Source organism: Triticum dicoccoides, chromosome 3B (genome assembly GCF_002162155.2).
Source record: "Triticum dicoccoides isolate Atlit2015 ecotype Zavitan chromosome 3B, WEW_v2.0, whole genome shotgun sequence".
Lineage (NCBI taxonomy): Eukaryota > Viridiplantae > Streptophyta > Magnoliopsida > Poales > Poaceae > Triticum > Triticum dicoccoides.
In genome coordinates, this window is record NC_041385.1 from 402,621,652 (window position 1) to 402,693,740 (window position 72,089).

Below are 72,089 nucleotides of genomic sequence, written 5' to 3' on the forward strand. Positions count from 1 at the left end.
TAACATTTGTTAGTCCACGGACATGGTACCCCTTGAGAAGACTTTGCAAAGATCTCATATTGACGTGGGCTAAACGGCGATGCCAAAGCCATCCCACGTCAACTTTAGCCATTAGGCATGTCGCGGTCTTAGTGGGTCGCTCCGAAAAGTTAATCACATAGAGACCGTTCTCGACATGCCCAACAAAGGCTACTTTAAGAGTCTTGCTCCACAAGAGGGCCACGGTATCAATTTCAAAGAAAATAGCAAAATCCATGAGTGCAAGTTGACGAACGAAAAGCAAATTATATGCAAGGGACTCAACAAGCATGACTTTCTCGATCGTTAGATCATGAGAAATGACAACCTTGCTGAGACCCAATACCTTAGAATGTGAGGCATCACCCCACTCGACATTGGTGGGCATAGATGGAATCTTTTGCACGTCCACCACCAAGTCCTTGCTCCCGGTCATATGATTTGTTGCTCCACTATCGAGCAACCATGATCCCCCACCGTAAGCAAACACCTTGTTTGAAGATTTAGCCATGAGGCACTTGGCGGTGATGTTCTCGTTGGGTGAATCAAAGAGAGACACCCGGGGAGTAGTAGCAATGGAAACGGACGCCATGGACATTGCTTCTCCATTTTCATCATCATCATCATCCTCTTGATATTCTTCTTGAACCACCAACCCACGAGTGGGAGTCTTCTTGGCGAAGTTGTTCTTGTTGGGGAAGGACTTGACTTTGTCTTTTCGGATGAACTTGCCACCATTGTCTTCCTGCTTCTCGTAAGGACAATCCGCAACGAAATGACTCACATTGCCACAGTTGAAGCAAGTTCTAACTCGTTGCTTGCCCTTGACGCCACTTGAGTTGTTCTTGTTGAAGTTGGGTCTTGTATTCTTCTTGCTCCAAAATTGTCTTGAAGCAAGGGCCATGTGCTCATGATAATCATATTTGGTGTCTTCGGGGTTGCTCTCCTCATCTTCCACTTCTTCCTCTTCTTCCATAATAACCTTGGCCTTCAAACCAAGGTTGGGTTTCTTTGCCCTTTGAGAGTGGAGCACCGCATTATCGGCGGTCTTGTCCAAGATGCTCATTGCAACGAACTCATCCAACACTTCACTTGAGGTCATGGAGTGGAATTCCGTTCTTTGACGGATGACGGAGGACATGACCTTGTTGTAGGGTATCATGGCCTTGAGGAACTTGCGCTTGATCCAATTGTCATCCGTGTCCTTGCTTCCATGATCTCGGAGTGAGACCGCGAGTTTGGTCACTCTTCGAAAGAGCTCACGAGGTTCTTCACCTTCTTTCATTGCAAACTCATCGGCTTCATCTTACACCACTTCATAGTTGGAGCGTTGAATGCTAGCACTTCCTCGATAGAGAGACACAACACATTTTCATGCGTCTTTAGCCACGGCATGAGGTCGAAGATGAGGGAGATCTTCGGGAAGGATTGCATCTTGAATGATGAAGAGAGCACTCTCATTGAATTGATTATCCACGGCTTCTCGAGGGGTGAAGTTGCTTGGGTCATGAGGATAGAAACCTTCTTCAATGATTCTCCAAAGGTTAGTATTCACATGTTTTAAATGACGCTTGAAGCGATAAACCCAAGAATCAAAATGTTCATTTTTCTCATACTTAGGAGGAGGACCGGCATGATTCAAATGAGTAGAGGGAATCGGTCCTCCATAAATTGGGGGTTCCACATGGGCAAAGATGCCGGTGCCATTTCTACCACTAGTAGAAGGACTCTTTTCACTGTTAGCTTCCCCCTTGTCGGAGGTAGCATCCGTCACCTTGTTAGTGGGGTCACCCACTTTCATCGGCGAGGTGGACAGTTTAAGCCCTTCAAGAAATTTAGTAAGCATGCTTTCAACCTTGGTCGTCATGGAGTCTTTCAATGTGTCTACAGCCACATTGAATTCCTCACGAGAGACCGAGGTTCCCCCATCGGCCGTAGACGAGATGGGATTCACACCGGAGTGCTCCTCCGCACCGTCTGTGGTGTCAACCATACTCTTCGGACGGCAAAGTCCTTAATAAAGAGACGGGGCTCTGATACCAATTGAACGGATCGATATGGTTAACTAGAGGGGGGGGGGTGAATAGGCAACTAACAATTTTTAAGCTTTTCTTTACCAATTTAAACTTTGCACCAAAATAGGTTGTCTAGATATGCAACTATGTGAGCAATCTGTATGATGCAATAACAACTAGCACATACGCAAGCAAGGGATACAACACAAGTAGGCTTGCAAAATTAAAGGCACGAAATAACCAAGAGTGGAGCCGGTGGAGACGAGGATGTGTTACCGAAGTTCCTTCCTTTTAAAGGGAAGTACGTCTCCGTAGAGCGGTGTGGAGGCACAATGCTCCCCAAGAAGCCACTAGGGCCACCGCATTTTCCTCACGCCCTCACACAATGCAAGATGCCGTGATTCCACTATTGGTGCCCTTGAAGGCGGCAACCGGACCCTTACAAACAAGGTTGGGGCTCTCTCCACAACTTAATTGGAGGCTCCCGATGAAACCACGAAGCTTCACCACAATGGAATATGGCTTCGAGGTGACCTCAACCATCTAGGGTGCTCAAACACCCAAGAGTAACAAAATCCACACTAGAAAGTATGGGGGAAGCAAATATCCTTTGGTGGAAGTGTAGATCTAGGTCTCCTCCTTCAATCCCCAGCAAATCAACAAGTTTGAGTGGCTAAAGAGAGAGATCGGGCAAGAGAGCTTGAGAGCATTAATGGTGGAGTGAGAGAGGTAAGAGATAAGAGTGGTAGGTGGAAGAATCACCTTATATAGCAGCCCTAATAAATCCAACCGTTACTGCGTTTTCAGCACTGCAGCGGTACAACCGCTCCTTGTCCCGATACAACCGGGGCTCACGATGTAGCGGCAGAACCCCACCAGGCGGTACAACCGGGCCACCAGGCGGTAGTACCGGTCATTAGAAAATAACCGGACCAACAGCCCAACCACCGCACAACTACCGCACTGAAACAGAATGGAGTCACCCATGAGGGCGGTAGTTGGGCGGTGCGGGGCCGGTGCAACCGCTTGGCCTTGAGCGCTTGAGCGGCTAAGTTACGAGCGGAAGAACCGCTCGAACTTCCGGTAGTACCGGTTGATGAGGAGCAATCGGGCCACCACCGCCCGGAAACCACACCAGAACAGAAGCCTGACCGGTACATGGGCGGTGCATGGCCGGAACAACCGCCGCAGGACTTTGCAGAGCCTGGTGGTGGTACCACCGCCCGAAGGCAGCGGGACCACCGCTCGACAAAGCCAGGAAAGCGCCAAGAGCCAGCAGTACAACCGCTCGGACGAGCGGTACAACCGCTGGGAAAACATAGCAGAAGTCAAACCAAAAGGGATGCACTCTCTCTCACACCAGAGGAAGACAAAAGAGGGGTGATGGAGGTGTACGTGAACGGATTCCCCTATTCTTTTCAAAGTGGATTCCCTCTTGATAGTACGGGTTCCCTACGACCAAAGAGATAAAAAGCGTAGAGGACTCCGTCTTCAATCGATTCCTTCGAGAGAGAACAACTATCCAATGTAAGCCTAATCATCGAGAACCTGAAACATTTAGCACAGGATTAGACCAACAAAGGGTTGTCATCATCATCCAAAACATAAGATAGGGAAATGCCCTTTCAACAGGGACATCAACAGCGGTCTCAGGGTGTACCGGAGAAGAAGAGGGGAATGAAACAGTAAATACAAAGCACATAGATGCATTACTAAGCATGACATGACGGTATCCGGTGCTAGAGGTGTTCTAACACAGTGCTACACAATACCAGCAAAGGAGGATAACATCCAGGAATGTTTTCAAAATGTTAGGCATTTTCGGATAGACGAACCGGAGGGGGACGGTTCCATGTTCACTATGCTAGAGGCATGTGACAGGTGAACGGACCACGTATTCAGATTTGTCACATTTTTCTAAGCAACTTTCATGTATAAAACTTTTTCATCCGAGTTATGGATTATTTTATATCATTTTCAAAGTTTTAATAATATTCTGAAAAGATTTTTAATTCTAAAATAAAGGTTAAATCCTAGGTGCACACAACTCTGTGTACACAACAGCGTACACAGAGGATGACATGTGGGCCTGGGGACCCAGTTTACTAGTCAATGTTTGACTGGTCAACAGGGGATGGGACCCCTATCATTCTCACATTTAGCTAATTACATATTATGTAGTAAATTAGCAGGTTAACTACTCTTAAGTTAATTAAGAAACTTTAATTAAGTTAATTAATTGATTAACTAAATAATTAATTTCATTTATTATATATATATATATATCTCTTTTTTATTCTTCTTTTCTCTTTTTTATACTACAGGGGAGGGCCCGGCTTAACGGGCGCGGGCGGGGGTTACCCGTCGGGCGGGAGCAGTGGTTGCGGTAAGCGAGAGCAGTGGTGGGCTGCACGCGCGTGTGCGCGGGCACGCATCAGCGGGTGGCGCAGGCGCAGGAGGCCGGGGCATCGGGGAGGCACGGCGACGGCGCCGCGGCGACGACGGTTGGAGGCGGGCACGTGGCAGCGCGGCCAATGGGAGGCAGGGGAGTGCAGGGCCGTAGTAGCAGGGGGCGGCACCGGTGCGGCCGGGTGAAGACAGGCGCGGACGCGGCCAGGCGCCGGCGGGCGCAGACGGCTGCGGCGGAAAGGGCCAGAGGCGGGCGCAGCAGGAGTCACGAGCAGCCTGCAGCAGAATAGCAGCGAAGCAGCAGCGCCAAGGCAGAGCAGCAGCTCTGAGCACGCACGCACATACGCACGCGTACGCACGAGATCGGCCACGACGGTGAAGGCGACCTACGGCGTCCAAATCAAAGGGAAAAGGCGGGATCTGAGGGAGGAGCTCACCGAGAGGCACAAGAAGGTCCGGTGATGGCTTTGTAGCGCAGCGAGACGGCAGATCGAGGCAGAAATCAACGACGGCAGAAGGAAGAAGACGATCTCAATCCCGTTGTTCGGCGGTGCCCTGGTTCGATCTGGACCTTGTGGATGACGTGGAAGACGACGGGAAAGCCGGGGGACACGCTATCTTGGAGCGGGGACGATGGTGCCCGCGACAATGACGACGGCGAGTGCGGTCACCGCACAATCTTCGAGCTTGTTTCCGAGCAGAGGAGGAGGGGGTGCGATGGGGAATGCGAGTGGATCAGATGAGCACGAGCTAGGGTGTTCGACGGGCTTATTTGTAGGTCTAGAGGGGGCTGCGTGGAGGCCATCCATGGCAAGGCGCCGTGGATGCGTGACACGCACATCCTCTGTCTCGTGTAGCGGGAGGTGGAGGAAAAGCCAGGTGGGCTGGGCCAAAAGTACTGTGGTCATCAAAGGCCCAGTGGCACAACAGTTAGTTAGGCCATTTTCTATTTTCCTTTTATGTATTTAACTTGGCTACTGTTTCGTATTAATTTGAGTGACAAAAATGAATTTAGTTAATCTTGAAATCTGGCACACAATTCAAGAACAACATTGTGGTGTTGCATAACAAGTTTTAGAGCCAATGGAATTGTTCAAGCATTTTTGGAAATTGAATAAGCCAATTAATATGCCGTTGTACCACTTTATATTTTGCTAGAGATTAAATGGTGAGTTAATTGATGTAGGTTTTTACATGATAATTAGCTAGTGAATATTTGAAACCCAATGAACATTTTTGTCTTTTAATTTTTGAATAAAATAATTCGACATGCAATTTGAATTTGAATTTGAGTTTGATTTGGAACAAAATGATGATTAGCAAAATAATTGTGATGACTTGGCAGTCATTGGCAGGAGTTTACTGTAGCTTAATTATCCGGGCATTACAGATTCCTTATCCTAGTAATGGAGGAGCATCTAATAATTTTAATGGAGCTAATGCTAGCAACATAAATACTCTAGAAGAAACTCTTAAAAGTTTTATTGCTAGTCAAACTGAGCAGAATGAAAACTTCTATAATATCTTGAAGAACCATGGTAACTTACTTGGTGAATTAAGCGGTAAGGTTGTTGGACTAATGAATGATGTTCAGATACTTGAAGGAAGATCCAAGAATATGGAAGCACAAGTCGCTAAAATAGCAGAGAGCCAAACACTAATTTTGGCTAAGTTTGCAGGTAAACCGGAGCCTAATCTAATTGAAGAAGTTAAAATGGTGAGAAGCAACGAGGAGAAAGTTGAAGTAGTTGATACAAGCCATGTGCCACAGTACAATTATACCATTCCATATTTTGTTAAGATGATATCCATGAAGTATCCACTATTGGAAGTAACTAACAATGAAGCATATAATGTTTTTGTTGAACAAGTTGTAGCCAAGGTACATGAACTTGATGATGAAAGGAAGAAGCTCTACAGTAAGTTAGTAGCCAAGCAAGAGGATGCTTTTGAACCTGCGATACAAATTGAGGTAGGATTGAATAAATTCAGTGCTTTATGTGATCTTGGGGCAAGCGTTTCTACAATCCCCAAGTTAGTTTATGATAGCCTTAATCTCGGACCTTATGCTAATACCGAGATCCTTTCGAATAAGGCTAATTCTACTTTTACTCAAGCAGTTGGCATTAAGCATGGTGTTATAGTTCAACTTAATGATTGGCATGTCATGATTGATCTTGTTATAGTAGATATGCTTGAATACCAATTGCTCCTATATTTCTCGGTAGACCTTTTCTAAGGAATATTAAAGTCGTCATAAATGTGTTTGAAGGAAATGTTAGATTTGACTTACCCGCTAAAGATCCTTCTATGAGACTATTCCCCAAGAAAAAGAAAATGAAGACCTACTCAGGAGAAGGCATCATTGTGAATGCCAGAAGCTACGGTCTTGGTGTATTTTCACCACCTTGATCATAACTACGATCAAGTTAACCAACCAAAAACAGGTGCTTCGTCAGAGGCAACCCATGCGAATAAAGTAGACAAGTAAGTTTTTATTTTTGTTTCAATAGAAAGAGTGATTGAAATTCTAAATGAAGAAGTAAGTTTGGAAGAGTGGTTCTAACGAAGGCTATGCGATGTGCAAGTTGATTTATGTGTTGAATCAACGTTTGGATGCTTGGAAAAATGTCTATGTATTGTTTTGGAACTAACCTCACAAGAGAACTAAGGAAAAGAAAAGTTCCACAACAAACAGATGAAAAGATGACATTCTAAATGATCACGAGCGGTTGCATGACCTGCTGGAGGTTCCAACGCAAAACAGCCAGAGACATCAGAAGAGAAGACGACGTTTTAAACGGGCACGAGCGCCCATTCGAGCCATCGTTTAACTCTTTTGCAAAAAAGGAAGAAAATTCTAGAGCAAACGATGGTGTTCTAATCGGGCGCCTGCACCCGTCCGAGCTATTGTTTCACACCATCGACCAGAAGAACAAAATTACATATCAAAAGACGGTGTTTTAAACGGACACCGCCGCCCATATAAGCAGTTGTATGAGATGAGCACAAACACAGGTATGTTTTCAGGAAGAACAACGACATTCTATGTGGACGCTTGCGCTCGCATGAGCGGTCATTTGGTATCTTGACGGCCCCAATAAGCCTAAGGAAGCAGTTATTTTTTCCTGCTCTCTCTCTTTTCTTCTTCTTTTTCTTCCTCCAAATCTCTCCAAACCCTAGCAAAACTTCCCCTGATATCTCTACTCGCTCGATTTAAGTTTGAATCCTTCCGTGTGATTGATCTACGGTATGTTTCTCCTCCGATCCCCAAGTTATCTTTCGCGAATCCATGTTCTACATGCCTAGCATTTCCATGACTAGGAGATGCTTATTTTTGATTCAAATTTGAGTTTGTCTTGGATTCTTTGATGTTTTTAGAGGAGTATGACATTATGATTGCCATAGGATCAATATTACTTATATGTGTTGGAGTAAAAAATGTTTTATAGATGTTTACATGGAGGTCTTCTTGCATACGCGGTGCTTCGAGTTCATCCACCGCACCACCACAACAAGTTTTTACCCATGTAATCGTCTTCACCGACCGTTGCTACTTCTTGAGCTTCTGTTAGTTTTTCCCTTGAAGGGGAAAGGATGATGCAGCAAAGTAGACATAAGTATTTCCCTCACTTTGAGAACTAAGCTATCAGTCCAGTAGGAGGTACACACAAGTCTCCAATGATAGCACCTACACAAACAAACAAATACTTGCACCCAATGCGATAAAGGGGTTGTCAATCCCATCATGGTTACTTGCCAGGATGAGATCTGATAGAGATAGGTATAAAATATAAATAAAAGTGCAAAACTAAATAAAAGTAAATAAATCACAGCAAGGCATTTTTGGTTTTTTGGTTTTATAGATCTGAAAATAATATGATAAAAATAGACTCAGGGGCCATAGTTTTCACTAGAGGCTTCTTGTAGCGACCAGACCTCAAACAGTCTGATCTCTGTGCTCAGGTGTCATCCCTGGATTAGTAATGCTGACACCACACAGTACTTGAAGGATTTATAACAGAGTAGCATTCACACACTTATTACATCGAGTGTCTCAAAAGAGAACTTATTACAATAAATATGGCTTAAGGCCATCTAATAACGATAACAACAGAAGGCTTGGAAGATAAGTGAGTCCATCAACTCCAACGGCATCACTGAGTATAGAACCACGACCTAAAGGCACCTTACTCGTCGTCTGAAAAGTCTGCAACATGAAACGTTGCAGCCCAAAAACGGGTCAGCACATGGAATATGCTGGCAATGTAACACATAGAGAGTAATGAAAGAGTAAGCTATACTACATGCATATTTGGCTGGTGGAAAGCTCTATGGTTACAGTTTTGCGTAAAGCCAATTTTTCCCTACTGCAAAGGAATACATTTTATTTAACTATCATGGTGGTTGTTAAACATTGAGAATGGTTGACAGCATCCTCAATCCCAATTAAAGTAATCATCCTTAAAAACCCAACAAAATTAATTTAGAGTAACATGATAAGATTCACATGATATCCAAGTACTAGATACTCAAAACGTCCATAACCGGGGACACGACTAATCATGATTAGTTTGTACACTCTGCAGAGGTTTGCGCACTTTTCCCCACAAGACTCGATCGCCTCCGTTGGATTTCTCGCACTACTTGATGTTTGAGAAACGGATGACCGAGACATAGTCTTTCAGAAGCGCTAGCACCTTACGATGGGTAGACCGGTACACCTACTTTCCCCTACATCTGCTAGTCTATCCTGTAAGAGTTCGCACGACTTAATGAACTATGCCAGAGCCCATAATGGCTTGTGGCTGCACACAGAAGTTTCTAGCATGAATAATCTCATGATCCCTTTGAGCCTGGGTGGCGGTCCAAAAAGAAACAGGCAAATCCTGGAAACCCAGGTACCTCAATCCACCCAGATGTGTATTTAAGTTGCCACCTTAGATAAACCATTAAATTAACAAAACTCACATCTGTCATGGATATCACTCACCCAATCCACGTCTACTAGCATAGCATGGCATAATAAGCAAATGTAGAAGTAACTCCCAAAGGTTTGATAGTAAAACAGGTAATGGGTACTACCTCAACTACTTCCCATCCCACAATTTAATTAGATCCTAATCATGCAATGTTTGAGGATTGATCTAATGCAATAAAACTGGGTAGTAAAAGAGGTATGATCAAAGTGTTACTTGCCTTGCTGATGATCCGCGAAACCTGGAGATTCGAAGTAACAGGCGGCGCACTCCGGGTATTCTATCACAGACAAACAAACAAGCATACAATAAGTACTCATCTAATGCACAGGTAAAACTCAAATAAGAGATCTAACCAGAAAGTCCAACTTAAGAACTCCGGTTTGCAAAAAGAATCAAATCGAACGAAGATACGAAAGTCAAACGGCGAAAGAAAACAACTTCGTTCTACTAATCTGGATCTAAATCAATTTTTATAGTAGCAAAAACTTGTTTAAGTTGGTTAAACGGATAGAGGGTTTCGAAACGTCACTTCAGGCGCTTGAATCGCCTGATTCCGATAAACGAGCGAAAAGTTATACTAAAATGAAAATCGGATCAGAAATCCCGATCAGAAAATAACCGCGGAAAATCCGAGAAAAAGAAAAACGACGAACGGGTTAACGAACGAACGTTCGTTATCCAGATCTAAACGATGAACGCGTTCGTTAAAACGAATGAACGAGCGAACGCTCGCTAATTAAACTAAATCAAAAATAAAACCGATCTAATAAAAAAAACTAAAAAAACGAAAATAAAACCAATGGAAAACCGATCGGTTTTCTAAAAAAAATGGCACGGAAAACAAGGCGGTGGCGAACCTCGGGCGGCGAGTCGCGGCGGCGGCGGCGGCGGGTGGCGGCGGCGACGGCGGCGGCGACGTCTAGGGTTAGGGTTTCGGCGCGGGTGGGCTGGCGGCGGCGCTATTGGGCTGGGGCGGCTCGGGGCGCGACTATTTAAAGGCTGCCCCCAGGCGATGCCCCGCTCGGGTACGACGCGAAGTTGGTTCATTTTTTTAAATAATTACGCTCAGAAAAAAATAAAAAATAAATACTAAACGGACTCCAAAAAATCCCGAAATAAATTTTCCCGGACTTCTAAAATCAAGCCCGACAAAGTGAACATTTATTTGGGGCCTAAATGCAATTTTGAAAAATGTATATTTTTCCTAAATTCCAATAAAAATATCGAAAAACTCTGAAATAAAATCTTATTTGATTTTATTATTAAATCCTCAATATTTCTTTATTTTGGGAAAGTCAATTTATTCCCTCTCTCATATTTTTGTAATAGAAATAATTGATGATAAAATAAATAAAATCAAATGATCCTATTCCCAAAATTTGAGAAAACTCAAATGTGAAAATAACGAAATCCCCAACTCTCTCCATGGGTCCTTGAGTTGCGTAGAATTTCTAGGATCAAAACCAAAAGTAAATAAAATATGATATGCATTGATGATCTAATGTATAACGTTCCAAATTGAAAATTTGGGATGTTACAAACCTACCCCCCTTAAGATGAATCTCGCCCTCGAGATTCGGGTTGGCTAGAAAATAGGTGAGGGTGGTCCTTGAGCAAATCTTCCTCTCGTTCCCAAGTGGCTTCGTCCTTCGTGTGGTGGCTCCACTAAACCTTACAAAACTTGATAACCTTGCTGCGAGTGACTCTGCTGGCAAACTCGAGAATCTTAACTGGTTTCTCCTCATAGGTCAAATTGTTATCCAACTGAATCGCTTCCAACGGCACTGTGGCTCTTAACGGTATGTCAGCCATCTGCGCATGGCACTTCTTCAACTGAGAAACGTGGAATACATCATGAACTCCTGACAATTCTTCGGGTAATTCCAACTTGTAGGTCACTTCTCCCATACGCTCCAAAACTCGGTATGGTCCTACAAATCGGGGCGCTAACTTTCCCTTGACTGCCAAACGCTTAACTCCCCGTAGTGGTCATACTCGAAGGTAAACTCAGTCTCCGACTCCATAAACTGTCTCCTTGCGTTTAGAATCTGCGTAACTCTTCTGCCTGGACTGGGCTACCTTGAGCCTATCGCGAATCAACTTCACCTTCTGTTTAGACTCCTTAATCAAATCAGGTCCAAACAACTGGCAGTCTCCAACCTCGTCCCACGACAACGGTGTCCTGCACCTCCTTCCGTACAAGGCTTCAAAAGGGGCCATTTTCAAACTGGTTTGATAGCTGTTGTTGTAAGAAAACTCTGCATATGGCAAATTGTCGTCCCAACTTGATCCATAATCTAGCGCACAAGCTCTCAGCATATCCTCCAAAATCTGATTGACTCTCTCGGTCTGTCCATCTGTCTGTGGATGAAAAGCTGTACTGAACTCTAGCCTGGCACCCAAAGTCTCGTGCAATTGCTTCCAGAACTTTGAGGTAAACTGGGTTCCTCTATCTGATACGATACTCCTCGGAACTCCATGCAAATAGACGATCCTGGTCATGTATATCTTTGCCAACTTAGCACTGGTGTAAGTGGTCTTTACTGGGATGAAATGTGCTACCTTCGTCAACCAATCAACTACAACCCAAATCGAGTCATAGCCGGAACGAGTGCTTGGTAATCCCGTGATAAAATCCATGCCTAACTTATCCCACTTCCATTCGGGTATCGGCAATGGCTGTAGAAATCCTGCTGGCTTTTGATGCTCTGCTTTTACTCTCTGACATACATCGCAAACTGCTACGTACTCCACAATGTCTTTCTTCATTCCGGTCCACCAGAATGTATCCTTCAAATCCAAATACATCTTGGTATTTCCTGGGTGAATCGAATATGGTGAATCATGTGCCTCTTGCAGAATCAACTTCCTGATCTCCGGGTCATTGGGCACATAAACACGGTCTTCAAACCATAGGGTATCGTGTTCATCCTCACGAAAACCTTTAGCCTTTCCTTCACTCATTTTCTCTTTTATAGAGGCAATCTCCTTGTCATTCTTCTGAGCTTCTCTGATTCTATCCATCAAAGTTGACTGAATCTCCAATGCTGTTACATAGCCTCTCGGAACAATTTCTAAACATAGTTCACGAAGATCCTCGGCTAACTCCTTTGGCAACTCTCCCGTAATTAGTGTATTGACATGGCTCTTACGGCTTAATGCGTCAGCTACCACATTAGCCTTTCTGGGATGGTAATGCAGTCTCATATCATAATCCTTGATGAGCTCCAACCATCTCCTTTGTCTGAGGTTTAACTCCTTCTGCGTGAAAATGTACTTCAAACTCTTGTGATCCGTGTACACCTCACAATGGTTTCCAATGAGGAAATGTCTCCATGTTTTCAATGCATGCACTACGGCTGCTAACTCCAAATCATGCGTGGCATAATTCAATTCGTGGGGTTTCAGTTGTCGTGAAGCATACGAAACAACTCTTCCCTCCTGCATAAGCACTGCTCCAAGTCCTCGACGTGAAGCATCACAATATACCTCATAATCCTTGGTCTGGTCTGGCAAAATCAACACTTGTGAGGTGACCAAACGCTTCTTCAATTCCTGGAAACTAGCCTCACACTCTTCAGTCCATATAAACTTAGTATCCTTCTTCAACAATTCTGTCATAGGCTTCGCAATCTTTGAGAAGTTCTCGATAAATCTCCGGTAGTATCCTGCGAGTCCAAGAAAACTCCAGATCTCTCCAACTGTTGTTGGTGCTTCCCAATTGGTCACAGTGATAACCTTTGTGGGGTCAACCGCTATTCCTCCTCTGGATATAATGTGTCCAAGAAATCCCACTTCCTTCAACCAAAACTCACATTTGCTGAACTTGGCATATAACTGATGCTCTCTGAGTTTCTCCAGTACTAATCGCAAATGTTCTCTATGCTCCTCTTCATTCTTCGAATAAACCAGAATATCATCAATGAACACTACGACGAACTTATAAAAAAAACTCCATAAACACCTTGTTCATCATGTTCATAAAATAGGAAGGTGCGTTAGTCAGTCCAAATGACATAATGGTATACTCATACAGTCCATATCTTGTGGTGAAAGCTATCTTAGGTATGTCCTGTTCTCGAATCTTCAATTGATGGTACCCTGATCGCAAATCAATCTTGGAAAACACTTTAGCTCCTTGCAACCGATCAAACAGATCATTGATCATTGGTAGCGGGTACTTGTTCTTAATCATTACTTCGTTCAATTCATGATAATCAACAACCATCCTTAACGATCCATCCTTTTTCTCCACAAGAAGTACTGGTGATCCCCAAGGCGAATAACTTGGGCAAATGTATCCTTTATCCAGTAACTCTTTAATCTGCTTCTTAATCTCCACCAAATCCTTTGCGGGCGTTCTGTATGGTCTCTTCGATATTGGCCCGGTGCCTGGCAAAAGCTCAATCAAAAACTCAATATCTCTATCCGGTGGCATGCCTGGCAACTCTTCTGGAAATACATCCGGGAAATCCTTTACCACTGGTACTTCCTCCTGCACAAATCCTGATAAGGAATTTAATGGTGTCCTGTTTGGCGCATGACGGGATACATACTTGATCCTGAAGGAAATATGCCCTAGAGGCAATAATAAAGTTATTATTTATTTCCTTATAATCATGATAAATGTTTATTATTCATGCTAGAATTGTATTTACCGGAAACATAATACATGTGTGAATACATAGACAAACAAAAGTGTCACTAGTATGCCTCTACTTGACTAGCTCGTTAATCAAAGATGGTTATGTTTTCTAACCATGAACAATGAGCTGTTATTTGATTAACGAGGTCACATCATTAGTAGAATGATCTGATTGACATGACCCATTCCATTAGCTTAGCACCCGATCGTTTAGTATGTTGCTATTGCTTTCTTCATGACTTATACATGTTCCTATGACTATGAGATTATGCAACTCCCGTTTGCCGGAGGAACACTTTGGGTGCTACCAAACGTCACAACGTAACTGGGTGATTATAAAGGAGCATTACAGGTGTCTCCAATGGTCGATGTTGGGTTGGCGTATTTCGAGATTAGGATTTGTCACTCCGATTGTTGGAGAGGTATCTCTGGGCCCTCTCGGTAATACACATCACATAAGCCTTGCAAGCATTACAACTAATATGTTAGTTGTGAGATGATGTATTACGGAACGAGTAAAGAGACTTGCTGGTAACGAGATTGAACTAGGTATTGGATACCGACGATCGAATCTCGGGCAAGTAACATACCGATGACAAAGGGAACAACGTATGTTGTTATGCGGTCTGACCGATAAAGATCTTCGTAGAATATGTAGGAGCCAATATGGGCATCCAGGTCCCGCTATTGGTTATTGACCAGAGACGTGTCTCGGTCATGTCTACATTGTTCTCGAACCCGTAGGGTCCGCACGCTTAAGGTTACGATGACAGTTATATTATGAGTTTATGCATTTTGATGTACCGAAGGTTGTTCGGAGTCCCGGATGTGATCACGGACATGACGAGGAGTCTCGAAATGGTCGAGACGTAAAGATTGATATATTGGAAGCCTATATTTGGATATCGGAAGTGTTCCGGGTGAAATCGGGATTTTACCGGAATACCGGGAGGGTTACCGGAACCCCCCGGGAGCTATTTGGGCCATAGTGGGCCTTAGTGGAAAAGAGAAGGGGCTGCCCTAGATGGGCTGCGCGCCCCCCCTTCCCCTAGTCCTATTAGGACTAGGAGAGGTGGCCGGTGAAGGAAATATGCCCTAGAGACAATAATAAAGTTATTATTTATTTCCTTATTTCATGATAAATGTTTATTATTCATGCTAGAATTGTATTAACCGGAAACATAATACATGTGTGAATACATAGACAAACAAAGTGTCACTAGTATGCCTCTACTTGACTAGCTCGTTAATCAAAGATGGTTATGTTTCCTAACCATGAACAATGAGTTGTTATTTGATTAACGAGGTCACATCATTAGTAGAATGATCTGATTGACATGACCCATTCCATTAGCTTAGCACCCGATCGTTTAGTATGTTGCTATTGCTTTCTTCATGACTTATACATGTTCCTATGACTATGAGATTATGCAACTCCCGTTTACCGGAGGAACACTTTGGGTACTACCAAACGTCACAACGTAACTGGGTGATTATAAAGGAGTACTACAGGTGTCTCCAATGGTCGATGTTGGGTTGGCGTATTTCGAGATTAGGATTTGTCACTCCGATTGTCGGAGAGGTATCTCTGGGCCCTCTCGGTAATACACATCACATAAGCCTTGCAAGCATTACAACTAATATGTTAGTTGTGAAATGATGTATTACGGAACGAGTAAAGAGACTTGCCAGTAATGAGATTGAACTAGGTATTGGATACCGACGATCGAATCTCGGGCAAGTAACATACCGATGACAAAGGGAACAACGTATGTTGTTATGCGGTCTGACCGATAAAGATCTTCGTAGAATATGTAGGAGCCAATATGGGCATCCAGGTCCCGCTATTGGTTATTGACCGGAGACGTGTCTCGGTCATGTCTACATTGTTCTCGAACCCGTAGGGTTCGCACGCTTAAGGTTACGATGACAGTTATATTATGAGTTTATGCATTTTGATGTACCGAAGGTTGTTCGGAGTCCCGGATGTGATCACGGACATGACGAGGAGTCTCGAAATGGTCGAGACGTAAAGATTGATATATTGGAAGCCTATATTTGGATATCGGAAGTGTTCCGGGTGAAATCGGGATTTTACCGGAATACCGGGAGGGTTACCGGAACCCCCCGGGAGCTATTTGGGCCATAGTGGGCCTTAGTGGAAAAGAGAAGGGGCTGCCCTAGATGGGCTGCGCGCCCCCCTTTCCCCTAGTCCTATTAGGACTAGGAGAGGTGGCCGGCCCCCTCCTCCTCTTTTCCCCTCCGAGGAATCCTAGTTGGACTAGGATTGGAGGGGGAATCCTACTCCCAGTGGGAGTAGGACTCTCCTGCGCCTCCCCCCCTTGGCCGGCCAGCCTCCCCTCCTCTCCTTCTTTATATACGGAGGCAGGGGCACCTCTAAACACACAAGTTGACACAAGTTGATCCACGTGATCTATTCCTTAGCCGTGTGCGGTGCCCCCTGCCACCATATTCCTCGATAATACTGTAGCGGAGTTTAGGCGAAGCCCTGCTGCTGTAGTTCATCAAGATCGTCACCACGCCGTCGTGCTGACGGAACTCTTCCCCGACACTTTGCTGGATCGGAGTCCGGGGATCATCATCGAGCTGAATGTGTGCTCGAACTCGGAGGTGCCGTAGTTTCGGTGCTTGATCGGTTGGATCGAGAAGACGTACGACTACTTCCTCTACGTCGTGTCATCGCTTCCGCAGTCGGTCTGCGTTGGGTACGTAGACAATACTCTCCCCTCGTTGCTATGCATCACATGATCTTGCGTGTGCGTAGGAATTTTTTTGAAATTACTACGAAACCCAACAGTGGCATCCGAGCCTGGTTATTTGTGTTGATGTTATATGCACGAGTAGAACACAAGTGAGTTGTGGACGATACAAGTCATACTGCCTACCAGCATTTCATACTTTGGTTCGGCGGTATTGTTGGACGAGACGACCCGGACCAACCTTACGCGTACGCTTACGCGAGACCGGTTCCCTCGACGTGCTTTGCACAGAGATGGCTTGCGGGCGACTGCCTCTCCAACTTTAGTTGAACCAAGTATGGCTATGCCCGATCCTTGCGAAGGTTAAAACGGAGTCTATTTGACAAACTATTGTTGTGGTTTTGATGCGTAGGTGAGATTGGTTCTTACTTAAGCCCGTAGCAGCCACGTAAAACATGCAACAACAAAGTAGAGGACGTCTAACTTGTTTTTGCAGGGCATGTTGTGATGTGATATGGTCAAGGCATGATGCTGAATTTTATTGTATGAGATGATCATGTTTTGTAACCGAGTTATCGGCAACTGGCAGGAGCCATATGGTTGTCGCTTTATTGTATGCAATGCAATCGCGATGTAATGCTTTACTTTATTACTAAACGGTAGTGATAGTCGTGGAAGCATAAAGATGGCGAGACGACAACGATGCTACGATGGAGATCAAGGTGTCGCGCCGGTGACGATGGTGATCATGACGGTGCTTCGGAGATGGAGATCACAAGCACAAGATGATGATGGCCATATCATATCACTTATATTGATTGCATGTGATGTTTATCTTTTTATGCATCTTATCTTGCTTTGATTGACGGTAGCATTATAAGATGATCTCTCACTAAATTATCAAGAAGTGTTCTCCCTGAGTATGCACCGTTGCCAAAGTTCGTCGTGCCCAGACACCACGTGATGATCGGGTGTGATAAGCTCTACGTCCATCTACAACGGGTGCAAGCCAGTTTTGCACACGCAGAATACTCAGGTTAAACTTGACGAGCCTAGCATATGCAGATATGGCCTCGGAACACGGAGACCGAAAGGTCGAGCGTGAATCATATAGTAGATATGATCAACATAACGATGTTCACCATTGAAAACTACTCCATCTCACGTGATGATCGGTCATGGTTTAGTTGATTTGGATCACGTGATCACTTAGAGGATTAGAGGGATGTCTGTCTAAGTGGGAGTTCTTAAGTAATATGATTAATTGAACTTAAATTTATCATGAACTTAGTCCTGGTAGTATTTTGCAAATTATGTTGTTAAATCAATAGCTTGCGTTGTTGCTTTCATATGTTTATTTTGATATGTTCCTAGAGAAAATTGTGTTGAAAAATGTTAGTAGCAATGATGCGGATTTGATCCGCGATCTGAGGTTTATCCTCATTGCTGCACAGAAGAATTATGTCCTTAATGCACCGCTAGGTGACAGACCTATTGCAGGAGCAGATGCAAACGTTATGAACGTTTGGCTAGCTCAATATGATGACTACTTGATAGTTATGTGCACCATGCTTTATGGCTTAGAATCGGGACTTCAAAGATGTTTTGAACATCATGGACCATATGAGATGTTCCAGTATTTGAAGTTAGTATTTCAAGCAAATACCCGAGTTGAGAGATATGAAGTCTCCAACAAGTTCTATAGCTAAAAGATGGAGGAGAATCGCTCAACTAGTGAGCATGTGCTCAGATTGTCTGGGTACTACAATCGCTTGAATCAAGTGGGAGTTAATCTTCCAGATAAGATAGTGATTGACAGAATTCTCTAGTCACCATCACCAAGTTAGTAGAACTTCGTGATGAACTATAATATGCAAGGGATAACGGAAACAACTCCCAAGTTCTTCGTGATGATGAAATCAATGAAGGTAGAAATCAAGAAAAACATCAAGTGTTGATGGTTGATAAGACCACTAGTTTCAAGAAAAGGGCAAAGGGAAGAAGGGGAACTTCAAGAAGAACGGCAAGCAAGTTGCTGCTCAAGTGAAGAAGCCCAAGTCTGGTCCTAAGCCTGAGACTAAGTGCTTCTACTGCAAAGGGACTGGTCACCGGAAACGGAATCACCCCAAGTGATTGGCGGATAAGAAGGATGGCAAAGTGAACATAAGTATATTTGATATACATGTTATTGATGTGTACTTTACTAGTGTTTATAGCAACCCCTTAGTATTTGGTACTAGTTCAGTTGCTAAGATTAGTAACTCGAAACGGGAGTTGCAGAATAAACAAAGACTAGTTGAAGGGGAAGTGACGATGAGTGTTGGAAGTAGTTCCAAGACTGATATGATCATCGCACACTCCCTATACTTTCAGGATTAGTGTTGAAACTAAATAAGTGTTATTTGGTGTTGGCGTTGAGCATGAATATGATTTGATCATGTTTATTGCAATACGGTTATTCATTTAAGTAAGAGAATAAAATGTTGTTCTGTTTACATGAATAAAACCTTATATGGTTACACACCCAATGAAAATGGTTCATTGGATCTCGATCGTAGTGATACACATATTCATAATATTGAAACCAAAAGATGCAAAGTTAATAATGATAGTGCAACTTATTTGTGGCACTGCCGTTTGGGTCATATCGGTGTAAAGCGCATGAAGATACTCCATAAAGATGGATTTTCGGAATCACTTGGTTATGAATCATTTGATGCTTGCGAACCGTGCCTTTTGGGCAAGATGACTAAAACTCCGTTCTCCAGAACAATGGAACGTGCTACTGACTTATTGGAAATAATACATACCGATGTATGCAATCCAATGAGTGTTGATGCTCGTGGCAAGTATCATTATTTTCTGATCTTCACAGATGATTTGAGCAGATATGAGTATATCTACTTAATGAAACACAAGTCTGAAACATTTGAAAAGTTCAAAGAATTTCAGAGTGAAGTGAAAAATCATCGTAACAAGAAAATAAAGTTTCTACGATCTGATCGTAGAGAAGAGTATTTGAGTTACGAGTTTGGCCTTCAGTTAAAAACAATAGTTTCACTACTCATGCCACCTGGAACACCACAATGGTGTGTCCGAACGTCATAATTGTACTTTATTGGATATGGTGCAACCTATGATGTTTCTTACCGATTTACCACTATCATTTTGGGGTTATGCATTAAAGACAGCTGCATTCACGTTTAAAAGGGCACCATCTAAATCCGTTGAGACGACACTATATGAACTGTGGTTTAGCAAGAAACCCAAGTTGTCGTTTCTTAAAGTTTGGGGCTGCCATGCTTATGTGAAAAAGCTTCAACCTGATAAGCTCGAACCCAAATCGGAGAAATGTGTCTTCATAGGATACCCAAAGGAAACTGTTGGGTACACCTTCTATCACAGATCCGAAGGCAAGACATTCGTTGCTAAGAATGGATCATTTCTAGAGAAGGAGTTTCTCTCGAAAGAAGTGAGTGGGAGGAAAGTAGAACTTGACGAGGTAACTGTACCTGCTCCCTTACTGGAAAGTAGTTCATCACAGAAAACTGTTTCAGTGACACCTACACCAGTTAGTGAGGAAGCCAATGATAATGATCATGAAACTTCAGATCAAGATACTACTGAACCTCGTAGATCAACCAGAGTAAGATCCGCGCCAGAGTGGTACGGTAATCCTGTTCTGGAAGTCATGCTACTAGATCATGATGAACCTACGAACTATGAAGAAGCAATGGTGAGCCCAGATTCCGCAAAGTGGCTAGAAGCCATGAAATCTGAGATGGGATCCATGTATGAGAACAAAGTATGGACTTTGGTTGACTTGCCCGATAATCGGCAAGCAATTGAGAATAAATGGATCTTTAAGAAGAAGACTGACGCTGATGGTAATGTTACTATCTACAAAGCTCGACTTGTCGCAAAAGGTTTTCGACAAGTTCAAGGTGTTGAATACGATGAGGTTTTCTCACTCGTATCGATGCTTAAGTCTATCTGAATCATGTTAGCAATTGCCACATTTTATGAAATCTGGCAAATGGATGTCAAAACTGCATTTCTTAATGGATTTATTAAAGAAGAGTTGTATATGATGCAACTAGAAGGTTTTGTCAATCCTAAAGGTGTTAACTAAATATGCAAGCTCCAGCGATCCATCTATGGACTGGTGCAAGAATCTCGGAGTTGGAATATACGCTTTGATAAGTTGATCAAAGCATAGAGTTTTATACAGACTTGCGGTGAAGCCTGTATTTACAAGAAAGTGAGTGGGAGCACTACAACATTTCTGATAAGTATATGTGAATGACATATTGTTGATCGGAAATAATGTAGAATTATTCTGCAAAGCATAAAGGAGTGTTTTGAAAGGAGTTTTTTCAAAGAAAGACCTCGGTGAAGCTGCTTACATATTGAGTATCAAGATCTATAGAGATAGATCAAGACACTTGATAAGATTTTCAATGAGTACATACCTTGGCAAGATTTTGAAATAGTTCAAAATGGAACAGTTAAAGAAAGAGTTCTTGCCGGTGTTGCAAAGGTATGAAATTGAGTAAGACTCAAATCCCGACCACAGCAGAAAATAGAAAGAGAATGAAAAGTCATTCCCTATGCCTCAGTCATAGGTTCTATAAAGTATGCTATGCTTTGTACCAGACCTATTGTATACCTTGCTCTGTATTTGGCAAGGGAGTACAATAGTGATCTTGGAGTAGATCACTGGACATTGGTCAAGAATATCCTTAGTAAGGACTAAGGAGATGTTTCTCGATTATGGAGGTGATAAAAGAGTTTGTTGTAAAAGTTACATCAGTGCAAACTTTTACACTGATCCAGATGACTCTAAGTCTCAATCTGGATACATATTGAAAGTGGGAGCAATTAGCTAGAGTAGCTCCATGCAGAGCATTGTTGACATAAATATTTGCAAAATACTTACGGATCTGAATGTGACAGACCCGTTGACTAAATTATCTCACAAGCAAAACATGATCAGCACCAAGGCTCCATGGGTGTTAGAATCATTACAGTGTAATCTAGATTATTGACTCTAGTGCAAGTGGGAGACTGAAGGAAATATGCCCTAGAGGCAATAATAAAGTTATTATTTATTTCCTTATAATCATGATAAATGTTTATTATTCATGCTAGAATTGTATTTACCGGAAACATAATACATGTGTGAATACATAGACAAACAAAAGTGTCACTAGTATGCCTCTACTTGACTAGCTCGTTAATCAAAGATGGTTATGTTTCCTAACCATGAACAATGAGTTGTTATTTGATTAACGAGGTCACATCATTAGTAGAATGATCTGATTGACATGACCCATTCCATTCGCTTAGCACCCGATCGTTTAGTAAGTTGCTATTGCTTTCTTCATGACTTATACATGTTCCTATGACTATGAGATTATGCAACTCCCGTTTGCCGGAGGAACACTTTGGGTGCTACCAAACGTCACAACATAACTGGGTGATTATAAAGGAGCATTACAGGTGTCTCCAATGGTCGATGTTGGGTTGGCGTATTTCGAGATTAGGATTTGTCACTCCGATTGTCGGAGAGGTATCTCTGGGCCCTCTCGGTAATACACATCACATAAGCCTTGCAAGCATTACAACTAATATGTTAGTTGTGAGATGATGTATTACGGAACGAGTAAAGAGACTTGCTGGTAACGAGATTGAACTAGGTATTGGATACCGACGATCGAATCTCGGGCAAGTAACATACCGATGACAAAGGGAACAACGTATGTTGTTATGCGGTCTGACCGATAAAGATCTTCGTAGAATATGTAGGAGCCAATATGGGCATCCAGGTCCCGCTATTGGTTATTGACCAGAGACGTGTCTCGGTCATGTCTACATTGTTCTCGAACCCGTAGGGTCCGCACGCTTAAGGTTACGATGATAGTTATATTATGAGTTTATGCATTTTGATGTACCGAAGGTTGTTCGGAGTCCCGGATGTGATCACGGACATGACGAGGAGTCTCGAAATGGTCGAGACGTAAAGATTGATATATTGGAAGCCTATATTTGGATATCGGAAGTGTTCCGGGTGAAATCGGGATTTTACCGGAATACCGGGAGGGTTACCGGAACCCCCCGGGAGCTATTTGGGCCATAGTGGGCCTTAGTGGAAAAGAGAAGGGGCTTCCCTAGATGGGCTGCGCGCCCCCCCTTCCCCTAGTCCTATTAGGACTAGGAGAGGTGGCCGGCCCCCTCCTCCTCTTTTCCCCTCCGAGGAATCCTAGTTGGACTAGGATTGGAGGGGGAATCCTACTCCCAGTGGGAGTAGGACTCTCCTACGCCTCCCCCCTTGGCCGGCCAGCCTCCCCTCCTCTCCTTCTTTATATACGGAGGCAGGGGCACCTCTAAACACACAAGTTGACACAAGTTGATCCACGTGATCTATTCCTTAGCCGTGTGCGGTGCCCCCTGCCACCATATTCCTCGATAATACTGTAGCGGAGTTTAGGTGAAGCCCTGCTGCTGTAGTTCATCAAGATCGTCACCACGCCGTCGTGCTGACGGAACTCTTCCCCGACACTTTGCTAGATCGGAGTCCGGGGATCGTCATCGAGCTGAACGTGTGCTCGAACTCGGAGGTGCCGTAGTTTCGGTGCTTGATCGGTTGGATCGAGAAGACGTACGACTACTTCCTCTATGTCGTGTCATCGCTTCCGCAGTCGGTCTGCGTTGGGTACGTAGACAATACTCTCCCCTCATTGCTATGGATCACATGATCTTGCGTGTGCGTAGGAAATTTTTTGAAATTACTATGAAACCCAACAGATCCTTCTTCCTTCGGGTGTTGTAAGCAAAATTGTCTTACTGGCGCAATCGATGTTTGCTCCATACATCGACAACCAATCCATACCGAGAATCACATCCAACCTTGTGATTCCAAAATAATCAAATCTGTCGGAAAAACATGCCTTCCTATACTTAATGGCACTTGAAAACATCCTTGCCTGGCCATATACTCCGCTCCTGGTGAGCTTACTAGCATAGGTGTTTTTAGAATCCTAGTGGGCAGGCTATACTTTTTTGATATGTATGAATGCGATGCACCAGTATCAAAAAGAACGAGTGCAGTAAATGACTTAACCAAAAACTTATCTATTACTGCATCAGGCTGAGTTTCAACCTCCTCCACGTTAACGTGGTTCACCTGTCCCCTGTTGAAAGGGTTCGGCTTCTTTCCAGAGCTTCCATTGCCATTCTGGCCTTCAGGATGTTCATTGGCATAATGTCCAGTCTTTGAACACTTAAAACAGGTGATTTGGCTCAGGTCTCTCTTGGCTGGGGTTGCTGGGGTGGTACGGTTCTGGCCGTTGCTTCCTCCATTCCCATTACCATTTTTGGGGCCATTATGGTTGTGCGAGCTACCTCCTCCATGGGTATGCTGAAAATGAACTCCCGGTTTAGGGGTAAGACGGGGCTTCTGTTGAGCTCCAGAATTGTACTTCCCCTGTCCATACTTCCGCTTGCGGTTTTCAATCTGTTGTTGCTTCCCTTCAATCATAAGAGCACGATCTACCAACTCCTGGTAGTTGTGGAAACTTGCTACCATCAACTGCATGCTTAGCTCATCATTCAGCCCTTCCAAAAACTTCTCCTGCTTAGCTGCATTCGTAGCAATGTCATATGGGGCATAACGTGCTAGTTTACTAAGTCGTCCACATACTGGCCAACTGTCCGTCCTCCTTGGTGCAAGTTGCGAAACTCACGCTTCTTCATGGCCATAGCTCCTACTAAAACATGGGCGGTATGGAACGCTTGCTGAAACTGATCCCATGTGACAGTGTCTACAAGGTAAGTGGCTGTAAAATTCTCCCACCATGCTGCCGCGGGTCCTTCAAGCTGATGTGTGGCAAACTTCACCTTCTCCCCATCTGTACAACCTGCAGTGGTCAACTCCCTCCCTGTCTTGCGGAGCCAATCATCTGCTACTATCGGCTCGGTGCTACTAGAGAACACCGGCGGATTCAGCCTAAGAAAACGGGTTAAGTGATCAACATGTGGTGGTGGCGGTGGGTTGTTGTTGTTGTTGTTGTTGTTGTTGTTCTGGTTCTGGACTAATAGCTGCATCAAGGCATTCTGCTGCTGGATCAACCGAGTGAGCTCCGGTGGGAAGGCAAATCCATTGTCACGTCTCGGAGGCATCTGAGGGTTTAGAAAAGATGAGAATTAAGAATAGAATGAGGTCTAAAGAGAAAACACTACCCAAATGCACATGAGGCAAATGCACACAAAATCATTTCATTCAATCAATCAAGGGCATACAATCGGTCTAGAACTATCGCAAAAGGTGTGTGTACTATACTAGATACATGGTGGAACACTACTACTGTTATGGTAGTCTACTAGAAAAACTGCTCCGACGAAGACTCTATGATATTTGCTCCAGCTTCGTCTTCAAAATCATCATCACTAGGATCGGAATCGGTGTCGTCGATGATGATGTAGTTATCCGGGCAAGTGCAATCTTCATCTTCTCCTCTGGGTGGTGAGTTCCCCATGAGTTCTTCAATCTTCTCCTTCAGATCGCCGTTTTGTCTCACTAGAGCGACAATCTCATCCATGTAGTCCTTGCGAGTGGCCTTCAGTTCTCCTTCTAGTTCGTTAATCTTGGCTTTTGCTTTCTTCAACTCCATCATGTCTGCGCAATCTGATTCTCCTGGCGTCGTATGTGCTGATTTAACTCCTGGATGAAAGCTGCAATGGATCTATCCTTCTTGGTGCTAACTATCTCCCATTGTTCATCTCGGCGTCCGCAAATCTGGTAAATAGTATCCTTGAGGTCCTCTTGGTAGACTTCTCCAATGCGTCCCATGGTTACGTGAGCTGCCATGCTCTTTCCCAGACTCCAGGTTGGTGCATTAAAAACACACTCTATGGGCTTCGTGACTAGCATGAACGTCCTTCCTGGAACTTGAGCATGAATCTTCCAACGCTCCTCTTCGGGTAAAGTGGCGTTGTAGGTCCCGGAGAAACTTGGTATTCCAATGTTCAGGTACTTGGTGACTTCCTTTAGGTGTCGTCCAAAAGGTGTATCTTCATCCGGCTGGGTGAACTTGATCCTCGCTTCCGTCATCCTAAAAGAATGGAAAAGACAAGGAGTCAGAAAATGAGAAGAGAGTAGCATTCTAGGGCTTTTTCTTAGTGGTCGTGTCCTACAGTCAGCGTGTGCTCTGATACCATCTTTGTAGCGACCAGACCTCAAACAGTCTGATCTCTGTGCTCAGGTGTCATCCCTGGATCAGTAATGCTGACACCACACAATACTTGAAGGATTTATAATAGAGTAGCATTCACACACTTATTACATCGAGTGTCTCAAAAGAGAACTTATTACAATAAATATGGCTTAAGGACATCTAATAACGATAACAGCGGAAGGCTTGGAAGATAAGTGAGTCCATCAACTCCAACAGCATCACTGAGTATAGAACCATGACCTAAAGGCACCTTACTCGTCGTCTGAAAAGTCTGCAACATGAAACGTTGCAGCCCGAAAACGGGCCAGCACATGGAATATGCTCGAAATGTAACACATAGAGAGTAATGAAAGAGTAAGCTATACTACATGCATATTTGGCTGGTGGAAAGCTCTATGGTTACAGTTTTGCGTAAAGCCAATTTTTCCCTACTGCAAAGGAATAAATTTTATTTAACTATCATGGTGGTTGTTAAACATTGAGAATGGTTGACAGCATCCTCAATCCCAATTAAAGTAATCATCCTTAAAAACCCAACAAAATTAATTTAGAGTAACATGATGAGATTCACATGATATCCAAGTACTGGATACTCAAAACATCCATAACCGGGGACACGGCTAATCATGATTAGTTTGTACACTCTGCAGAGGTTTGCGCACTTTTCCCCACAAGACTCGATCGCCTCCGTTGGATTTCTTGCACCACTTGGTGTTTGAGAAACGGATGACCGAGACATAGTCTTTCAAAAGCGCTAGCACCTTATGATGGGTAGACCGGTACACCTACTTTCCCCTACATCTGCTAGTCTACCCTGTAAGAGTTCGCACGACTTAATCAACTATGCCAGAGCCCATAATGGCTTGTGGCTGCACAAGAAAGTTTCTAGCATGAATAATCTCATGATCCCTTTGAGCCTGGGTGGCGGTCCAAAAAGAAACAGGCAAATCCTGGAAACCTAGGTACCTCAATCCACCCAGATGTGTATTTAAGTTTCCACCTTAGATAAACCATTAAATTAACAAAACTCACATCTTTCATGGATATCACTCATCCAATCCACGTCTACTAGCATAGCATGGCATAATAAGCAAACGTAGAAGTAACTCCCAAAGGTTTGATAGTAAAACAGGTAATAGGTACTACCTCAACTACTTCCCATACCACAGTTTAATTAGATCCTAATCATGCAATGTTTAAGGATTGATCTAATGCAATAAAACTGGGTAGTAACAAAGGTATGATCAAAGTGTTACTTGCCTTGCTGATGATCCGCGAAACCTAGAGATTCGAAGTAACAGGCGGCGCACTCCGGGTATTTTATCGCAGACAAACAAACAAGCATACAATAAGTACTCATCTAATGCACAGGTAAAACTCAAATAAGAGATCTAACCAGAAAGTCCAACTTAAGAACTCCGGTTTGCAAAAAGAATCAAATCGAACGAAGATACGAAAGTCAAACGACGAAAGAAAACAACTTCGTTCTACTAATCTGGATCTAAGTCAATTTTTACAGTAGCAAAAACTTGTTTAAGTTGGTTAAACGGATAGAGGGTTTCGAAATGAAACTTCAGGCGCTTGAATCGTCTGATTCCAATAAACGAGCGAAAAGTTATACTAAAACGAAAATCGGATCAGAAATCGCGATCAGAAAATAACCGCGGAAAATCCAAAAAAAAGAAAAACGATGAACGGGTTAACGAACAAACGTTCGTTATCCAGATCTAAATGATGAATGCGTTCGTTAAAACGAACGAATGAGCGAACGCTCGCTAATTAAACTAAACCGAAAATAAAACCGACCTAATAAAAAAACGAAAATAAAACCGACGGAAAACCGATCGGTTTTGTAAAAAAACGGCGCGGAAAACGAGGCGGTGGTGAACCTCGGGCGGCAGGTTGCGGCAGCGGCGGCGTCCGGCGGCGGCGGCGGCTGCTGCTAGGGTTAGGGTTTTAGCGTGGGTGGGCTGGCGGCGGCGCTATTGGGCTGGGGCGGCTCGGGGCGCGGCTATTTAAAGGCTGCCCCCGGGCGGTGTCCCGCTTGGGTACGGCCCGAAGTCGGTTCGTTTTTTTTAAATAATTATGCTCAGAAAAAAATAAAAAGAAATACTAAACGGACTCCAAAAAATCCCGAAATAAATTTTCGCGGACTTCTAGAATCAAGCCCGACAAAGTGAACATTTATTTGGGGCCTAAATGCAATTTTGGACGTATATTTTTCCTAAATTCAAATAAAAATATCGAAAAACTCCGAAATAAAATCTTATTTGATTTTATTATTAAATCCTCAATATTTCTTTATTTTGGGAAAGTCATTTTATTCCCTCTCTCATATTTTTGTAATAGGAATAATTGATGATAAAATAAATAAAATCAAATGATCCTATTCCCAATATTTGAGAAAACTCAAATGTGAAAATAACGAAATCCCCATCTCTCTCCGTGGGTCCTTGAGGTGCGTAGAATTTCTAGGATCAAAACCAAAAGCAAATAAAATATGATATGCATTGATGATCTAATGTATAACATTTCAAATTGAAAATTTGGAATGTTACACTTCTCTCTTGAAAGAAAGCATACGGTGGGTAAACAAATTATTGTTGAGCAATTGATAGAAAAGCGCAAAGTTATGAAAATATCTAAGGCAATGATCATGAATATAGGCATCATGTCCGTGACAAGTAGACCGAAACAATTCTGCATCTACTACTATTACTCCACACATCGACCGCTATCCAGCATGCATCTAGTGTATTAAGTTAACAAGAACGGAGTAATGCCTTAAGCAAGATGACATGATGTAGTGCCTCGCTACCCCTTGTGTCACTGGGTGAGGACACCGCAAGATTGAACTCAAAACAAAGCACCTCTCACATTGCAAGATAGATCAATCTAGTTGGCGAAACCAAATCAATAGATGTGAGAAATACAAAGCTATCTTAATCATGCATAAAAGAGTTCAGAGAAGACTCAAATAATATTTATATATAATCCAACCATAAATCCACAATTCATCGAATCTCAACAAACGCACCTGAAAGGATCGAGATGGACCTAGAAGGGGGGGGGGTGAATAGGTACAATTATAAATTTTATTTCTTACTTAGCAATTTTGGGCTATAAAGCGGAATATGAAGGTAAGCCTAACAATTCCAAAGATGATATAGTGAGCTAAGCAAGGTGACTGAGAAATACAAGAATATGACTAAGCAAGCACGATATGGAACAAGTAAAGATAAGGAGACAAGTAACCACAAGTAGTGAGCTAGGGTTAGGAATAACCGCCACTCCGAGAGACGAGCATGTATGCCGATGTTCACTTCCTTGGAGGGAAGCTACATCACCGTTTAGAGAGGTGGATATTACCACGAAGGCACACCAACTCCACGAAGGCTCTCCCTATTCTCTCTTTGAGATATCACCACGAATGTGATGTCTACTACACAACCTTCTTATTGTAGACTCTTGGTTGGCCTCCAAGCGTAGAGTTTTGTAGGACAATAGCAATTTTCCCTCAAGTGGATGACCTAATGTTTATCAATCTGTGGGAGGCATAGGATGAAGATGGTCTCTCACAAACAACACTGCAACCAAATAACAAAGAGTCTCTTGTGTCCCCCAACACACCCAATACAATGGTAAATTGTATAGGTGCACTAGTTCGGCGAAGAGATGGTGATACAACTGTAATATTGATGGTAGATATAGGTTTTTGTAATCTAAAAATATAAAACAGCAAAGTAGCAACTAGTAAAAGTGAGCAAAAACGGTATTGCAATGCTTAAAAACAAGGCCTAGGGTTCATACTCTCACTAGCGCAAAGTCTCTCGACAATGATAACGTAATTTAATCATGTGGCAGTCCCTCAATGTGCGACAAAGAGTCAGTCCAAAGTTCATATCGCGGAGAACATAAGATGAAATTGCTTGTAGGGTACGAAACCACATCAAAGTTATTCTTCCTGAACAATCTTTTGAGCTATTCCTATAAGTGTCACAAATAGCCGTAGAGTTCGTACTAAAAACACCATATGATGCACATTAATCAACCCTTATGTCACCTAGATACTCCAATGTCACCACAAGTATCCGTGGGTCAATTATACAATATGCATCAAACAACTTCAGATTCATAATATTCAATCCAACACAAAGAACCTCAAAGAGTGCCCCAAGATTTCTACCGAAGAAACAAGGATGAAAACGTACATCAACCCCTATACATAGATTACCCCAATGTCACCTGGGAATCCGCGAGTTGAGTGCCAAAACATACATCAAGTGGGTTAATAGAACACCCCATTGTCACCACGGGTATCCCACGCAAGACATAAATCAAGTGTTCTCAAATCCATAAAAGTATTCAATCCGATATTAGTGAAACCACAAAGGTAAAACTCAATTCATCACAAGAAGATGGAGAGGGAGAAACACCATATGATCCAACTATAGTAACAAAGCTCGCAGTACATCAAGATTGTGCAAAATCAAGAACACGAAAGAGAGATCAAACACATAGCTACTGGTACATACCCTCAGCCCCGAGGGTGAACTACTCCCTCCTCATCATGGTGGCCGCCGGGATGACGAAAAGATAGCCTCCGGTGATGGTTTCCCCCTCCGGCAGGGTGTTGGAACGGGCTCTCGATTGGTTTTTCGTGGCTACGGAGGCTTGTGACGACGGAAATTTTGATCTAGGGTTCTTTTTGGAGGTTTCTATATTTTTAAGAATTTTTGGAATTGGAAACAAGTCAGGAGGGTGCCCGAGGGGCCCACAAGCTCGGGATGCCCTAGGGGGGTGGGCGCGCTCCCCAGGCTTGTGGCCACCTTGGGCACTTCCTGGCCCAACTGCGGCGCTTCTAGGGTCTCTTTTGGTACATAAAAAATCACCGTAAATTTTCAGCCCATTCCGAGATCTTTTATTTCTACACAAAAAGGACACCATGGTAGTTCTGCTGAAAACAACGTTAGTCCGGGTTAGTTCTAATAAAATCATACCAAAACCATATAAAACTGTTGTAAACATGGCATGAATACTACATAAATTATAGATACGTTGGAGACGTATCAGCACCCCCAAGCTTAATCCATGCTCTTCCTCGAGTAGGTAAATGATAAAAGAAGGAATTTATGAAGTGTGAATGCTACCTAACATATTTATCAATGTAATCTTCTTTATTGTGGCATGAATGTTCAGATCCAGAAGATTCAAAACAAAAGTTTAATATTGACATTAAAAACAATAATACTTCAAGCATACTACTAAAGTAATCATGTATTCTCAAAATACATTGCCAAAGAAAGTAATCCCTACAAAATCATATAGTCTGCCATGCTCTATCTTCATCACACAAAATATTTCATCATGCGCAACCCCGATGACAAGCCAAGCAATTGTATTCTCAACATGAGCGTGAGCCGTGGATATAGCACTATAGGTCAAATAGAATATGGTGGTTGTGGAGAACACAAAAGAAGGAGAAAGTCTCACATCAACTAGGCAAACTAATGGGCTATGGAGATTCCCATCAATTGATATCGATGCAAGTGAGTAGGGATTTCCATGCAACAGATGCACTAGAGATATAAGTGTATGAAAGATAAAAAAGAAACTAAGAGGGTGTCCATCCAACTTGCTTGCTCACAAAGACCTGGGGAAATTCGAGGAAGCCCATCACTGGAGTATACAAGCCAACTTCTATAATGAAAAATTCCCACTAGTATATGAAAGTGAAAAAAATATGAGACTCTCTGTCGGTGTCAAAACCGGCGGATCTCAGGTAGGGGGTCCCGAACTATGCGTCTAGGCGGATGGTAACAGGAGACAAGGGACACGATGTTTTACCCAGGTTCGGGCCCTCTTGATGGAGGTAAAACCCTACGTCCTGCTTGATTAGTATTGATGACGTGTGTTACAAGAGTAGATCTACCACGAGATCAAGGAGGCTAAACCCCAGAATCTAGCCTATGGTATGATTGTTGTTCGTCCTACGGACTAAAGCCATCCGGTTTATATAGACACCGGAGAGGGCTAGGGTTACACAGAGTCGGTTACAATGGTAGGAGATCTACATATCCGTATCGCCAAGCTTGCCTTCCACGCCAAGGAAAGTCCCATCCGGACATGGGACGAAGTCTTCAATCTTGTATCTTCATAGTCTTGGAGTCCGGCCGATGATGATAGTTCGGCTATCCGGACACCCCCTAGTCCAGGACTCCCTCAGTAGCCCCTGAACCAGGCTTCAATGACGACGAGTCCGGCGCGCATATTGTCTTCGACATTGCAAGGCGGGTTCCCCCTCCGAATAATTTATAGAAGATTGTGAACACCAGGATAGTGTCCGGCTCTACAAAATAAATTCCACGCACCACCATAGAGAGAATAATATTTACACAAGCTCAATCTGCTGACATATTTCGTGGCGTGACATCACACCACTACCAAGCCTTTACTCGAATTGTTTTTATTGTACCACCTCAGCGCGTTTAGTGAAGGGGTTTCCTTGGCACGTCTTGTCGAAGCAGAGATCGTGTTCCCCTTATTCCGGGATTCCCATCAATACGGACGTGGGTAACCCAACCGCGCCATTGATTGCGGTGCTTGGGGGATAAGCGAGTTTTATCAGGCCGGTGCGGACGCATGTTTCTGTCCGCCCATATAAGGGGATAAAGATCCAACCCTTTTACCTGCGCCTTCTTCCTCCTTGGCTTATCCATCTCCGCGAACTCGAGCTCCAGCGCCCAAGTCCGCACATCTCACCTCAACCTTCTCCAACTATGTCCGGAGCGGGAGGCAAGTGGATGGCCTCCTCCGTCACGGAGGGGCACATCCAGAAGCTGTGCAGCGCCGGATATTTATCCAGCAACATCGCGCATCAGCTCCTCGACAAGGGAGAGCTCATCCCCACCCCCAGGCCCCATGAGAGGGTAGTATTTCTTACCCATTTCCTCCGTGGACTGGGCTTCCCACTCCATCCCTTTATCCGGGGGCTCATGTTCTACTACGGCCTGGATTTCCATGATCTGGCCCCGAATTTCATTCTCAACATCTCGGCGTTTATCGTCGTGTGTGAGGCCTTCCTCTGCATCCAGCCCCACTTCGGCTTATGGCTCAAGACCTTCAGTGTCAAGCCGAAGGTTGTGAAGGGCAGCCAAGCGGAGTGCGGAGGCGCCATGGTGGGCAGGATGTCCAACGTTACTTGGCTTGAGGGAACTTTCGTGGAAACCATTAAGGGGTGGCAATCGGGGTGGTTCTACATCACTGAGCCGCGTGACCCCGAATGGGCAGCGGCCCCCGAATTTAGATCTGGCATCCCCACACGGCTCACCTCCTGGAAAGAGAGCGGCCGGACATGGGGTGATTTGGAGGAGCTGAGCGGACTCCAAGCCTGCGTCCAAAAGCTAGTGGACAAGAAGCTCAAGCTTCTCAACGTAGTCCAGGTCATGCTCATCTGTCGGATCCTCCCGTGCCAGCGACGGGGTTTCAACATGTGGGAGTTTGATCCGGCGCAGCACCAGAATTTGAGCGGGCTCTTCGACACTACGTACGAAGATGTCTGGAAGGTGCTGTTCAAGGGCGCCGAGGCTCCCGCATCCGCTACCGAAGATCGCGGATTCAGCTCGCAGCGTCCGGCTGACGAGGTAAGCGATTTTGTCCTTTACGGGACGCTTGTTTTCCATAGTTTGACTCTATGCAGGATCTAAACTCCCTTTCCTTTGACAGGGCTGGCTGACGAAGGTCGAACAGACTATCTGTCCGGCCCCATTGCCAGAGGACCCAGCAGACGCCCGCCTAACGGGGCTGCTGGCTCCGGCACCCCACGTGGTGCCGGAGAAGAAGGCGAAGAAGAAGGCCACGGGGACTCGGAAGAGTTCCCGTTTTCAGGTGTTATCGGATGACGACTCCGAGGCCGACTCCTCTCACAAAGGTGAGGAGGAGAAGAAGAAAGCCTCTCCCCCAGTGGGGGGAGGGAAGAAAAGGAAGGCCTCCCCAACGAGGGAGGCCGAAGGGTCCAAGAAGGGAAAAACTCTTTCCCCGGACTGCTCCGCCAACGCCAGTGACGACGACGAGGACTGGCCTCCAAGGGCCAAGCCCCTGGCGAGATCGTAAGTATCCGGACTTCCGAATAACTTCATGGTTTTTCTTTTCGCCACGTAATGTCTTTCTAATGCCGCATACAACACCGCAGTCCGCCCAAGGATGATCTTCCGTGCGTCGGATATGGATTCTCTTCCGACCGCCTCCACCCCCCGTGATGCGGACGAAGCCGAGATGGGATCTCGGGAAGGGACCCACCAGGAGGAGGAGGCCCCGGAGGTGTCGCAGGACAACCTCCCGGACTTTGCATCGGACTCGGCCCCGGAACCCATAGTGGCTCCAGAGTCCGGCGGGCGGCCCCTTCATAAGAAGGGCAAGACCGTGACGCCGGCAGCCTCTGTCCAACCAAAGGCGCCGGATAGCTTGCTGGAGGCACTCAATGGCACCTCCATCAAAGAGGAACACCGCACTGTTATGAGTGCGGTGATTCAGAAGGTTCAGCTCGCCAAGAGCGGGCTGACCGAAGCCTGCAGCAGCCTTCTAACAGGCTTTGAGGTAAGAATTTTAATATATGTAAAATAGTACCGCATAGACAGTAGCCCCTGATGCTCGGTTCGGTGTTCGGAAAGAAAAGCCGGACTGAGGATCTAAAAAGATATACGCAGGAGTCATAAAAAATATGTCAATATGGGATTGCAGGCTGCGCTGCTGACCTCTGCCGCACTGACTGCGGAGGTCAATACTTTGAAGAAAATCCTCGAGCGGTCTGAGAACGAGCTCGGCCGTGCCAAGAAGCAGCTCGAGGACAAGGAAGGTGAGTAACACCTTATTAAAATTGTACCTTACAGAAAAGGATTTTGGTTGCAAGAAGAATGACAAGGATAACGTGGGTATTGCAGGGGCCACTAACGAGGTGGCGACCCTGAAGGAGGCGGTGTCCACGGCCGAACGTAATGCGGCCGCGGAGCGCACCGAGCGAGAGAAGCAGGAGGCACGGGTGGCGGAGGTACAGCAAGAGCTCCAGGATCTCGTGAAAAAACATGAGAGCCTGGAGTGTGACTCGAAGACTCGAGAGTCTGAACTTGCAATGGCTCTTGAGAGTGCCAAAGCCACTAAGGTCGAAGCCTACAAGGCCCTCCAAGAAATCGAGGCGGTGAAGGAAATAGCAGCGGGTAAGGCATTTTTCATGCAAAGTAAGAATGTGAGTGTTAATTACCTGTTGCTTACCCGAATTCGAAGCTCTCCAGGAGCGTTCGTAGATCTTCCTCACAGCGTGTCCGATGCTACCGTGTTCTACCGGGCCGAGGAGGGGAGCTCGACGGAGAAGGTCTTCTGGTCTCAGTATGCTGAGGCCGGACATCCGGTGCCCCTTAGCGACCAGCTGAAGCAGCTGGTCGAGCTCCACAAGGCGGCCGAACAGGCCATGAAGGGCCTCATTGTTCGGCTGTGGCCGAAGGAGGCCATGCCTGGGAGCTACTTCGGCCTGGTGCGGCGACTAGTGGATGCGTGTCCATGGGTTGAAGTCATCAAGCATTCCGCCTGTATTGAAGGTGCCCGTCGGGCCCTTGCCCGCGCAAAGGTGCACTGGGGCAAGATGGATGCTCAGAAGCTTGTGATGGACGCGCCACCGCAGGGCAAGGAGTATCGTACTCCCAAAATGTATTATAATACTGTGCTGAAGGGTGCCCGTACTATTGCGGGTGAGTGCTCCAAAGATGTAATATTTGAGTAGACTCGCATTTTGTTATCCCGTGCGCTGAAAACTTAGTTCATATGCGCTAAGCAACGCTTATTAATTTAAAATATTACCTTCTGTGCGGCTGTTTATCAAATCTGAGAGATGGCAAGTCGTCGGCTTCATCCCCCATGCCACGAGTGCTGGGGTGTTCGGGATAAACTTGAGCACTCTTGTTCCCATTTTTGGGTCCATCTAAGGAGGCGCTCAACACAGCGAACAAGGCAACCGGACTTATAATGCTTGAACACTCTCACTTAGCCATAGAATTCTATAATTTTAAATTTCGGCGAAGCCCCTAGTCTTCGGAAGGCTGAATTTGGGGTGCTATCCACGCCTGGGCCGGACAAAGCTGGCTCCTCGCTCTAAGCGGCATAAGTCTTTAAGGACTCGCAAAAGACCTCTTGAACAACGACCAACTCTCGCCTCATCATGACAGTCAGTTTTAGCTTTCTCCACTGAGGCGCTCGCCCAGCTCAACTGGGGCGCAATCGCAGTGGTTCTCCCAGTGCTACCTTAGCCGATACAATGGAACGTAAGGTACCAAAACATGGGAGCCGGGCAAACCCAACTATTGACCCAAGACATGATTCGGAGCCGATGCATATAATGCTATAAGTTCGGGGTGCCACACTTGTGAAAGTGTTCGGACTTATCACACCATGATGCGGGAAACATAAGCCCCTGGTGTATTTAGTCGTACCAAAATGTACGGATGCAACATGTCATAAATGAACATATGTATAAGAAAGAAATGCAATTGGAAGCAAAAAGGTGCCGCATTACTTATTCAAGAAAAACTATTGTAAATGCAGAACGACACAAATGGTGCGATAAGCAAGGGATGGGACTATTAAACATGTCCCCCTCCAGGGGTAGGCTGCGGAATGGTGCATAAAACAGATTTAATTCTCGTAATGGAGACCACCTGGATATTCGTTGTAGCCTTTCTCCTTCCCTGGCTGTTGCATCGTGAGTTCGGCAGGTCTGCTGCCGAACAGGGCCTCTGACGAACGGAGTCCTGTGCGTAAAAATAAAAAGGAAAAAGAAAAAGAACGACACACTTGAGAGCCCCTGGTGTGGTTGAGCCGCATTCTGGGCTTATCGTGGTCGAGCCCCTCTCCCCATGCCCATGGTATCTTCAGAGCGTAATGGTGTACGCGAAGGACCTGTCTTGACGTTTTGCAGGGGCTGGGATTGGGGCCGCACTGCTATGCGTGCTCGGAACGTGCTAGGTGGTCTTGTTGTATGTTACTCCGGGCGCGTTTAGCCGTGTCCGGTCGCTTAACGGCCGGACTCGAGAATTGCCTTAAGAGGCTGCACTGTACTTCTACCGCGAGAGCCGCTATATGTTCCTCCATCCGGAGAGAGCGTTCAGTGTTTCCGTTGACCGTGATGACTCCTCGAGGGCCTGGCATCTTGAGCTTGAGGTATGCGTAGTGCGGCACCGCGTTGAATTTTGCAAACGCGGTACGTCCGAGCAGAGCATGATAGCCGCTGCGGAACGGAACTATGTCGAAGATTAACTCCTCGCTTCGGAAGTTATCCGGGGATCCGAAGACCACTTCCAGTGTAACTGAGCCTGTACAATTGGCTTCTCCACCTGGTATGACGCCTTTAAAGGTCATCTTGGTAGTTTAATCCTTGAGGGGTCTATGCCCATTTTGCGCACTGTATCCTGATAAAGCAGATTCAGGCTGCTGCCACCGTCCATCGGACTCTGGTGAGGTGAAATCCATCGACGATTGGGTCTAAAACCAATGCAGCGAGTCCACCGTGGCGGATGCTGGTGGGGTGGTCCCTTCGGTCAAAAGTGATCGGGCAGGAGGACCATGGATTGAACTTCGGGGGCAACTAGCTCCATCGCATATACATCCCTGAGTGCACGCTTCCGCTCCCTTTTGGGTATGTGCGTCGCGTATATCATGTTCACCGTCCGCACCTGTGGGGGGAAACCCTTCTGTCCTCTATTGTTCGGCGGTCGGGTCTCTTCCTCGTCATCGCTATGCAGCCCCTTGTCATTGTTTTCGGCAATTAACTTGCCTGCCTGCTTGAATACCCAACAGTCCTTGTTGGTGTGGTTGGCTGGTTTTTTGGGGGTGCCGTGTATCTGGCACGAGCGGTCGAGTATTCGGTCCAAATTGGACGGACCCGGAGTAGTTCTTTTGAATGGCTTTTTCCGCTGATCGGGTTTAGAGCCTCTGAATCCGGCATTGACTGCCGTATCTTCACTATTATCGCCGTTAATGCGGCGTTTGTTTTTGTTGCGATGTGACCTGCCATTACGGTCCTTGATATCCCGACTGCCAGAATTTTTGCTGAGGTTGTTGCTACGTGCTAGCCAGCTGTCCTCACCCGCGCAGAAGCGGGTCATGACTGATGTGAGGGCTGCCATGGATTTCGGCTTTTCCTGTCCCAGGTGCCGGGCAAGCCACTCGTCGCGGATGTTATGCTTGAAGGCCACGAGGGCCTCCGCATCCGGACAGTCGACGATTTGGTTTTTCTTGGTTATGAACCGTGTCCAGAATTGTCTGGCCGATTCATCTAGCTGCTGAATTATGCGGCTTAGGTCATCGGCGTCTGGTGGTCGCACATACGTGCCTTGGAAGTTATCGAGGAATGCGGCTTCCAGGTCTTCCCAACTCCCGATTGACTCTGATGGCAAGCTGTTAAGCCAATGCCGGGCTGGTCCTTTAAGTTTGAGTGGGAGATATTTGATGGCGTGAAGATCGTCACCGCGGGCCATGTGGATGTGGAGGAGATAGTCTTTGATCCAAACCGCGGGGTCTGTTGTGCCATCGTAAGATTCAATATTCACGGGTTTAAACCCTTTGGGGATTTGATGATCCATTACTTCATCTGTGGTGTGCGGCGCCTCTGTACTGGGCGATATCACGACGGAGCTCAAAAGAGCTTTGTCTATTTTGTTCGGCCCGGCCGGACTTACTGTGTCCGGCGTGACGGTTGTCGTCACGTATCATGGGGAGCCCCCGCGATCCATAGATCGATCTTGATTGTCTTGCCTTGTCCTCCAATATATCTCGCAAGTCCAGAGCGTTCCCCTGTGGCCTTGTGCTTTTCGAGCGATGCCGGGGTACGGTTCTAGTGAAGGGCCTAGGGGCCTCTCTGTCGCGACCACGGGGTGGTCGGTGAGCCGTATTGTCTGCTGGTGATGCAGGTTCATATGCCTCCTCCTCTAATCGGGGGAGCAGCTTGCGTTTAGGGTAGCTTTTGGAGGGGCGTTCGAGCTCATGCTCTTCGGCCGCGAGAACTTCAGTCCATCTGTCGGCTAGCAGATCTTGATCAGCTCTAAGCTGTTGCTACTTTTCTTGAGGCTGTTTGCCGTGGCCATAAGCCTGCCTTTAAAACGCTCTTGTTCGACGGGATCCTCAGGCACGACGAATTCGTCATCGTCGAGGCTTGCCTCGTCTCCGGAGGGAGGCATATAATCCTCTACCTCTTCTTCTGCCGCTCTCTCATGAGGGCTGGCATCTCCATCCTCCTGTGTTGAATCTTGCTGGAGTGGGTTGTCTTCGGCACTGTCTGGGGTGTTATTATCTCCGGTGCTGGAATCTTCATTCTTGTTGTGGCGGGATTTAGAGTAGCGCCGCTGATGCTGGCGCTTGGGCTGTTTCTTGGAGGGGTCATCCTCTGCTGTTCCTTCGCCATTCCCATCCTTTGGGATATCCACCATGTATATGTCATATGATGAGGTGGCTTTCCAGTGCCCAGTAGGCGCTGGTTCTTGGTCATCTCCGGCATCGTCGTCCATACCATCGATGTCTTCGGAGTCGAAGTCTAGCATGTCGGTTAGATCATCGACAATGGCTACTAAGTGGGTGGTGGGTGGGCTTTGAATTTCTTCATCGTCCGCGTCCCAACCGTCCTGACCGCAGTTCGGCCAGGGCTCTCCTGATAACGAGAGATACTTTAGCGAACTCAAGATGTCGCCAAAAGGTGAGTGTTGAAAGATGTCCGCAGCGGTGAACTCCATGACCGGCGCCCAATCGGATTCGATTGGAGGGGGCGCGGGAGGTTCGGAGTCCGGCAAGGAGTCCGGCACCTCGGAGTCACAAGCTTCATGAGGGACAAGGTCAGTGTTCGGCTCTATCACCATAGAGGTTGCAGCCCCTGAGGTGGTGTCTAGCCATCCGTCCTCGATCTGCGCAGCCGGCTCCGAATTGAAGATCGGAGCGGGCTCGAGTGCGGCCTCCAGGGTACTGTCCGGCTGCAGAGCTAAATCATGCCCGTCGTGACAGTGCGGCGCGCTCGGCTGTGGCTCGAATCCATCGAAGATCAAGTCCCCGCGGATGTCTGTCGTGAAGTTCAAACTACCAAATCTGACCTGATGGCCAGGGGCGTAGCTTTCGATCTGCTCCAGATGGCCAAGAGAATTAGCCCGCAGTGCAAAGCCGCCGAATACGAAGGTCTGTCCGGGGAGGAAGGTCTCACCCTGGACTGCGTCATTGTTGGTGATCGAAGAAGCCATCAAGCCTATCGGTGACGACACAGAGGAACTCTCAATGAAAGCACCAATGTCGGTGTCAAAACCGGCGGATCTCGGGTAGGGGTCCCGAACTGTGCGTCTAGGCGGATGGTAACAGGAGACAAGGGACACAATGTTTTACCCAGGTTCGGGCCCTCTTGATGGAGGTAAAACCCTACGTCCTGCTTGATTAATATTGATGATGTGTGTTACAAGAGTAGATCTACCACGAGATCAAGGAGGCTAAACCCTAGAAGCTAGCCTATGGTATGATTGTTGTTCGTCCTACGGACTAAAGCCATCCGGTTTATATAGACACCAAAGAGGACTAGGGTTACACAGAGTCGGTTACAATGGTAGGAGATCTACATATCTGTATCGCCAAGCTTGCCTTCCACGCCAAGGAAAGTCCCATCCGGACACGGGACGAAGTCTTCAGTCTTGTATCTTCATAGTCTTGGAGTCCGGCCGATGATGATAGTTCGGCTATCCGGACACTCCCTAGTCCAGGACTCCCTCACTCTCTCTCATGAAGAACATGGTTCTACTTTGAAGCACAAGTGTGGAAAAAGGATAGTAAAATTGTCCCTTCTCTCTTTTTCTCTCATTTTTTGTTTGGGCTCTGTGGCCTCTCTTTTTTGGGTCTCTTTGGCCTCTTTTTTTTAAGTCCGAAGTCTCATCCCAACTTGTGAGGGAATCATAGCTTCCATCATCCTTTCCTCACATGGGACAATGCTCTAATAATGATGATCATCACACTTTTATTTACATACAACTCAAGAATTACAACTCGATACTAGAACAAAATATGACTATATATGAATGCCTCCAGCGGTGTACCAGGATGTGCAATGATCAAGAATTACATGTATAAAAAATATGAATGGTGGCCTTTCCACACATACTATGTCAACTACATGATCATGCAGAGCAATATGACAATGATGGTATGTGTCATGATAAACGGAATGGTGGAAGTTGCATGGCAATATATTTCGGAATGGTTATGGAAATACCATAATAGGTAGGTATGGTGGCTATTTTGAAGAAGGTATATGGTGGGTTTAATGCACCGATGAAAGTTGTGCGGTGCTATAGAGGCTAGCAATGGTGGAAGGGTGAGAGTGCGTATAATCCATGGACTCAACATTTGTCATAAAGAACTAACATACTTATTGCAAAAAAATATTAGCCATCGAAACAAAGTACTACACGCATGCTCCTAGGGGATAGATTGGGAGGAAAAGACCATCGCTCGTCCCCGACCGCCACCCATAACGAAGACAATCAAAAACTAAATCATGCTCTGACTTCATCACATAACGGCTCAGCATATGTGCATGCTACGCGAATCACAAACTTTAACACAAGTATTTCTACCAATCCACAATTACTCACTAGCATGACTCTAATATCACCATCTTTATATCTCAAAACAAATGCAAAGAATCAAACTTCTCATATTATTCAATGCCCTTTATATGAAAGTTTTTATATATCCCTCTTGTATGCCCGTCATATTGGAACCAATTTCATAACACATGCATGTTACTATTACTATTTATGACTCTAAAAAAGATATAAGTGAAGCACAAGAGTAAATGATAAACTACTCCAAAAGGTATGAGTGAAGATAAATGAGTAGTTGAATAATTATGTAGCTATGTGAAGATTCTCACTCATTAAAAAAATTTAGATCTTGGGATATTATTAAAACTGCAAGCAAGCAAAATAAAACGACATTCCAAGTATAGCACAACCAATGTGAAGAATAAAAAACTTACGCTCAACCGAGCCTAACCAATAACTTTTGATGAAGAAAGGTGGGATGCCAACCGGGGCATCCTCAAGCTCAGATGCTTGATAGTTCTTGAAATGTTAACTAGGGATGCCTTGGGAATCCCCAAGCTTGAGCTCTTTTGTCTCCTTAATTCCTATCATATCACGGTTTCCCTAATTCTTAAAAACTTTATCCACACAAAACTCAACAAGAACTCATGTGATAAGTTAGTATAAATCAATGCAATAACCTTATCATTATCTACTATAGCAAATAACTAAAATTACTATTTAACATTGCATAGTAAATGCCTCCGCATATTTAATACTCTTATCCTCAAAAAGAATTATTAAACAACCAAACATATGCAAACATAACAAGAATCAGTCTAAACAGGAAATTCTGTAAAGAATGCAAGAAAATTCATACTTCTATAACTCCACAAATTCTGAAAAATTACCACACTTTATACAATTTGTTGTTACTCATTGTGTAAAAATTTCAAGATTTTATCACATTCTAACTTTCTAGAAGAATTCAGACAATGATAGAAAACTTTATGTTTTCAAAACAACAACATATGGAGTTGCAAAATAAGCATGGTAAAGGCTATAGTAGACCTTCTTATTGAAATAAAAGATGCAAAGAATTATTCTAAATAATAGCAAGCAAATCCTAATAAACTAAAATGATGCTCTAAGCAAAACTCCAAGTGAGGTTACCGATAATGTTGGAGACGAAAAAGGGGATGCCTTTCGGGGCATCCCCAAGCTTAGTTGCTTGGGTATTCCTTGAATATTACCTTAGGGTATTGCCACTCCTTATTCTCCTCATATCGATATCTCACCCAAATCTTAAAAACTTCATTCACACAAAACTTAATGGAACTTCGTGAGATGGGTTAGTATGATAAAGACAAATCATTCGCTTTGATACTGTCAAGATAAGATTCATAATTGTTCTCACACAATGCCAACTGTACCTTATCATTTCCACAATTTATATCACTTAATGTAATTTATGGAAACACTAAAACAAGCAAACTATGCATTGAAAACAGAATCTATCAAAAATAGAACAGTCCATAATGATCTGAACAGTGACCATACTTTTTTAAATCCATTTTTTTTGAAAATTAGAACAACTTCAGAAATTTGTATATCAATCATGTGTAATAAAATCCATAATTTTATCATGCTCCACTGAATTTAAACAATTATCATCCACACTATCCCAAAGGCTTTACTTGGCACTTTATTGAAAGAAAAGCTATAAAACATTATTACTAGAGTATATTAATCATGTGAACACAAAAAAACAGTAGGGGTAAATATTGGGTTGTCTTCCAACAAGCGCTTTTCTTTAATGCACTTTTAATTAAGCATGGTGATTTCAATGATGCTCACATAGAAGAAAAGAATTGGAACATAATGGGCGCATCATGAAGCATATGACTAGCACATTTAAGTCTAACACACTTCCTTTGCATAGGTATTTTGTGAGCAAGCAACTTATGGTAACAAGAATCAACTAGCATAGGAAGGCAAAACAAGCAAAACTTCAAGATTTTCAACACATAGAGAGGAAACTTGATATTATTGAGATATGTAAAAGCATATGTTCCTCTCTCATAATAATTTTCAGTAGCATCATGAATGAATTCAACAATATAGCTATCACATAAAGCATTCCTTTCATGATCCACAATCATAGAAATTTTATTACTCTCCATATAAGAAATTTTCTTCTAATTTGGAATAGTGGGAGTATAATAAGAAACTCGAATACTATAAATTGTTTCCACATTAAAAGAGTAATGTTTAGAAAAAGGGTAATCATAATTGTGACAAGTTTTGTAAATATAGTCATTACTACTTTTTATAACATAAGTGTCATCACAATAATCATCATAAGTAGCAACTTTGTTCCCATCAATCAATTGAAACCTCTTCCAAGATAGTGGAATCATTACTAAATAAAGTCATGACCTCTGCAAATCCACTTTTATCATTATAATAAGATTCAACACCCTCCAAAATAGTGGGATAATTATTATCTAAAGTTGACACTCTTCCAAACCCACTTTCATAAATATTGCAATCATCATAAATAGGAGGCATGCAATCATCATAAATAGGAGGCATGCAATCATCATAATAAATTTTCTCACCAGAACTTGCGGGACAAAAAATATCATCTTCATCAGACATAGCATCCCCAAGCTTATGGCTTTGCATATAATTAGCATCATGGATATTCAAAGAATTCATACAAACAACATTACAATAATTCTCATCATTCAAATATTTAGTGCCAAACATTTATTAACTTCTTCTTATAACACTTGAGCACAATTTTCCTTTGCATCATTTTCATGAAAGACATTAAAAAGATGAAGCATATGAGGCAACCTCAATTCCATTTTTTTGTAGTTTTCTTTTATAGACTAAACAAGTGATAAAATAAGAAACTAAAAGATTAAATTGCAAGATCTAAAGATAAACCTTCAAGAACTCACCTCCCCGGTAACGGCACCAGAAAAGAGCTTGATGTCTACTACACAACCTTCTTCTTGTAGACTCTTGTTGGGTCTTCAAGCACAGAGTTTTGTAGGACAGTAGAAATTTTACCTCAAGTGGATGACCTAAGGTTTATCAATCCATAGGAGGCATAGGATGAAGATGGTCTCTCTCAAACAACCCTACAACCAAATAACAAAGAGCCTCTTGTGTCCCCAACACACCCAATACAATGTTAAATTGCATAGGTGCACTAGTTTGGCGAAGAGATGGTGATACAAGTGTAATATGGATGGTAGATATAGGTTTTTGTAATATGAAAATATAAAAACAACAAGGTAGCAAGTAGTAAAAGTGAGCAAAAATGGTATTGCAATGCTTGAAAACAACGCCTTAAGTTCATACTCTCACTAGTGCAAAATCTCTCAACAATGATAACATAATTAAATCATATGTCAATCCCTCAATGTGCGACAAAGAGTCACTCCAAAGTTCCTATCATGGAGAACATAATATGAAATTGCTTGTAGGGTACAAAACCACCTCAAAGTTATTCTTCTGGTCATTCTTTTGAGCTATTCCTGTAAGTGTCACAAACAACCCTAGAGTTCGTACTAAAATAACACCATATGATACACATCAATCAACCCTAATGTCACCTAGATACTCCAATTGAAGGAAATATGCCCTAGAGGCAATAATAAAGTTGTTATCTATATTTCCTTATGTCATGATAAATGTTTATTATTCATGCTAGAATTGTATTAACCGGAAACTTAGTACATGTGTGAATACATAGACAAACATAATGTCACTAGTATGCCTCTATTTGACTAGCTCGTTGAATCAAAGATGGTTAAGCTTCCTAGCCATAGACATGAGTTGTCATTTGAGAATGATGTGATTCACTTGACCCATTCCGTTAGCTTAACACTTGATCATTTAGTATGTTGCTATTGCTTTCTTCATGACTTATACATGTTCCTATGACTATGAGATTATGCAACTCCCGAATACCGGAGGAACACTTTGTGTGCTACCAAACATCACAACGTAACTGGGTGATTATAAAGGTGCTCTACAGGTGTCTCTGATGGTGTTTGTTGAGTTGGTATAAATCGAGATTAGGATTTGTCACTTTGGTTGTCGGAGAGGTATCTCTGGGCCCTCTCGGTAATGCACATCACTATAAGCCTTGTAAGTAGTGTGGCTAATGAGTTACTTACGAGATGATGCATTACGAAATGAGTGAAGAGACTTGCCGGTAATGAGATTAAACTAGGTATTGAGATACCGACGACCGAATCTCGGGCAAGTAACATACCGATGACAAAGGGAACAACGTATGTTGTTATGCGGTTTGACCGATAAAGATCTTCGTATAATATGTAGGAGCCAATATGAGCATCAAGGTTCCGCTATTGGTTATTGACCGGAGACGTGTCTCGGTCATGTCTACATAGTTCTCGAACCCGTAGGGTCCGCACGCCTAACGTCCGGTGGTGATTTATATGATGACTTATGTGTTTTGATGTACCGAAAGTAGTTCGGAATCCTAGATGAGATCGCGGACATGACGAGGAGTCTCGAAATGGTCGAGACATAAAGATCAATATATTGGACAACTATATTCGGACATCGGAAAGGTTCCAAGTGATTCGGGTATTTATCGGAGTACCGGAGAGTTACGGGAATTCGCCAGAGAGTATATGGGCCTTATTGGACTTTAGGGGAAAGAGAGAAGGGAGGCTGCGCGCCCACCAAGGCCTAGTCCGAATTGGACTAGGGGGAGGGGCTGCGCCCCCTCCTTCCTCCTCTTCTCTTTTCCCTTTCCTTCTCTCCTACTCCTACTACATGGAAGGGGGAGAATCCTACTCCCGGTGGTAGTAGGACTCCCCAGGGCGCGCCATAGTTGATGGTCGGCCCTCCCCCTCCTCCACTCCTTTATATACGGGGGAGGGGGACACCCCATGGAAACACAAGTTGATCATTGATCTTTAGCCGTGTGTGGTGCCCCCCTCAATTATAATCCACCTTGGTCATATCGTAGCGGTGCTTAGGCGAAGCCCTGCGTCGGTAGCTTCATCAACACCGTCATCATGCTGTCGTGCTGACGGAACTCTCCCTCGAAGCTCTACTGGATCGTGAGTTCGTGGGATGTCACCGAGCTGAACTTGTGCAGATCGCGGAGCTGCCGTACGTTTGGTACTTGGATCGGTCGATCATGAAGACGTACGACTAGATCAACCGCATTGTCATAACGCTTCTGCTTACGGTCTATGAGGGTACGTGGACGACACTCTCACCTCTCGTTGCTATGCATCACCATGATCTTGCGTGTGCATAGGAACTTTTTTGAAATTACTACGTTCCCCAACAGTGGCATCAGAGCCAGGTTTATGCGTAGATGTTATATGCACGAGTAGAACACAAGTGAGTTGTGGGCGATACAAGTCATACTGCTTACCAGCATGTCATACTTTGGTTTGGCGGAATTGTTGGATGAAGCGGCCTGGACCGACATTACGCGTACGCTTAGGCGAGACTGGTTCTATTGACATGCTTTGCACATAGGTGGCTGGCGGGTGTCAGTTTCTCCAACTTTAGTTGAACCAAGTGTGGCTACGCCCGGTCCTTGAGAAGGTTAAAACAACACTAACTTGATGGAATATCGTTGTGGTTTTGTTGCGTAGGTAAGAACGGTTCTTGCTCAGCCCGTAGCAGCCACGTAAAACTTGTAACAACAAAGTAGAGGACGTCTAACTTGTTTTTGCAGGGCATGTATTGATGTGATATGGTCGAGACATGATGCTAAATTTTATTGTATGAGATGATCATGTTTTGTAACAAAGTTATCGGCAACTGGCAGGAGCCATATGGTTGTCGCTTTATTGGATGCAATGAAATCGTCCTGTAATTGCTTTACTTTATCACTAAATGGTAGCGGTAGTTGTAGAAGCAATAGTTGGCGAGACGACAATGATGCTACGATGAAGATCAAGGTGTCGCGCCGATGACGATGGTGATCATGACGGTGCTTTGAAGATGGAGATCAAAGGCACAAGATGATGATGGCCATATCATATCACTTATATTGATTGCATGTGATGTTTATCTTTTATGCATCTTATTTTACTTTGATTGACGGTAGCATTATAAGATGATCTCTCACTAAATTTCAAGATATAAGTGTTCTCCCTAAGTATGCACCATTGCCAAAGTTCGTCGTGCCGAGACACCATGTGATGATCGGGTGTGATAAGCTCAACGTTCACATACAAAGGGTGCAAGCCAGTTTTGCACACGCAGAAATACTCGGGTTAAACTTGACAAGCCTAGCATATGCAGATATGGCCTTGGAACACTGAGACCGAAAGGTCGAACGTGAATCATATAGTAGATATGATCAACATAGTGATGTTCACCATTGAAAACTACTCCATCTCACGTGATGATCGGTTTTAGTTTAGTTGATTTGGATCACGTGATCACTTAGATGATTAGAGGGATGTCTATCTAAGTGGGAGTTCTTAAGTAATATGATTAATTGAACTTTAATTTATCATGAACTTAGTCCTGATAGTATTTTGCAAATAATGTTGTAGATCAATAGCTCGCGTTGTTGCTTCCCTATGTTTTATATGTGTTCCTAGAGAAAACTAAGTTGAAAGATGATAGTAGCAATGATGCGGACTGGGTCCGTGATCTGAGGTTATCCTCATTACTGCACAGAAGAATTATGTCCTTGATGCACAGCTAATTGACAGACCTATTGCAGGAGCAGATGCAGATGTTATGAACGTTTGGATAGCTCAATATGATGACTACTTGATAGTTTAGTGCACCATGCTTAACGGCTTAGAATCGGGACTTCAAAGACGTTTTGAACGTCATGGACCATATGAGATGTTCCACGAGTTGAAGTTAACATTTCAAGCAAAAACCCGAGCTGAGAGATATGAAGTCTCCAACAAGTTCTATAGCTAAAAGATGGAGGAGAATAGCTCAAGCAGTGAGCATGTGCTCAGATTGTCTGGGTACTACAATCGCTTGAATCAAGTGGGAGTTAATCTTCCAGATAAGATAGTGATTGACAGAGTTCTCTAGTCACCATCACCAAGTTAGTAGAACTTCGTGATGAACTATAGTATGCAAGGGATGACGAAAACGATTCCCGAGATTTTCATGATGATGAAATCGATGAAGGTAAAAATCAAGAAAGAGCATCAAGTGTTGATGATTAACAAGACCACTAGTTTCAAGAAAAGGGCAAAGGGAAAGAAAGGGAACTTCATGTAGAATGGCAAGCAAGTTGTCACTTCCTTGAAGAATCCCAAAGCTAGACTAAAGTCTGAAACTGAGTGCTTCTACTGCAAAGGAAATGGCCACTGGAAGCGGAAATGCCCTGAATATTTGGTTGATAAAAAGGATGGAAAAGTGAACAAGGGTATATTTGATATACAGGTTATTGATGTGTACCTTACTTGTTTTTATAGTAGCGCCTGGGTATATTAATACTTGTTCGGTTTCTAAAAATTAGTAACTCGAAACAGAAGTTATAGAATAAACAGGTACTAGTTGAAGGTGAAGTGACGATGTGTGTTGGAAGTGGTTCCAAGATTGATATGATCATCATCGCACACTCCCTATACTTTCGGGATTAGTGTTAAACCTAAATAAATGTTATTTGGTGTTTGCATTGAGCATGAATATGATTTGATCATGTTTATTGCAATACGGTTATTCATTTAAAGTCAGAGAATAATTGTTGTTCTGTTTACATGAATAAAACCTTCGATGGTCATACACCCAATGAAAATAGTTTGTTGGATCTCAATCGTACTGATACACATATTCATAATATTGATGCCAAAAGATGCAAAGTTGATAATGATAGTGCAACTTATTTGTGGACTACCGTTTGGGTCATATCGGTGTAAAGCGCATGAAGAAACTCCATAAAGATGGATTTTTGGAATCACTTGGTTATGAATCATTTGATGCTTGCGAACCGTGCCTTTTGGGCAAGATGACGAAAACTCCATTCTCCGGAACAATGGAACGAGCTACTGACTTGTTGGAAATAATACATACCAATGTATGCGGTCCAATGAGTGTTGATGCTCGTGGCGGGTATCGTTATTTTCTGACCTTCACACATGATTTGAGCAGATATGAGTATATCTACTTAATGAAGCACAAGTCTGAAACATTTGAAAAGTTCAAAGAATTTTAGAGTGAAGTGGAGAACCATCGTAACAAGAAAATAAAGTTTCTACAATCTGATCATAGATGAGAATATTTGAGTTACGAGTTCGGCCTTCATTTAAAAAACAATGTGGAATAGTTTCACAACTCACGCCACATGGAACACCAGAGCGTAATGGTGTGTCTGAACATTGTAACTGCACTTTATTGGATATGGTGCGATCTATGATGTATCTTACCGATTTACCACTACCATTTTGGGGTTATGCATTAGAGACAGCTGCATTCACTTTAAATAGGGCACCATCAAAATCCGTTGAGGCGACGCCTTAAGAACTGTGATTTGGCAAGAAACCAAAGTTGTCGTTTCTTAAAGTTTGGCGCTGTGATGCTTATGTGAACAAGTTTCAACTTGATAATCTCGAACCCAAATCGGAGAAGTGCATCTTCATAGAATACCCAAAGGAAACTGTTGGGTACACCTTCTATCACAGATCCGAAGGCAAGATATTCATTGCTAAAGTGGATCCTTTCTAGAGAAGGAGTTTCTCTCGAAAGAAGTGAGTGGGAGGAAACTAGAGCTTGATAAGGTAATTGTACCTTCTCCCAAATTGGAAAGTAGTTCATCACATAAATCAGTTCCAGTGATTCCTACACCAATTAGTGAGGAAGCTAATGATGATGATCATGAAACTTCAGATTAAGTTACTACAGAACCTCATAGGTCTTGCAAAGTACAGTCCGCACCAGAATGGTACGGTAATCCTATTCTGGAAGTCATGTTACTAGACCATGATGAACCTACGAACTATGAGGAAGCGATGATGAGCCCAGGTTCCACGAAATAGCTTGAAGCTATGAAATCTGAGATGGGATCCATGTTTTGAGAACAAAGTGTGGACTTTGGTGGACTTGCCCGATGATCGGCAAGCCATAGAAAATAAACGGATCTTCAAGAGGAAGACATACGCTGATAGTAGTGTTACTATCTACAAAAGCTCGACTTGTCGCAAAAGGCTTTTTGACAAGTTCAAGGTGTTGAATACAATGAGATTTTCTCACTCGTATCGATGCTTAAGTCTATCCGAATCATGTTAGCAATTGCCACATTTTATGAAATCTGGCAAATGGATGTCAAAACTGCATTCCTTAATGGATTTATTAAATAAGAGTTGTATATGATGTAACCAGAAGGTTTTGTCAATCCTAAAGGTGCTAACAAAGTGTGCAAGCTTCAGTGATCCATCTATGGACTGGTGCAAGCATCTCGGAGTTGGAATATACGCTTTGATGAGTTGATCAAAGCATATAGTTTTATCCAGACTTGCGGTGAAGCCTGTATTTACAGGAAAGTGAGTGGGAGCACTACAGCCTTTCTGATAAGTATATGCGAATGACATATTGTTGATCAGAAATAATGTAGAATTTTTCTGGAAAGCATAAAGAAGTGTTTGAAAGGTTTTTTTTAAAGAAAGACCTCGGTGAAGCTGCTTACACATTGAGCATCAAGATCTATAGAGATAGATCAAGACGCTTGATAAGATTTTTCAATGAGTACATACCTTGATAAGATTTTGAAGTAGTTCAAAATGGAACAGTCAAAGAAGGAGTTCTTGCCTGTGTTGCAAGGTGTGAAGTTGAGTAAGACTCAAAACCCGACCATGACAGAAAATAGAAAGAGAATGAAAAGTCATTCGCTATGCCTCAGTCATAGGTTCTATAAAGTATGCTATGCTATGTACCAGACCTATTGTATACCTTACTATGAGTTTGGCAAGGCAGTACAATTTTGATCTAGGAGTAGATCACTGGACAACGGTCAAGGATATCCTTAGTAAGGACTAAGGAAATGTTTCTCAATTATGGAGGTGATAAAAGAGTTCATCGTAAAGAGTTACATCGGTGCAAGCTTTTTACACCGATCCAGATGACTCTAAGTCTCAATCTGGATACATATTGAAAGTGGGAGCAATTAGCTAGAGTAGCTCCGTGCAGAGCATTGTAGACATAGAATATTTGCAAAATACATACGGCTCTGAATGTGAGAGACCCGTTGACTAAACTTCTCTCACGAGCAAAACATGATCATACCTTAGTAATCTTTGGGTGTTAATCACATAGCGATGTGAACTAGATTATTGACTCTAGTAAACCCTTCGGGTGTTGGTCACATGACGATGTGAACTATGGGTGTTAATCACATACATATGTGAATATTGTTGTTAAATCACATGGTGATGTGAACTAGATTATTGGCTCTAGTGCAAGTGGGAGACTGAAGGAAATATGCCCTAGAGGCAATAATAAAGTTGTCATTTATATTTCCTTATATCATGATAAATGTTCATTATTCATGCTAAAATTGTATAAACCAGAAACTTAGTACATGTGTGAATACATAGACAAACAGAACATCACTAGTAGGCCTCTACTTGACTAGCTCGTTGAATCAAAGATGGTTAAGCTTCCAGGCCATAGACATGAGTTGTCATTTGATTAACGGGATCACATCATTAGAGAATGATGAGATTGACTTGACCCATTCTGTTAGCTTAGCACTTGATCGTTTAGTTTGTTGCTATTGCTTTCTTCATGACTTATACATGTTCCTATGACTATGAGATTATGCAACTCCCGAATACCGGAGGAACACTTTGTGTGCTACCAAACGTCACAACGTAACTGGGTGATTATAAAGGTGCTCTACAGGTGTCTCCAATGGTGTTTGTTGAGTTGGCATAAATCGAGATTAGGATTTGTCACTCCGATTGTCGGAGAGGTATCTCTGGGCCCTCTCGGTAATGTAGATCACTATAAGTCTTGCAAGAAATGTGGCTAATGAGTTAGTTACGAGATGATGCATTATGGAATGAGTAAAGAGACTTGCCGGTAATGAGATTGAACTAGGTATTGAGATACCGGCGATCGAATCTCGGGCAAGTAACATACCGATGACAAAGGGAACTACGTATGTTGTTATGTGGTTTGACCGATAAAGATCTTCGTAGAATATGTAGGAGCCAATATGAGCATCCAGGTTTCGCGATTGGTTATTGACCGGAGACGTGTCTCGGTCATGTCTACATAGTTCTCGAACCCGTAGGGCACACTTAACGTTCGGTGATGATTTATATTATGAGTTATGTGTTTTGATGTATCTAAGGTAGTTCGGAGTCCCGGATGAGATCGGGGACATGACGAGGAGTCTCGAAATGGTCAAGACGTAAAGATCGATATATTCGATGACTATATTCGGACATCAGAAAGGTTCCGAGTGATTCGGGTATTTATCATAGTACCGGAGAGTTACGGGAATTCGCCGGGGAGTATATGGGCCTTATTGGGCTTTCGGGGAAAGAGAGAAGGGACGCTGCACGCCCCCCCAAGGCCTAGTCCGAATTGGACTAGGGGGAGGGGTTGTGCCCCCTCCTTCCTTCTCTTCTCTTTTCCCTTTCCTTCTCTCCTACTCCTACTACATGGAAGGGGGAGAATCCTACTCCCGGTGGGAGTAGGACTCCCCAGGGTGCGCCATAGTTGAGGACCGGCCCTCCCCCTCCTCCACTCCTTTATATCCGGGGGAGGGGGGCACCCCATGGACACACAAGTTGATCATTGATCTTTAGCCGTGTGCGGTGCCCCCTCCACCATAATCCACCTCGGTCATATCATAGCGGTGCTTAGGCGAAGCCCTGCGTCGGTAGCTTCATCAACACTGTCATCAGGCCGTCGTGCTGATGGAACTTGTAACGCCCCGGATACAACTTTCCATATTCGTAACTCCAACTCTTGCCTTTTCCGGAGATGCGATATGTTATTTCCTCCGTGGTTTTTTTTGTTTTGCATCTTGTTCATGTATTGCATTTCATCATCGCATCATTCGCATTGCATCGGCACTCTGTTGCCGTCATGTTTTAAAACTTGCATTCGTTCGTCGTTGCCGTTTCTCCCTTTGCCTTCATCACCTTCCCTCGGATCGCCTTGATCGCGCTGACCGTTCCGAGACCAACCGGGTTTTCCATTCCCTCTTGTCAAACCAACTAACCTCTCTCAGACCCCCTCGTGTGCGCGTCCGAAACTTGCCCCGAACCCGAACCGCTCAGTCATCACCGTTGGATCTGGATCATCCCCAAACATCTAAAAAACATCTCCATTTTCTTATTTGGACTTCCCTAGCCTATTTTTCTGTCCGTCCGATTACGATCGGAGGGACGAGATAGCCCCTAGCTTAACCCACCCGCTATATATACTAGTCTAAACCGAGACCAAATCCCTAATTTCTAGGGATCCTCCTAGCCGCCGCCGCCACTCTCTCCTGCATCTTCATCGGGATCCTCCCAGATCCATCCCCACTACCACCAGCCTCCGAACAATCTCCCTCGATCCCCTCGCCCAACCACAACCGAGCGCCAGCCTCCTGCTTCCTTCGGGATCCACCCCAACCATCGCAGCCGCCCGAATCCCGCAGCGCCCCTCCTCCCTGCCTGATCCACCCATCGATCCACCCCCACACCGAGCTCCTCCCGCTCGCTCCTCCCTCCTCGACCCTGCTGCCTCACCGGACCCAGAGGTTCCTTCGACCAAGCTTGCCGAAGTTCCACCTCGCCCGAGTGGAGATCCTCCTGCCGACGCCCTGTGCTACCCAGGCGAACCCCCTTCGCGCCCTCTCCATCCCGTCCCCCTTCCCTAACCTCTATCTCATGCCCTGGCCTCTCTCTCGCTAGGTGCAGGAGCAACGGAAGCCCCGCCATGGCCGCGCCTGACCTGCGCCAAGCTTCGCCGCCGCCGTCCCTTGTGCACCTCGTCGCCATGCTCGGCCTCCTTCTGCCGCGCCAAGACTGCTTCCCCCACCGTCCTCGCTTGTCCAGCCAGCACCGGCCGTTGCTCCAGGCCGTTGCCGTCTCTGCCAGATCCGGGAGCCCACGTCGAGCATCTCCTCTTCCCGGTTGTATCCGCGTCGTCCGTGCCCTCCGCGCGTTGACCCTTGGACGCGCTCCTCCTGGGCATCGCAAGCAGGACGGCCCAGCGCGCCCGTTGACCTAGTCTCGTGGGCCTAGTCCCTGCCCCAGTGCCTGGACCAAGCACGCCCCTGTGGGCCTCCCTCCCTGCCAGATCCGGCCCCGCGGCCTGCCTCCACCTCCTCACCGACGGGCTGAAGCCCATGGTGAGCACCCCAGTGCCCCGCAGTTTCGGCCCAATGTTGTTTTTTTCGGTTCTGCGAATTTCCTAATTATCCAGAGATTGCCAGTTTTTCAGAAAACCCCTTAATGTCCATGCATTTAATAACTCACAAATCATGCATCATATGTAAAAACATTATATATGAAAAATGCTTAGTTTTTCATCTAGTTTCACATTATGCCACTTTCATCCATGTTTAAAATGTTTAAAATGTTGTTTGTTTAAATTTGCATAAATGCCATGTTAAAATGTTTTATTTCATAACTAAATAACCGTAGCTCGGTTTCTAATAAACTTTATATGTAAATGGGGTGGAAAAATGCCTAGTTTATCATGGTGGACTTTATTTTCCTGTTTAACAACAATAAAATATGTTTTAGGGCAGAACAGTACCAAATCTAAAATATGCACATGAGGATTTTTCAGAATTGTTGTTTTGTTGTTCCGGCCTCATTTAAACTTGCTTAGATAGGTAGTTTTATTATGCCTCACGTCTTGCCATGTTTAAAAACATTTAATATTGTTGTGTACCTAAACGAGATTAAACTACATATGTCAATGTGGTGTTTCGTCAATATGCAACTCGTTGCATATTGAGCTCCACTTAACTTGTAGTATTGTTTGTTGCACTTTACCATGCCTCTTTAAACCGGTCATGCATCATACTTGTTTGTGCATCATGCCATGATTATGCTTTTGTGTTTACCATGTTGTTTGCTTCTTTCCGGGTTGCCTTCGGTTTCGTTTCGGAGTTGTGAGGATTCGTTCGACCACGTCCGCTTGTCTTCTTCATGGACTCGTTCTTCTTCCTAGCGGGATTTCAGGCAAGATGACCGCTACCCTGGATCTCATTACTATCATTGCTATGCTAGTTGCTTCTTTCTATCGCTATGCTGCGTTACCTATCTTTTGCTCATCAAGCCTCCCAAATTGCCATGAACCTCTAACCTTTGACACCCTTCCTAGCAAACCATTGCTTGGCTATGTTACCACTTTGCTCAGCCCCTCTTATAGCATTGTTAGTTGTAGGTGAAGTTGAAGATTGCCCCATGGTGGACAGGATTATGTTGGGATACCACAATATCTCTTATTTTATTAATGCATCTATATACTTGGTAAAGGGTGGAAGACTCGGCCTTATACCTGGTGTTTTGTTCCACTCTTGCCGCCCTAGTTTCCGTCATACCGGTGTTATGTTCTCAGATTTTGCGTTCCTTACGCGGTTGGGTGATTTATGGGACCCCCTTGATAGTTCGCTTTGAATAAAAGTCCTTCAGCAAGGCCCAACATTGGTTTTACCATTTGCCTCACCTAGCCCTTTTTCCCTTGGGTTTCCGGAGCCCGAGGGTCATCTTTATTTTACCCCCCCCGGGCCAGTGCTCCTCCGAGTGTTGGTCCAACCTGAGCGATGTCCGGCGCCCCCTGGGCAACCAGGGTCTATGCCAACCCGACGTCTTGCTCATCTGGTGTGCCCTGAGAACGAGATATGTGCAGCTCCTATCGGGATTTGTCGGCACATCGGGCGGCTTTGCTGGTCTTGTTTTACCATTGTCGAAATGTCTTGTAAACCGGGATTCCGAGTCTGATCGGGTCTTCCTGGGAGAAGGTATATCCTTCATTGATCGCGAGAGCTTATCATGGGCTAAGTTGGGACACCCCTGCAGGGTATGATCTTTCGAAAGTCGTGCCTGCGGTTATAGGCAGATGGGAATTTGTTAATGTCCGGTTGTAGATAACTTGACACCAGATCCAAATTAAAACGCATCAACCGCGTGTGTAGCCGTGATGGTCTCTTTTCGGCGGAGTCCGGGAAGTGAACACGGTTTTGGGTTATGTCTGACGTAAGTAGGAGTTCAGGATCACTTCTTGATCATTGCTAGCTTCACAACCGTTCCGCTTGCTCTCTTCTCGCTCTTATTTGCGTATGTTAGCCACCATATTTGCTTAGTCGCTGCTGCAACCTCACCACTTTACCCCTTCCTTTCCCTTTAAGCTTTGCTAGTCTTGATACCCATGGTAATGGGATTGCTGAGTCCTCGTGGCTCACAGATTACTAGAACAACAGTTGCAGGTACAAGTTAGGCGATGATCATGTCGTGTGAGCAATGTTTGCTTGTTTTGGAGTTCTTCTTCTGCTTCTTCTTCGACCAGGGGATAGGTTCCAGGTCGGCAGCCTGGGCTAGCAGGGTGGATGTCGTTTGAGTTTCTGTTTGTGTTTCATCTGTAGTCGGATGGTGCTCTTATGTATGGCGATGTTGTATTCGTGTGGCATTGTATGCCTCTTGTATGTACCCCCATCTATTATGTAATGTTGATGTAATGATATCCACCTTGCAAAAGCGTTTCAATATGCGGTTCTATCCTTGGTGGGACCTTCGAGTCTCTTTAGGATAGTATCGCATATTGGGCGTGACAAGTTGGTATCAGAGCCTCGACCGACCATAGGAGCCCCCTTGATTGTTGGCCGTTGTTGAGTCTAGAAGAAAACTATTTTTGAGTCTTAGGATTATATATATCGGAGAGTAGGATTCTTTTTACTCCTCAGCCCCCTTCATCGCTCCGGTGAGGTCTCCTGACGTAGATGTTTTGTCTTTCCTCTCCTCAATTTTTCATAATTTTTTTAGGATCACGCGGGTATGTTGGAATCGTTCCGATGGTTTTGTGACGAGAACATTGTTCTTGGTGCCTCCTGTTTTTTATGTGGCAGTGACCCGGGGAGTTGAGCTCCGAGGTGTTATCGTCACAATTTTATCGTTGTAGTTCTGGAATACCTGAGTTTTGCCGACATCGAAAATCTCTTTTATGCATTTGTTGGTGAGATAACCTCGACGCCACCCAGTACTGGGGCGGGAGTTCGGGAGTATTGCCATAACTCGTATAACGGATGCTTTTCGAAGGTTGAGGTACATGATTTCCGAAGGTTTCTTGGTTATGTGTTGATGGATGGATACAGCTTGGATGTAGGTATTGTTAGTTTGGGTGAGATATATTGCTTCCTCTGTATCACCAACACCAGATTGCATAACCAGAAAGTTTTGGGAGTTTATAGGTGGGAATTCAAGTAGCTTGTAGGATATCTTTCCAACAGACACATGATACAATATGGGATCTATCATATGTTTGTTCCGGCTTATTCTGCAAGCCAAATCCTTTGTTTTGTTTTATTTGTGGTATTCGAGTTGCTTCAAAGTCAAGTGTTGATTCCATACCTTTCAAGCGGTGTTCTCATATTTCTATGGGATTACTAATCCTTCTTGATCACTGAGGTTGTCATGTTAACTCTTTTCCAACCGGTGTGCTTCTCTTCAAGTGGATCCGATCATTTTCAACATCCGCAAGATCAATTCTAAGTTTTCTTCAACGGTATCCATTCCATCTGCCCCAAGTTGCCTTTGTTTTCCCACCCTCCCACCCTTGTTCTTCAAGGACTCAGATTTCTTAATCATGTATCCTTTTATTTGTGGGAAGTCTCTTCATTCTTTTCTTTCAATGTTCTTATCCGGTGATTTCCCATGAAGATGCTCAACAGTTTCAAGTCCATCATCCTCCGTTCTTTTTCTTCTCCGGTGGATTTAATTCAAGCTTTCGGTGTTGATCTTATCCCTTTCCTCGTTTCAAATGTTTTTCCACGTCGGTGCACCTCTTAATTGTTCACCTCTCTCTATTCTTATCCGGAGTGCTCAAGATATCTCAGAAGACTTGTGTTTCCATTCTCAATCCGTTCAAGATATTTTGAGGTTGTTATCTCATTCAAGCCATTTAATTCAACCGGTGCAATCTCTCTTAAAAATCGTTCAACGGTGTTTTCTTTTGAGTGGGCCCTAACCCACAAGTCTTTTCCTAGGATCTTACCTGACTCTTCTAATTTTCCCAGAGCTTCTAAAATTCTTTTCAAAGTTTGATGTAAGAATGAATTATCATAAGTCATATGTCCTTCTCCAAGATCTGTCAAATTCTTTTCATCGTTGGTTCAACCTTTCTAATTTTCTCCCGGAGTATCTCAATAATTTTGGTGGTGTTTCTCGTCGTCAGTTGAAGATTGAAGAAGAGTTTTTCCTCTAAATCTTGTCCCTTCTCTCAAGATTCATGGTTCTAGCTTCATGCCATCCTCTCATAATTGTTTTCGATTGTGAGAATTCTTTTCTTACCATCCGGAGCATTTCATGAGTTGTTTCCATTTCTTTCCTCCGAAGGCCATCATGTCATAATTCTTCATTCTCAGCATGTAGCTATCGTTCTCCAAATCTTACCGGTGAATCGTTCTAATATCCTCTAATCAGTTCATGATCTCTTCGTTCTCTTGTATCTAAATCCCCTCAAGTATCTTCATTCGTTTTTCAATTCTTCCCGGTGAATTGTGCCTTTGCTACTTTCATTTTCAATTCTTACGGTGGTTCGTTCAAGATTCCTCTTCCTTTGCTACCGTATCATTTCATTCATTGTTTCCAATCCCACCGGTGGTTCCATCAATACCTTCTCAAGTTTGCGCTATATCTCTTTTAATCCTTTCTACGGGAATAAGTAGTGTGCCAAATCCATTGCTTGTCATCAATTGAATTTGATGAAGGATAAGCATACAATAAATCTTATTCTTATTTCCTCGAGGTGATTCAATTCTTTTCTTCTGGAGATTGTTCATGATGAAGTAATTCTCGATTCTAGTGTTTCATCTATTTTTTTCCGGAGTTCCAAGTTTTCCGCATTATCTCGTCGCGAAGCTCCATCTAAATCATCGCAAGGCTTCACCTTGTGTTTTCAACTTCTTTTTCTTTTCATCATCCTTTTATTACCGGAGTTCTTCATGGAGGCTCTACATGATGGTTCGTCAAGGATTCTTTTCATTCTTCAATTGTTCTTCAAGATTTCTCTTGAAGTTATGATCCGCCAAGCTATACTCAAAATTAAACATGGTGCCCAACACATGTTTTTTCTGAGGAGTTCAAGTATTCTTCTTCTTGCATTTCGAAGTGCAATTCTTTCTACCTTATATTTTGAGATGGTGATATGTCATTCTTGATAATTTCCATTCATGTTTCATGATTCACATGTTGTCAAGAATGAGGTATTTTAAAGTCATCAATCTCTTCGTTGGAGTTATCTTGGTAAAGATTTCACCTAAAGCCTTCCCTAAGGAATGTTGCTATTATGGTGTTTATCAATGATCCAAGTTATCTCTCTATCAACTTGGTGGAAGAAGTTTTTCATCTCTTCGGTGCTCTCAATCAAATCAATGGTTTCCATTAGTGGCCGGTTGTCACCTCATAGTCTTGAGATGTTTTCCATAAGCCCACTACAAGCTTATTCGTTTCGTTGTTGGTTTTCCAACAACTCTGTTTTAACCTTCTTGCAAGGATGCTTTCCAAGTTCATTTGTGGCAGAAGATTTCATTTTCTTCTCCGTTCCTTTATCCCAACAATCTAGCTTCTATTCTTTCGTTCCGGAGACATTGTGATGTTGCTCTCTTCACTCATCATCACGAATTGAGGATCGTGTTCTTTCCATGCTTACCCATTTAACCGGAGTGTTGTGTCATCTCTTCAAGTGCTTTTCATCTTATCAAGTCTTGCATCTCTTTTCATCCGGAGTGCTGCCCAAATTCTTCCTCTCTCATCTTGTTTTAACCGGAGTGGTTTCAAATTCTATCTTGTCCATTAAACTCTTGATTCATGTCTTTGCAACCTTCAAGTTCTCGTAATGCTCCTTGCTCCTCTTTTCCAAAGGATTGTTTGCAATCTCGTTCATCTCTGTTGTACTCTTTCTTTTTAATTGCTCAACATCTCAAGGTTCGTGGTTTCACTCATTCGTCAAAGAAGCAACTTAGTTTTACCTCTTCTCTTCCTCTTCCATTTCTCCCCGGTGCCATCCTAGATCTCGGGATGAGATCCTCTCGTAGTGGTGGAGTGTTGTAACGCCCCAGATACAACTTTCCATATTCGTAACTCCAACTCTTGCCTTTTCCGGAGATGCGATATGTTATTTCCTCCGTGGTTGGTTTTTTCTTGTTTTGCATCTTGTTCATGTCTTGCATTTCATCATCGCATCATTCGCATTGCATCGGCACTCTGTTGCCGTCATGTTTTAAAACTTGCATTCGTTCGTCGTTGCCGTTTCTCCCTTTGCCTTCATCACCTTCCCTCAGATCGCCTTGCTCGGGCTGACCGTTCCGAGACCAATCGGGTTTTCCATTCCCTCTTGTCAAACCAACTAACCTCTCTCAGACCCCCTCGTGTGCGCGTCCGAAACTTGCCCGAACCCGAACCGCCCAGTCATCACCGTTGGATCCGGATCATCCCCAAACATCTACAAAACATCTCCGTTTTCTTATTTGGACTTCCATAGCCTATTTTTCCGTCCGTTCGATTACGATCGGAGGGACGAGATAGCCCCTAGCTTAACCCACCCGCTATATATACTAGTCTAAACCGAGACCAAATCCCTAATTTCTAGGGATCCTCCTAGCCGCCGCCGCCACTCTCTCCCGCATCTTCATCGGGATCCTCCCAGATCCATCCCCACCACCACCAGCCTCCGACCGATCTCCCTCGATCCCCTCGCCCAACCACCACCGAGCGCCAGCCTCCTGCTTCCTTCGGGATCCATCCCCAACCATCGCAGCCGCCCGAATCCCGCAGTGCCCCTCCTCCCTGCCTGATCCACCCATCGATCCACCCCCACACTGAGCTCCTCCCGCTCGCTCCTCCCTCCTCGACCCTGCTGCCTCACCGGACCCGGAAGTTCCTGCGACCAAGCTCGCCGAAGTTCCACCTCGCCCGAGTGGAGCTCCTCCTGCCGACGCCCTATGCTACCCAGGCGAGCCCCCTTCGCGCCTTCTCCATCCCGTCCCCCTTCCCTAACCTCTATCTCATGCCCCGGCCTCTCTCTCGCTAGGTGCAGGAGCAACGAAAGCCCCGCCATGGCCGCGCCTGACCTGCGCCAAGCTTCGCCGCCGCCGTCCCGTGCGCACTTCGTCGCCGTGCTCGGCCTCCTTCTGCTGCGCCAAGACTGCTTCCCCCGCCGTCCTCGCCTGTCCAGCCAGCACCGGCCGTTGCTCCAGGCCGTCGCCGTCTCTGCCACATCCGGCAGCCAACATCGAGCATCTCCTCTTCCCGGCCGTATCCGCGTCGTCCGCGCCCTCTGCGCGTTGACCCCTGGACGCGCTCCTCCTGGGCATCGCAAGCAGGACGGCCCAGCGCGTCCGTTGACCTGGCCTCGTGGGCCTAGTCCCTGCCCTAGCGCCTGGACCCAGCACACCCTTGTGGGCCTCCCTCCCTGCCAGATCCGGCCCCGCGGCCTGCCTCCACCTCCTCACCAACGGGCTGAAGCCCATGGTGAGCGCCCCAACGCCCCGCAATTTCGGCCCAATGTTGTTTTTTTTCGGTTCTGCGAATTTCCTAATTATCCAGAGATTGCCAGTTTTTCAGAAAACCCCTTAATGTCCATGCATTTAATAACTCACAAATCATGCATCATATGTAAAAACATTATATATGAAAAATGCTTAGTTTTTCATCTAGTTTCACATTATGCCACTTTCATCCATGTTTAAAATGTTTAAAATGTTGTTTGTTTAAATTTGCATAAATGCCATGTTAAAATGTTTTATTTCATAACTAAATAACCGTAGCTCGGTTTCTAATAAACTTTATATGTAAATGGGGTGGAAAAATGCCTAGTTTATCATGGTGGACTTTATTTTCCTGTTTAACAACAATAAAATATGTTTTAGGGCAGAACAGTACCAAATCTAAAATATGCACATGAGGATTTTTCGGAATTGTTGTTTTGTTGTTCCGGCCTCATTTAAACTTGCTTAGATAGGTAGTTTTATTATGCCTCACGTCTTGCCATGTTTAACAACATTTAATATTGTTGTGTACCTAAACGAGATTAAACTAAATATGTCAATGTGGTGTTTCATCAATATGCAACTCGTTGCATATTGAGCTCCACTTAACTTGTAGTATTGTTTGTTGCACTTTGCCATGCCTCTTTAAACCGGTCATGCATCATATTTGTTTGTGCATCATGCCATGATTATGCTTGTGTGTTTACCATGTTGTTTGCTTCTTTCCGGGTTGCCTTCGGTTTCGTTCCGGACTTGTGAGGATTCGTTCGGCCACGTCCGCTTGTCTTCTTCATGGACTCGTTCTTCTTCCTAGCGGGATTTCAGGCAAGATGACCGCTACCCTGGATCTCATTACTATCATTGCTATGCTAGTTGCTTCGTTCTATCTCTATGCTGCGTTACCTATCTTTTGCTCATCAAGCCTCCCAAATTGCCATGAACCTCTAACCTTTGACACCCTTCCTAGCAAACCATTGCTTGACTATGTTATCGCTTTGCTCAGCCCCTCTTATAGTGTTGTTAGTTGTAGGTGAAGTTGAAGATTGCCCCATGGTGGACAGGATTATGTTGGGATACCACAATATCTCTTATTTTATTAATGCATCTATATACTTGGTAAAGGGTGGAAGACTCGGCCTTATGCCTGGTGTTTTGTTCCACTCTTGCCGCCCTAGTTTCCGTCATACCGGTGTTATGTTCCCGGATTTTGCGTTCCTTACGCGGTTGGGTGATTTATGGGACCCCCTTGATAGTTCGCTTTGAATAAAACTCCTTCAGCAAGGCCCAACATTGGTTTTACCATTTGCCTCACCTAGCCCTTTTTCCCTTGGGTTTCCGGAGCCCGAGGGTCATCTTTATTTTACCCCCCCCGGGCCAGTGCTCCTCCGAGTGTTGGTCCAACCTGAGCGATGTCCAGCGCCCCCTGGGCAACCAGGATCTATGCCAACCCGACGTCTTGCTCATCTGGTGTGCCCTGAGAATGAGATATGTGCAGCTCCTATCGGGATTTGTCGGCACATCGGGCGGCTTTGCTGGTCTTGTTTTACCATTGTCGAAATGTCTTGTAAACCGGGATTCCGAGTCTGATCGGGTCTTCCTGGGAGAAGGTATATCCTTCGTTGATCGTGAGAGCTTATCATGGGCTAAGTTGGGACACCCCTGCAGGGTATAGTCTTTCGAAAGCCGTGCCTGCGGTTATAGGAAGATGGAAATTTGTTAATGTCCGGTTGTAGATAACTTGACACCAGATCCGAATTAAGACGCATCAACTGCGTGTGTAGCCGTGATGGTCTCTTTTCGGCGTAGTCCGGGAAGTGAACACGGTTTTGGGTTATATCTGACGTAAATAGGAGTTCAGGATCACTTCTTGATCATTGCTAGCTTCACGACCGTTCCGCTTGCTCTCTTGTCGCTCTTATTTGCGTATGTTAGCCACCATATATGCTTAGTCGCTGCTGCAACCTCACCACTTTACCCCTTCCTTTCCCTTTAAGCTTTGCTAGTCTTGATACCCATGGTAATGGGATTGCCGAGTCCTCGTGGCTCACAGATTACTACAACAACAGTTGCAGGTACAGGTTATGCGATGATCATGACGCGAGAGCAACGTTTGCTTGTTTTGGAGTTCTTCTTCTGCTTCTTCTTCGACCAGGGGATAGGTTCCAGGTCGGCAGCCTGGGCTAGCAGGGTGGATGTCGTTTGAGTTTTTGTTTGTGTTTCATCCGTAGTCAGATGGTGCTCTTATGTATGATGATGTTGTATTCGTGTGGCATTGTATGCCTCTTGTATGTATCCCCATCTATTATGTAATGTTGATGTAATGATATCCACCTTGCAAAAGCGTTTCAATATGCGGTTCTATCCTCGGTGGGACCTTTGAGTCTCTTTAGGATAGTATCGCATATTGGGCGTGACAGAACTCTCCCTCGAATCTCTACTGGATCATGAGTTCGTGGGACGTCACTGAGCTGAACGTGTGCAGATCGTGGAGCTGTCGTACATTCGGTACTTGGATCGGTTGATCGTGAAGACGTACGACTACATCAACCACGTTGTCATAACGCTTCTGCTTACGGTCTACGAGGGTACGTGGATGACACTCTCCCCTCTCGTTGCTATGCATCACCATGATCTTGCGTGTGCGTAGGATTTTTTTTGAAATTACTATGTTCCCCAACACCAATGTCACCACAAGTATATGTGGGTCAATTATACGATATGCATCAAACAACTTCAGATTCATAATATTTAATCCAACACAAAGAACCTCAAAGAGTGCCCCAAGATTTCTATCGAAGAAACAAGGATGAAAACATGCAGCAACACCTATGCATAGATTACCCCAATGTCATCTTGGGAATCCGCGAGCTGAGTGCCAAAACATACATCAAGTGAATCAATAGAACATCCCATTGCCACCACGGGTATCCCACACAAGATATACATCAAGTGTTCTCAAATCCATAAAAGTATTCAATCCGATAATAGTGAAACCTCAAAGGTAAACTCAATTCATCACAAGAACATAGAGAGGGAGAAACACCATATGATCCAACTATAGTAACAAAGGTCACGGTACATCAAGATCGTGCCAAATCAAGAACACGAAAGATAGATCAAACACATAGCTACAGGTACATACCCTCAACCCCGAGGGTGAACTAGTCCCTTCTCATCATGGTGGCTGCCGGGATGACGAAGATGGCCTCTGGTGATGGTTTCCCCCTCCGGCAGGGTGCCGGAATGGGCTCCCGATTTGTTTTTCATGGCTACATAGGCTTGCGGCGGAGGAACTTCCAATCTAGGGTTATTTTTGGAGGTTTCTGTATTTATAAGTTTTTTTGGCGTTGGAAACAAGTCAGGGGGCACCTCCCAGGCTTGTGGCCACCTCGGTCACCTCTTGGCCCAGCTCCGGTGCTTCTAGGGTCTCTTTTAGTCCATAAAAATCACCATAAATTTTCAGCCTATTCCGAGAACTTTTATTTCTGCACAAAAAATGACACCATGATAGTTCTGCAGAAAACAATGTTAGTCCGGGTTAGTAATAATAAAATCATACCAAAACCATATAAAATGTTGTAACATGGCATGAATACTTCATAAATTATAGATACGTTGTAGACATATCAGAAGGCGATTGTCAACCACTAGTTGTAGACCTTGGGGTGGTCTCCAGAGCCTCACAAACTTTCCGGGGGTAATCATAATGAACGATTCCTCGCCAGAGTACTCCTACTGCCTAGGAGTCTCCAACCTCCAAGAGTAACTAGATCCAAGGGGAAAAGCTCAAGACTTGCTCAAATCACAATTTTCTTTGGTTAGTAGAATGAGAGGGAGAAGATCTTTCTTTTGATTGGAACGACTATCTCAAACTTACAAGAATCAAAATGGGATCTAAGATTTCATGGGAGAGCAAGAGACAGGGATCACTTGTGTTCTTCGGGCGTGTTAGAGTGTAGTGGTCATCCTTATCCCGAAGGGTAAGGATATATTTATACCCACAACAGATTAGAGCCATTTGGAGCAGAAGTTGACTTACCCGGATGATCCGGATTACCATCTAAGTGATCTGGAACAGCGTCCAGATGATCTGGATACTTTCCCGGATGACAGTGGTGAATGGGGAGCTGTGAGGTGGTCAAATGATTTGAGAGAACATCCGGACGATCTAGGCAAAGCCCGGATGATCTGGATGCCAGTCTGGATGATCCGGCTCCACCCAACAGGCTGCTGGAGTCGAGGGCCAAATAACCGAATGATATGGAACAGGGTCCGGACAATCCAGGAAAAGCCAGATGATCTGGACAAAGATCTGGAGAATCTGGGCACTTCCGGCTAATTCGGGACTCAGTCCGGACGATCCGGCTACAACCAAAGGGGTCCTGGACCCAGGTGAGCCCCTAGCCGGATGATCCGGGACTAGGTCCAGATGATCTGGCTAGGAACCCCTTTGTGAATAGCAAGAGATGTAGGTTTTGGCTAAGGGTTTTCCTAGGGATGTTTGGTCTTTATGAAAACGTCTTGTGAAATAGACTCTGTGATAGGGGATAGTGACCAAATGATGATACTTGAGCAAACCTTGAACATACCCTTCGGATCCGCTCGGGAACCCCGTTACTCCAGAAATGTATAAACGAACGAATGCTTCTTTTCTTGTTGGTCATCTACTCGAGTAATATCACATTTGATGTGTCCATGATCCACATATTTCCACCAAGAGAACTAATGACCTGTGTATATACTCAGCAAACATAATTAGTCCCCTATATGTAGTTTGTCATCAACATCAAAATAGACTTAAGAGAAAGATTGCACTTTCAATCTCCCCCTTTTTGGTTGTTGATGACAAAATACATATAGCTCTCAACAAGTGATAAATATTGTATATTTTAGGAGAGTTGTCCGGTATGAGATTGAGGAGAGATCCCCCTCAATGTGCGCATAAATAATAGAGTGATAAGAAAACGATGCACACATGGAGTGGATTCCCTCAATCGCAAATATGTTGTAAAGGCAGATGCAGATGTAGAGTCAGACATACCACCAATAAAGCGACATAAGCAATGATAAACATCGAATGGAAGTTTCATACTTAAGCTATTACAAAGTAGCATAAAACCATAATCTCTTACAAAGTAGCATAAGTCACATGACCATAGGTTCATTACAACAGTAAGAAAAATAACTAGTGCTTGACCAACATTAAATATTTAAGGCAAGAGCAAGAGCACTAGGTTCAACATAGCATAGACACACACTCCTACGATATACATCTCCCCCTTGGTAGCAAGTACTGAAAAGGGAAACGACAGAAACAACAAGGTGGATCACTCAGCATCCTCATCACCATCACCATCGCTCAGATTAGCAGAGTCAAGGAAGAACTCGGGGAAATCAGCGGCAGAAGGAAAGTCACATCTGGAAGAGGAAGCCGCTCAGGGATAGGCTCATCAGGCTCTATAGGACTCCCAGGGCGCGCATGGAGGCAAGCCTTGAGTGCACTCGCCTCATCGATATGGCGAACCTCTTTGGTAGCAATGTGAGTGGCGGTGTAACAGCATGTATCAAGGATTGCTTTTTGAGACTTCCCAATGAAGCTAGCCAGCCAATCAAAGGGCTTCATGAAGGGTTTAGTGTGGTGAGAAGAGCTCTGCACACGGAGGAGAAAGAGCCTTCCCCCTGGAAGAATCATCGCGTGGAGTCCACATGGAGTGAGTGGACGTCTTGGCGATGGGACATGGATAGATAGAATCAATGACTGTCTGAACGAAGGGAGCATGGGGAAGGGTACAAAGCTTCAGACAGTAAGCCATGCGAATCTCATGCCACAGGAAATCAGCATGTCAATGGGATGGTCGGGAGCCTTCCGTGAATAGTACATCAAGTCAATGATGTAGTCCCGAACCATTCCCCGATCCCCTTTCTTGGGAGTAATGGAGTTAATAATACACTAGAAAACCCACCGGTATTTGGGATGAAAGATAGAGATATGATTGAGCTCCTTCCCTTTCTGCTCTGTGGTCAGCTGAGAGTTGGGCATGGCAAGGCAACCACATGCACTAATGGGCATGGCTTCAAACTTGGGGTTCACCTCATGGATCCGAAACAGAGTAGCCTCAGGGCCAGGCATGCCCAAGGCAGCAAGAAACTCCTCAAAGGTGACAGTAAACTGAGAATGGTGAGCCATCCAAGTGATGGAGTGATCTGGATGAAAGAAACAAGTGGCATAGAATTGTCGGATGGCAGCCTCATTCCAATCACAATGGAGAGACATAGCATGACACAACCCCATGCCATCAATCTTCTCCAAAACACCATCAAACTTGGTCGGATTAGCCTTAATGTATGCCAAGTTCACGTGATGTTGAGGAGAGAAACCGAGGTGTGTGTAATGACAGACTGATAGATCTCTTGCTGAACCAAAGTGCAAAAACGAGGATCGGTGGCATTTGTAGGAGCAACAAATTGGTTGACATCTCTCACTAAGGAAGCATACTCAGTGGGTTCTATGGGCTGATAGTCGACAAAACGATGACCATGGTGTGTGTGTGTGTGTAAGAAAAACTACACCCAAGACATAACACAAAGCTGCACCTCCAACTAAGAAGAGTAGTGGCCTAAGCCCACCATGTTTGAGTATACATAACTTGCAACAACAAAGATTTGAACTTTGGACCCAAGATTACTACTCCATCATTTTAAAGTACCATGGACACAAAAGAATTGTCATAATAACTTTGGGAGTGTTGGTTTCATTTGTGCATTATATAGAGGGAAAATGATTCACGAATTGAATTTCTCCCCCTTAATATATGCCTACATCTAGATTGACATGAAGTAAATGTATGCATGGGTACAAGATTTCACATAATGTTGTCAAGCTCCAAGATACCAAGTTCATGCCTAAGTTGACAAAACCTTGCTTCATCCAATGGTTTGGTGAAAATGTCTGCAAGTTGCATATCTATACCAACATGAGAAATATCAATGTCACCCTTGTGCACATGGTCTCTCAATAAATGATACCTAATATCAATGTGTTTTGTGCGAGGGTGATCAATAGGGTTCTCAGCAATCTTGATTGCACTTTCATTATCACATAGAAGAGGCACATGTCTACATGTGATACCATAATTCTTCCAAGTTTGCCTCATCCATAGTAATTGAGTTGCACAACTTGCAATTGCAATGTATTTAGCTTCGGCAGTGGAGAGGGAGACACAATTCTGCTTCTTTGAGGACCAACTTACCAAGGAGCATCCAAGAAACTGACACGCACCAGAGGTAGACTTCCGTCCCACTTTGTCACCGGCCCAATCCGCATCCGTGTACCCAATGAGATCAAACTTTGCATCCTTGGGGTATCATAGACCCAACTTTGGGGTGTGAACAAGGTATGTAAGAATATGCTTAACTGCCTTATGATGAGTTTCCCTAGAGGAAGCTTGAAATCTTGCACATATGCCTACACTTAACATGAAGTCTGGTCTAGATGCACAAAGATAAAGTAATGAACCAATCATAGAGCGGTAAAGAGATGTGTCAAAAGGGATACCGTTGGTGCCTTTAGTGAGCACAAAGATAAAGCAATGAACCAATCATAGAAAGAACTTTAAGTATGCATTGAGTGACATCTCAAAGGTCTTGGTCATGTAGGCCGCAAACTTCTTGCACAAATGAATGTTAGGAAAACCAAAAATGATGTCATGTACATAGATTTGGCATAATCACCCCTTTCCCTCTTAGTAAAAAGAGTGGGGTTGATCACCCCTCTCACAAACCCATCATCGAGTAGAAACTTCTTAAGATGACCATACCAAGCATGAGCTGCTTGTTTAAGGCCATACAAAGCCTAGTGAAGTTTATACACATAGTCTTTGTGATCGGGATCAATGAACCCGGGTGGTTGTGATACATATACTTTTTCTTGTAGACGACCGTTAAGAAAACACTCTTCACATCCATTTGATGTAAAGTAAAACCATTTAAAGCAACATAAGTAGGTAAGATGTGAATATACTCAAGACAGGCAATGGGAGAAAAGGTCTCATCAAAGTCTAGACCTTCAACTTGTGAGTACCCTTGTACCACTAACCTTGCCTTCTTTCGGATGATTACACCATTCTCATCTTGCTTGTTTTGAAAATCCATTTTGTTCCAATGACATTGTGTTCCTTAGTTGGTCTCTTGACTAATAAGCACACTTTGTTGCATTCAAGACTGTTCAACTCTTCTTGCATAGCAATGAGCCAATCATTGTCCATCAATGCATCTTGTACCTTGAGTGGCTCAACTCTAGCGACAAACGAAAGGTGAGCACAAAAAGTTTGTCAATTGTTTATGAGTGACACTACCTTCCGATATTCCATTAACAATTTGATCGATATCAACACGACCGGCAACTAATGGCATAGTGGAGGTTAGGGTTTCACGAGGTTCAACTTCATTTCCATCATCCACATCCTCAACATACGGATCATTAATGTGTGGTGGAAGATCTTCTTCTTTGTATTGCATTTGTTGAGGTTCATCATCAAGGATTGCACTTTCTTGTTCTTGAATATGATCATGGTGAGGGACTTGTTCTTCTTATTGTTCTTGAACAACAGGCTTCTTTTGAGCAATAGGATCTTGTGGTGGCATGGGTGTTGAAGTGGCTTGATAATGAGTGAAACTTCCATCTTCTTCATCATCATCATGAGGGTCTTGTTCCATTGGAAGAAGAGCACCAACACCCATGGTCAAAATATCTTGAGAAGGATCTTCACCTACATCACTTAGATCAACTTGCTCCCCATGGAGCCATTAAATTCATCAAACACCATGTCACAAGTTTCTACAACACATCCATTGGATTTGCTGTAGACTCTGTAGGCATGAGAGTTTGATCCATAACCAACAAATATGCCCTCAATTGTTTTGGATTGAAATTTTCCTAACCGTGCTCTCTTGTTGAGAATGAAGCACTTGCACCCAAATACACGGAAGTACTTGACATTTGGCTTGTTCCCATTTAGCAGCTTATATGGAGTCTTCTCCAATATCATGCGGAGGAAGAGCCGGTTTGATGCATGGCATGCGGTGTTGACGGCCTCGGCCAAAAAACTATGTGGTGATTTGTACTCATCCAACATAGACCTTGCCATTTCCACAAGTGTACGATTCTTCCTCTCAGCTACACCATTTTGTTGAGGAGTGTAGGGTGCGTAATATTGATGCTCAATCCCCTCATCAGTAAGAAATTCTTTCAAGGTGTAGTTCTTGAACTCGGAGCATTATCACTTCTTATTGCCAAGGTTTCTTTGTCAAACATGTGTTGGGATTTCTTGGGAAAACCGGTGAAGGTGATCTTCGTCTCGTCCTTGGACTTGAGGAAAAACACCCACGTATATCTTGAGTAATCATCAATAATGACAAGTCCATATTTTTTCCCACCAAAACTATCCCATGAAGGAGGCCCAAAGAGATCCACATGAAGGAGCTACAAAGGCCTTGAAGTGGATACAATATTCCTGGGTGGGTGCTTTGATTGATGTTGCTTCCCGGCTATGCATGCACTACACACATGATCTTTCTCAAAAGAGACATTGGTTAGTCCAAGGATGTGATTACGCTTTAAGATATCTTGAGGATTTCTCATGCCGACATGGGCTAGCAGGCGATGCCATAGCCACCCCTTATCGGCCTTGGCCATAAGACAAGTTGCATGGAATGTACTCTCTTTTGAGAAATCAAACGTGTAAAGGTTGCCATCCAACTCTCCAACAAAGGCC